We start from the raw sequence: 72,089 nt of genomic DNA, 5'->3' as shown, positions 1-72,089 counted from the left end.
ACAAGCCACGCCCCTCTACAGTTAGAATCACGCCCCTAGGGTCACATTTAACCCCTTGATCACCAGTACAGTTAACCCCTTCCCTGCCAGTGTCATTTTTACAGTAACAGTGCATATTTTTAGCACTGATTACTGTAGTAATGTCACTGGTACCCCCAAAAGTGTAAAAAATGTCAGTTAGGGTTCTGATGTGTCCACCGCAATGTTGCAGTCCCGCAAAAAATCGCAGATCGCCGCCATTACTAGTAAAAAAAAAAACAATAAAAATGACATAAATATTTCCCGTAGTTATTAAACGCAATAACTTTTGCGCAAACCAATCAAAATACACTTATTGCGATTTTTTTTTTTTTTACCAAAAATATGTAGCAGAAAACAAATTCGCCTAACATGTTAAAAAATGTTGATTTTTACTTTTTTTTTTTGAGAATTTCATATAAAAGAATGTGAAAAATATTGTTATTTTTTCAAAATTGTTGCTCTTTTTTTTGTTTATAGAGCAAAAAATAAAATTTGCAACGTGATCTAATACCACCAAAAGAAAGCTCTATTTGTGGAAAAAAAGGACGTCAATTTTGTACAGCGTCGCACGACTGCGCAATTGTCTGTTAAAGTAACACAGTGCTGAATCGCAAATTAGGGCCTGGTCATTGAGCAGCCAAATCCTCCGGTCTGAAAGTGGTTAAAGCAATTTACTGAGCTGGACAGAACCAGCTCTTGAGTGAGTCTTTTCCACATTTTCACAGCTCTTACTGTGAAGAAACCTTTCCGTATTTGGAGATTAAATCTCTTTTGCTCTAGACATAAAGAGTGCCCCCTTGTTTTCTGTGATGATGAAATAAATAATAAAATTAAACAGATTAGATGACTCAAACTAATTGACTCAAAAACAAGTTAATCTCCAAGTGAGCTAAACATTTTCTCTGTAGCTGGGCCAAAAAAACATAACCAGTTATACTTGCACTTACCTATATTTGAGCTAAGGCCCCATTCACATCTGGATGTAGAAGAAACACAGGCAGAAACAAGCGCTTCTGCCCGCATTTACATAGTTAGTCAGGTTGAAAAAAGACAAAAAGTCCTCTTTCTTGGATCGGGAGGATCCATGCAGTCAAAATGACAATTCTACCAAAGATTCTCTACTATTTTCACAAACTACCAATACAAGCCCCCTCCTTTTTCCTCCGACTGCTCCAAAATCGAATATTACGATTCATCTGGGCCAAAAAACATCCTAGGGTCCCTAGGGCAACCCTTTTTGCTCATAGACTATAGGGGGGCTTGGGGGTTTCAAATATTCCTAAGTATTAAGCCGCGGCACAGATTTCCCAGCTGACCATGCTTCACGCGGTGTCGGATGTTCCTCTTTGGGTGTTGCTTGAGCTCCCCAATTGTGACCCAACCTCAATACAATCCCTGCTCTGGCTACCACATAAGATGCGCCCCACTTCTCTGAGACCCCTGGTGCTTCACAACTTACGGATTTTGGAGTCAGGCAACTTGATGTCTACCTTCTTACCACTGTTGCCTATCACAAACAATCCTTACTTCCCTCCCAGCTTATTGGAACCCAAAGCATTCTCATGGTGGACATTCAAGGGCTTAACTCGGGTTTGGGACTTCCTCTCCTTTCGCTCCTTCCCTTCCTGGAGGGACATTCAGGAATCACATGAGGCCCCAGGTGGGGAACATTTCCGATATCTCCAATTGAAACACTAGATCACAGCTTTATGCTGTACCTCCACGTATCCCTACCAAAAGACCTTCTTTGAACATACATACCAACATGCCCCAGGAGCCCCGGGTCTCATCTTATCTTATCTTGTCTTATCTTACACTTCCCTAAACGGACGCGCGTCATCAGCACCCTTCTCCTATATGTTACAATGGGAGCGGGACCTCCAGTCTCCAATAGACAGGGAAGATTGGGGGAAGGTATGGAAGATAGTAGCAAAATGCTCATTCAATACAAATACACTGGAGGCCGCTTACAAGGTATTGTTTAGGTGGTACTGAACCCCCTCACGCATATCCCATGCTTATCTAGGGAGTGATGATAGGTGCTTTCACAGATGCGAGCAAAGGGGGGACGTTCTGCATACCCGAGGTCCTGTCCGAGACTGGTGGGGTTTTGGTCCAGGATTTTTGGCCTGATCCAATCCCTTTTTCATATCACGATTCGTCGAGATGCAAAATTAGCCCTCCTACACTGTCCGATCCCTGGGTTGTTGCGTCCCAACAAAAGTTGGCCACCTACCTATTTATCTCAGCCAAGCGGACCATTGCCCAAGCTTGGAAGACCCCGAGCGTTGCCTTCCAAGGAGTTAAGTCTCACATGTCCACACTGATGGTTCAGGAACAAATGTCCAGCTTCGTGAATGATTCACACTCCAAATTCCTAAAAATTTGGGGACCATGGATTTCCTATGAGTTCCCCTCACTCCTGATGGCTTGTGCGGGCCTCCTGTGACTGTTCCCAGTGGCGTCCTTGAGTCTGAACACACCCCTTCTCTCCTTTCTCTCCCTTTTCTGGAACCATAACCTCTTCCAGCTCCTCCCTGCTGGCTCCCTAGATCCCTTCTCCATCTCCCCTTCTTTATATTTTCTGGTACCTTACGGGGATGGTTCCAGAGTCAACCATCCCGGAGTGGCTCGGGTTTTAGGCAGTGATGTGTGATTTACAGCTTTACCTGGCCCTCAGGGGAATTCTCTCCCTATCCTGTTCTTTGCCCCATTACATTACGCATTTACTGTTATTATCTCTACGATACAAAGGTTTACATCGTTGTATAAATTTCGATCTATGTCACAATTTTTTTCTTCCTGTATTACCTGAACGTTGATAACCCCTACGTGGGCGATATTTGTATTGTATTGAATTCTATATTCGCCTCCAAAAACCAATAAACATATTGAAACAGAAAAAAGACACAAGTCCATCTAGCTCAACCAATAAAAATTATTTATAATATATTATGCACACCTAGGAAAGAATCCAATCCTTTTTTAAAGCAATCTACGGAGCTGGCCAGAACCACCTCTGGAGGGAGTCTATCCCCAATGTTCACAGCTCTTACTGTAAAGAAACCTTTTCGTATTTGGAGATGAAATCTCTTTTCCTTTAGACGTAAAGAGTGATCCCTTGTCTTCTGTGATGACCTTAAAGTGAATAACTCAACACCAAGTTCACCATTTGGACCCCTTATGTATTTGTACATGTTGATCATATCCCCACTTAATCTCCTCTTCTCAAGAGAGACTATTATCAATTCATCTAATCTTTCCTCACAGCTGAGCTCCTCCATGCCATCAGTTTGGTTGCCCTTCTCTGCACTTTCTCCAGTTACCTGATATACTTTTTGAGAACTGGTGCCCAAAACTGAACTGCATATTCCAGATGAAGTCTTACTAATGATTTGTACAGGAGTAAAATTATCTCTCTCTCTCTGCATTTCTAGGAACACGCGATGCACTTGCAGTGCCATTATTTTTTTATGACACCTCAAATGCGGGTAGCAGTCGTGTGCAAAAAACATGTAAAAACTCACAACACAAAGCGTGCTTGGCTCAGTCCCAAAATGTGGTACATGAGCTCATTTAGAAAATTTTTGGAGCAGAGAGAAGCCTATTCAAATGGGCGGTAGCGTCGCTCAAGTGGGAAATAAGCCTAAAGAGACATCAGTTTTTTGGCAGCATATGGAAGATAGCTCTGCTCACAAGCCTCCTGCATCCCCTTTTGTTGTCTCTCTCTCTCTTTCTCCCAGGCCTGGTGTCAGCCCTTCCAGGAGAACAATCTCGCTACACTCATCCACCATGAAAATAAGCCCAAGATTGCACTTCACATAGAACACTTCCCTTGGTAAACATGCAGGCTTCAGCTACAGTCCCTGCATCCTCGACACATCCTTCTGATGGTTTTCCCCTGGATTGGGCTTAGTCATTATCTTAATAGAAGGGATAGAAATGTAAGGAAGAACGAAGTGTCAAGATGGAGACTGTTTATTATATTTAAACAAATTATTGGCAAATTTATACATATGAAATACTATATTAGCATCAAATGATTTAATCTTCCATTTTTTTAATTTCTAGTTTTGAATTACTTTTGTAGTTGTTACTTGGCATTGGGATTAAAAACAGGTTTGAAGGGCTGCCACAAGAGGTGTGCAATGCTAAATCTAGTTCCTCAGGCTCAACTGTGCTTTTTTTTTTAGATCTTATCTAACGACACCTATAGGCATGAGATGATCTTGGCTGGGTCTGGCTATTTAAGCTGCAATAATCTTCAGTAGACAGGGCCATAGCTTGGGATATCATTCTTAGGAAACATGCAATTAGGCAGGCTGAATTGTTTCCCTTGGGATTAAGTAGGCATTGAGGATGTCTACCTGTTTTCTATTCTTTTATCCTTCATAGACTGATGTACCTGCAAGTCCAGCCATCCACATCTGCTTAGCTCCAAAACAGACTGCCAGAGTATTTTTTTTTAGTAATAAAAGCAACTCAATGCCTAATGTGCTGGAAAACTCAACTGATGGAAGCGCCTTGAGCTCATAGGCTTGAATGAAGCATTGACCAATAGTGTTTTTTTTACCTAGTGACGCAGTTAGGTTTTAAGTGGCTCACTTGTAATTGACTACTAGTGACATGAGGTGATGGGGTGTGGCCGGAACTCCAGTCAAAGTTACACTGAGGTGAAGGTCCCTGACCTAAAGACCTACAGCTGTACAAAGAGTTGCTCATTCTCCTGCCCAATTTTCAAAGCATGGTAGTCACAGCTTTATTGATGGTTTTTCCATGCCAGTGCCTACATTTTTTTCAATGAGCTTTTAAAAAATATAAAAATGAAGGAACACTATCATTGTTTAATTGTTACAAAGAATATAACAGAATATGTAAAAAGGAAATCAAGGATGCAAAAGTTCAAAATGAACGACAGATTGCAAAAGATAGTAGGACAAACCACACATTTTTTTTACAAATATATTAATAGTAAAAAGGTTAAGTCTGAGCATGTAGGCCCTTTACAAAATAATCAGGAGTGGGTGACTGGGGACAAAGAGAAGGCACATTTATTAAATACTTTCTTCAGCTCTGTATATATAAAGTAGCATGGGGGAGCTCATGACCATAATGAGGATGGTATTGACACAGCCCCAAATGATCCACAATGGCTCAAAAGTGATATGGTTCAGAAATATTTAGACATAATAAGGGTGGATAAAGCACCTGGACCATCCAGCCACACATCCTAAAAGAATTGAGCGCTGTAATTTCAAAGCCTTTGTTTTTAATTTTTAGGGACTCGTTAAGGACTGGAATAGCACCACTGGATTGGCGTAGGGCCAATGTGGTGCCTATATTTAAAAAGGCATCAAAGTCTTTGTCAAGTAACTATAGACCTGTTAGTTTACCTTCTATAGTCAGGAAGATACTGGAGAGTTTAATAAAAGACCACATAGATGAGTTCTTGCTGGAAAAAAATATTTTAAGCAACAGACAGCATGGATTCATGAAAGACAGAAGTTGTCAAACAAACCTGATTTCTTTTTATGAGGAGGTAAGTAAAACCTTGGACAGAGGGGTGGCTGTGGACGTAGTATACTTGGATTTTTCAAAAGCGTTTGACACAGCTCCCCACACACGGCTAATGTGTAATGTAAAGTCTACAGGCTTGGAAAGATCAGTTTGTAAATGGATAGAAAATTGGCTAAAAGATAGAATTCAGAGAGTAGTGGTTAATGATTCTTACTCTAAATGGTCTAAGATTATCAGTGGTGTACCCAAAGGTTCAGTGTTGGGACCCTTACTTTTTAATATCTTTATGTAATAGCATTTATGTAATATCTTTATGTAAATAGCAATATTATATAGCAAAGTATAGCAAAGTCCTTATATTAACAGAGGCATGGACTTCAGAGAGAGAAAGAGATATTATTTTGCTCCTGTACAAAAGGGTAACCAAACTGATAAGAGGCATGTGAGCTATGAGAAAAGATTAGATGAACTGAATTTATTCTCTCTTGAAAAGAGGAGATTACGGGGGGATATGATCAACATGTATAAATACATAAGGGGTCCATATAGTGAACCTGGTGTTGAGTTGCTCACTTTAAGGTCAACACAGAGGACAAGGGGGCAATCTTTACGTCTAGAGGAAAACAGATTTCGTCTCCAAATACGGAAAGGTTTCTTCACCGTAAGAGCTGAAAAATGTGGAATAGACTCCCTCCAGAGGTAGTTCTGGCTAGCTCACTAGATTGCTTTAAAAAGGCCTAAAGTTGATCCAGGGAATTGCCTCTCGGGGGATGAGGAAGGAATTTATTTCCCCTGCTGAAGCAAATTGGATCATGCTTTGCTGGGGTTTTTTCGCCCTCGTCTGGATCAACTGCGGGTTGTGTATATGGGATTGTATTGTTGGGTTTCATTATTGTTTTTTTTTTTTTTATTGGTTTAGCCAGATGGACTTGTGTCTTTTTTTCAACCTGACTAACTATGTAACTATGATCTATGCCCTCAAGAGGGTTTCTTGAGTTAGTCTAGCTCTTGTAAGGGCATGCTTTGTAGACAATGTACAGGTGTGCTCAGAGTATAACTGTGACTGGTTACAATTAAGTTTATTACATTGGAAAATTAAGTAAAGTTCTTTTGTTGGGAATTCAATTAAGCTGTGTCCTTGTCCCTTTTCCAACTTAATCTGTCTCCGTGTCATCTTTGGGGAGCAAGGTTTTCAAAGTTTGTATGGTTATGGCTTTAGGCCTATGCTTCTTATTCGCCGTGTTTACACAACTTTTTTATTTTCCTGTAGTCTACTTGACCTATTTCCTTCTCTTATGCTAAACTAAATTGCATTGGGATGAATCACTACAGATGTTCACTAGCAGTAACTCTCTGACCAGTCTGATTTGTTTTTTTTTTTTGTTTTTTTTTTTTTTAATGCTGAACCCTGATTTGATCATTTTAGCTGCAGTTTGTAGTTTCCTTACTAGATAACCTTTGCAGAATTCTGTCAAATAGGTCATGTAGCACATTCTTTATGAAAGCCTGTTTGTGAACATTTTTAACTTTAATTACAATACATTATGTATCTCCCCTTCAAACCATCCTACTGCATACATTTGTTCATCCACTGCCTTCTTTGGATGCTCATCAATCAATGTTCTTCCATGAATCAATATAACCACATGTTTAATTATGCAAATCCAGTCTACTGCTGACATCTGCCAGCTCTCATGCCTACCAGCAAAGAAGTAATGACACCCATTTCATTTCCTTTAACAAAAACAACCTGAAAAACGCTTGTGAACTCAGACACCCATGTTTCACAATGACATTACATGTAAACACTACTAAAGGCAGCAAGACAAATAAACTGTGTGCAAATGCTATGAAGTTATCCATAGATGGGCAGATCTCTCATGAAGAATGACAGCAGATCTGTTGTTTCAGGAATTTTCACAAATATTTTACTAGGCTTAGGTGACATTGAGCTCAAACACCCACAAACGGAGTATAGGTCACAGATCCTAGTCATCAAGTATAAACACTAGTCTGAAGAACAATGTACACTGTATGCATTTAGAACTCATTCACAAAGCACCTGAAAAGATCTAAGCAGCTCTAAAAAGTCTTGAAATAAAGACAACACTTGTAAAAAATCTGTAGATTCCCCCATCCATGTTAAAGCGATAATAAAGAAAAAAAAAATTTCCCCTTGAAAATAATACCGTATACTAGCACATTATGAAATACTTATTCTAAATTGAAGCCCTCCAGCGGCGCACTGTCACCGGTAAGAGGGCTTCCATCTTTCCTTGGTCTTCCTTCAAGGTTCGCAGACTCCAGCTGTGTGAGTGGCAGGAGCCACGATGACGTCACTCCTACGTATGCATGCGGGAGCCTTCGGTTACAGTACGGTTACGGCACGGTATGCCAGACCTTCAGAGAGCATGCGTCGGTTACATCACTGGTTGCATCCAGCATGAATATCTCCTAAGCGGGGCCCGTTTAGGAGATATTAATTTTACCTACAGATAGGCCTTATTATAGGCTTACCTGTAGGTAAAAATTAAAAAGCAGACTTTACTACCGCTTTAAATAGTGTGGAAGTATGAATCTTCTTTCCAGCTATTTTATGGTGACAGCCTGCACCTATGGCTGTTAGAACACCTAAACAGTGACTGAAGCTGATTAGCCAACTTTTTCTGTTTGCCATCTGCAGCAGGTGCCAATAGAAATTTAACAAAGCCCTAAATGTAGATCGCAAACGCAGTGCGTTTGCCCGCACAGAATCGAATCGTACAAAATTTACAGGTTACAGTGTGTTTTAAAAACTAGTGCATGCACTACTTTTGGTGCGATTCAGTGTGATTCTAGCCTATTCAAAATTAATAGGTGGAAATTGCACTGCACAGAACCACATGTGAATTTCACAGGTGCACATAGCACGTTTCATGTGCAAGCATGATGTGAACTGGCCCTGAGAGCTTAGGTATATAAAGGCTTCAGATTTCATAAGAAAAACATTTGCAAACAGTAGGCAGCACATTGGCTAAGTGGTTAGCACTTTCGCCTGGCAGCACTCAGGTCGTCGGTTTGAATCCCAACCATGGTACTACCTGCCTGGTTTTTGCATGTTCTCCCTGTGACTGCTTGGGTTTTCTCCAGATAGTCTGGCTTCCAACCAAAATCCAAAGACATGTCAGTAGGCTAACTGGCTCCTGTCTAAAATGGCCTTAGTATGTGTATGTATGAATGTGAGTTAGGTACCTTAGATTAAAAGCTCCTTGAGGGCAGGGACTAATGAGAGTGTACAATATATATGTAAAGTACTGTGCAAATTGACAGCGCTATAGAAGTACCTGTAATACATAAATACATTTTAGCGAGCTTCTAGTAGCTTTGTTTTTGCCCCATTTAGCTCCATTTTCAGACTGTTAACTCCTTTATGACAGTGTTACACATATACAGTATGTGGCAGCAGAGTAGGTGGTCCTTATTACCCTTAATGAGGAGTGCTCCATCGCCGCTCCCACAGCTGTGACTGAGCTTTCATGGTCAGCTCCTGACAACAGGGAGCCAGAAGGCATGGCACCTGATGACATCAGCACTGTACAGCCAACCACAATGTAGCAAGATTAAAAGCCCCCCCTACCGGTTCCAGGCATCTCAGGCTATTTAAAGCACTGGTGCTGGTTGGTGTAGAGGGTTTAAACATTCAAAAATGTTTTCACATAAGATTAAAGCGGAGTTCCGGGCACAAAATCGATGTTTTTTTTTTTGTGCCCGTCCGCTAGTTCTGGATAACCTGAAAAGGAATTGGATAGTTAGGTTTTTTTTTTTTTAAAACTCACCTTGTAATTGTAGATCGTAAATACTCACCTCAGGGTACTTCCTCCCTCGGAGCCGCGGCTCTCCCCGTCACTTCCTGCCTCGCGATGATTCCTGGGAGCTGAACGTCATAGCTCCCAGGAATCAATGCGACGGCACCGGCCCCGCACGTCATTTCCGGGCGACGCCGCATTCCCCTGCTAAACAGCTTCTGGGCATGCCCAGAAGCTGTTTAGGAATGCGGCGCCGCACCGGAAGTGACGAGAGGGGCCGGTGCGGCGCATTCTGGGAGAAGAAGACGCGGAAGAAGACGCAGAAGAGGACCGCGCCGGCTTCAGCTGCCCACAAGAGAGATGGAAACGCTGTGGAAGAAATTTTATAAGTAAGTATTTCTTCTAAAAGGTAAGTGCGAACCGGGACAGATCAGAGGCTAGCCATTGTGGAATGTGCTAGCCCTGACTTTCCCGGGGGTATGCTTATTGAAAAATCACATCTGTGCCCGGAACTCCGCTTTAACACATATTTTATCCAGGATGTACACATTTTTCAACTTAATCCAGTTAGTCAAATGTGTAAATAATAGGTTAAAAAAAAAAAAAAATCAAACATGAAAAACATCAAAAGATTTTGAACAAGCTTCAGTAGGCTTTCAGCATATTTTAGGTAGTGACAAAGCTTAAATTGGTTTTAAATCTTAGACATGAAACATGAACAAAGCATATCCCTCTATAGTGTGTACTTGTCTCTATTAAGAGCACTAAGTGCAATTTCTGTCCTCTGCTTCATTCCCCTGCTATCAGCATGAATCACTTCTGGCAAGTTTTCCTCACACCAAGAGAAAAATGATGACAAGGGAGGGACCTCCAGCTGATTGACAGCCTCAGCTCTGTTTCTGTGTGCTGTGTGGAGGGGGTTGTGTCCCTTTCCTCCAATCAGCTCTTAGAGCTCTCCTCACTGAGCTCTGAAGAATGTAATTTCAGCTCTCCTCCCCCTTTTTTTCCCGAACTCTCAGATGAACTTTAAAAATTCATCACTTCGAATAGATGTAGAGAAAAGAAGGCTGCAGATAAACAGGTGTAACTTATATAGGAGGATATGTTTCATCACTGTGTATTACCTAAGGCTAGTCACTTCACTGGGCATATGTAAGAAATTAACAACCACTTTAATGTAAGCCTGCTGAAGCCTACTAGCAATTTGTTTAAAGCCAAACCCTGCCTACATTAAAACTAACCAAATTTCCCCCTTCCCCAATTTTCTTCCAAATTAAAAATCTATTGCTCATTTTACCAAGTGAACGAGCTAGCACACAGAAATACTAACAATAATCCACAGTGCTATGATCCTGGTCCCACATGGGACTGGTACTGGTTGTGATGACCAGTCCACTGAAGCTGCTCCTAATGCCAATCTCCAACTGTCTTTGCTGTTGTTGATGTCATTGCAGGTTCACTGTAACCAGTACAGGATCAGCAGGATGGGAATTTGCCACTGGTAGGAAATACCACCTCATTCCAGTAATGGAAAATGGAAAATCAGACCACTGGTTGTTACAAGAACATAAAAAAAAAAAAACAACTTATAACAAGCTTCCTAAAAGCCCAGCAAAACCTGCTGAACGCACTGCTGTCATATAAGAGAAAGCTATGCAAAATTCTATTGTTTTCCCCAAAATAATCCATACCTAGCTTTTACAATAAGGTACACATGGAAGAGGCTTAGCACATAACAAACCATAACAAATTGCCAAGCACATTTACCAGCTAGCCTGCAAGAAAAACAAATTGACCCTCAATAACAGTTTATGTCAAAGACAGAGGATTTAGTTGCACGCATTTGCAAATATATGTGAAAGCCATATACCTGCAAATGTGTGCAACTAAACCCTCTGTCTTTGACATGTACCGTTAAGCTGGCTACACATTATGCTATTATCTTGTAATTTTCCTTATAAAATGAGGTCAAACCTAAAGCATATCAAATTGTATGCAATCGGGCAGGTCCTTGCACTACATAATTGAAGGTAAATCTAAAGAAAATTGGACAAAAAAAATTGTATAATGTGTAGCTAGGGTAAATTTTTTATTTTTTTTGCAGGCTGTGTCTTGGGAAATGGTTTGTTGTTTGTTATGTGATAAGCCCCTTCCATGTGCACCTTTCTGTAAATCTAGTTATAGATCGGGGTGGTTGCCACTTATCTGTTGGATGCTTTCAGTTGCCATTGTGCTCTTGCTGGGCATCCAATGTGTCCCTGCACCTTTAGGGAGTAGCGGACTCCCTCCAGACAGACCTATCCTTAATTTATTCAGTGCTATATGTGCTTTAACTATATAGTTGGGACCACAGTATACAGAGAAGCATTTAAAAATTCAACAGAGCAACCTCATCTGTAAGGCTAGGTTCGCACTCTTGCGAGTTTGCGGCCTGCGTTTGCATGGGCATAGAAGCCCATTTATTTGAAGAAGGTTCCTGCAGCATTTTAAAATTGCAGCGGCCAAGGAAATCGCATGGTGCTTTTGCACCATGCTATTTCCCTGTGGTTCCCACACCCGCAAACACGCTGTATTTTTAGATGTGCGGAAATGTCATTAAGAGCAGCACATTATAGTCGGTTCTGTTCTCCCTTGCATTGGGTTGATTCCCCCTTAACCCTAGTTACACTGTTATGCTGGGTTGCCTAATTAAAATACCTGGGTTTAGTAGTCAGAGACAACTTGTCTGCTTTCCTGACAGATTTTTATCCAGTTCTTTCAAAACTGTCACTCCTCCTGATCCCAGTGGGTAAGATTAACCTGCTTAAAATGTCTTTTCCTACCTAAATTAAATATGTATTCAGGCAGACCCCGACTTCCATTCCAAAAACATTTTTTTGTGAAATTGGACCAACTTATTATGTCCTTTACCTGGGTGGGTGCTGTACCCCGTATTGCAAAATCTACCCTTCAGCTGTCTTCTTCACTTGGAGGCCCAGCCCTCCCATGCTTCCAGACATATTACTGGGCTGCAGTACTGATGACAGGGCACTTGTTGCTCTCATTGATGGCAAATAATCCAGTGGTAGATCTGGAGGTGGCATTGCTTGGCCCCTACTTTGAGTTGAGTAACCTAATTTTCAGAGTGCTCTGCTTCAACCCCAATATTACTGTACCTATGAGGACCACTTTAAACGTATGGAAACAGCTGGAGGTCTCAATGGGGGCTACAGATACCTGGTCTCCTCATACTCCCCTTTGGGGTAACCCCACACTTTCAATCTGTACTAGATCCTGTTGTGTGGGTGCAGTAAACACTCTACAAAATATTATTTAAGGTTTACTATCCTTCAACGACCCTAAAAATGTCTATTGATTACCTAATAAATTATTCTTTAGGTATCTCTAACTTATGCATGCTGCCCAGTCCCAATTTGAATTTCCCCTGATATGGTCCTTCCACCCAGTGGAATCACTCCTACTCACATAACAGCTAGACAAACCACTGTTGCCCCTGTATCAGTGTATTATTCACCTGGATACTTCCAAAGTTTCCTGTTTATAAAAAACCTGGCATGGGGATATACCTGCCTTGACTGATGGGAACTGGGGCGAGGGTATTCAGCAATATCTCCTCCTTATGATATAGGCTAGGGTTAAATGGATCCAACTGAAATTCCTCCATAGGGCCTACTACTCTCCCCCAAAAGATTGTAATCCATATATGCCACTGCTGATCTTGCCTATCCCAAGTGCAGGGCCTCAGTGGGTACATTCATTCACATGGTTTGGTCCTGCCCTCGTATGCAGGATTTTTGGAAAGGGGTAGCCTCTGAAGTGGAAAACGTAAGTGACCTATCAATACCTATAGATCCACTCATGGTTTTATTGGGCATTTGTGATTCCCTAAATGTTACACACCATGACCACACCAAACTAACCAAAATAAAAATATATTATAGCTGTATTGTAGCAGCTTGTTTTGACTTTGGGGGGTTGCGGGCACAGGAATTACTGCAATTCCTGCACCCACAAACACCCGCAATAGTGTGAACCTAGCCTTAGTGAATGGCCAACATTTTTAATAACATACAGGATATTCTGTAAATATAGTATCCATTATATATACAACTGCATTTCAAGTATTGCAGCTAAATCTGCTTCTCGATACCCCACGTGCTCTTGATTTATATTTTATTATCTGATGCAAAACAGCAAAGGAAAAAATACGTATGGGGTCATTTCATGGGTTATTGCATCTAGAACATACGTGTCTGGACTAGACAGGATAAACAGCTTGTCTGGACTAGTTACTGAATCCTCGTGAGTACAACTGTGACTAATAGCTGCTGTAAGGTGTAACCCTGACATTCCAGTTTAGCAGAGAGCTGAGAATTTTCAGCTGACAATTTTCTTATCCATAACAATCATTCTATACAAACATACCAATAAATAAGATTTTACTGCAGCCTGACATCACCCGACATTTATGATAAATGGTGAAAAAAAGCAGACCTTTCTCTATCAGTTTACAAATAGCAGGACTGGTGTAAAGGAATTTATCTAATATGACAGATCGCTAGCAGTGCTCTTTTCTCTGTTATCCTGAAAGCACTGTTTAGGTCTACCAATAGCTGTTGGTTACAACATTTTTTCTGAAGAGGCTTGCATTTGAAAGATGGACATAACTATACAATAAATGCAAACTCAACAGCTGCTTATGAATATGACTATGACCCAACAACAGTGGCTATGAGATCTTTTACCATGCTCTACTGTTAGCTGAAATGGCAATCACAGCACACAATCTGAATATTGCATCCTTTCACAGGCGTGGGCACAGGGTGTAAAACATGCCCCATTGTGGACCCATTGAGGTCTATATTTCTGGTAAGCAGGTTATCCTGTCTTGGTGGTGGACATTACAATTGGTGGTGGAAGATTTTTCACGGGGGGAAATCCATGTGTAAATTACATGGTTGGAGATATACGTGTTTACATTTTGTCGGACTTACACAGGTATACACATTAATCATGCTAATGTATTTTATGTTTTACAATGTCACTAATTATGTTTTCATGTCAAAAATATTTTTAACTTATAATTGTTTTATATTGTTTTTGGTGTATATCTTACTTTTGAGTTGCTGCTCTAAATTGTACACTATAGCGCAGTTTTCTTTTTTTCTGTATTACTTGGTGCATACAGGGTGTGCCAGGTGTGTGTGGGCACAACCTACTCACCCTGTGTGGTGCCGATTCCCCCTATTTAAACCCCTGATATTTACCCAAAGCCCTCTAACGAAGCTTCCAAAAAAATTGTAAGAAAAAAAAATAAGATTGCAAAAAAAATAATAAAATTATACAAATAAAATCTACTGACACTAGCCACTGCCCTGCTGACACCAATCTCTGCCCTACTGACACTGTTCACTGCTTTACTGACACCATCAGTGTATGTATATTAGGGATAGATCAATATGTTTTTTTCAGGGCCAATACCAATACTTTGTAATGCTTAATGGCTGGCTTGCTGTCACCCTGTGGTGGGTGGCTGGCTGGCACCCTGTGGTGGGTTGCTTGCTGGCACCCTGTGGTGGGTGGCTGGCTTGCTGGAGGGCACCCTGTTATGGGTGTCTGGCTGACACCCAGTGGTGGGTGGGTGGGTGGCTGGCTGGCACCCTGTGGTGGGTGGCTGGCTGGTACAGGGCCTGTGAGCGGCTGGCTGGTATAGTGCCTGTGGCTGGCTGGTACAGGGCCTGTGGCTGGCTGGCTGGCACCCTGTCTGTGGGTGGCTGGCTGTCTGGCACCCTGTGGTGGGTGGTTGGCTGTCTGACACCCTGTGGTGGGTGGGTGGCTGACTGGTACAGGGCCTGTGGCTGGCTGGCTGGTACAGGGCCTGTGGATGTTGGTGGCTGGCTGGCACCGGGCTGCTGTGGGTGGGTGTATGGCTGTGATACACTCCCTCAAGACTAGTCCTGACTCCAGACAAGGGTGTCCAAGGCGAGGGAGGCAGCCTAAGAAGACAGAATGACGTCAAAAAAATATTGGCAAAATCGGGCAGTTCCAGGGCCGATACCAATATATCGGGGGAAAGTGCATATCGGCCACCGATATATCGGCCTTGCCAATAATCGGTCTATCCCTAATATATATATATAGATATAGACATGCGCACACACACATATGTCTGAGCTTTGAGGTGCACACCCTAATGCAATAGGTTGTGCACACCTATGCATCCATTGTTTCAACAGTGCCAGTGTTTGGGAATTGTTGCTACATATCCCATACATAGCAATATTATAATAGTTAGGTAACAATTCTAGCAAAACTCAGTTCTTATAAAGCCATTTTAAGGACAGTTGTTGTGGGAGAAACATGGAGGTTACCACTGCTGATCTTCCCCTCTGCATTGCTAGTGTACTGGCTAGTTGACCTCTTGACAAACTTGCAAGCATTCACAAAGTTTTGACTTTCCTCTAATATATCTGCCCTTCAAACTTCTGGGTTGTGGCTTAGAAGGTACTATTATTATACAGGATTTATATAGCACCAACAGTTTGCACAGCGATTTACAACGTGAGGGCAGACTGTTAAAATACAGTTTAATACAGGAGGAAATTTAGAGGATCCTGCTCTTTAGAGTTCAGTGCTAAACACATTATACTGGTCTTCACTGAAAGTGTAGATCTAGAGTTCTGAAGTATGAGCCAATCTTTGCCTATTTCCCGGTAGTTTGCTAAGTGCTAGCAGGAAAAGAAAGAAAGAAACTACAGCCCAGATTTTCTTCTATTTGTAAATGGTTGCTGAAAATCTCTTCTCTGGTACAGTTTTTTTACTGTAATTCCATTCCACCACTAGGCCTTCTCAGTTTTTTGGGTTGAATGACAATGGGTGATATTCTGCCCAGAAGACTGAGGACATATTGTGAGTGAAGGGCATCATTACAGCACCCTGTTCCCACACCGAAATGATGCATAGAATACCACTGATGTCATCACATCAACTCTTCTTTCAGCATCTTTAGGGGTCCCCTAGCATCAGAGAGAAGGCAAAGAGAAAAGAAGGCCCTGTGCAATGTGTGACCAGCCTGAAAACATCTATAAAAGATTAGTATGCAAAGTAAAAGCGTAAAATACACATTGGGAGGGGGTGCCAAAGTTGGTAGGTACTTTCGGACATACAGTAAGAATGTATAGCGAATTTGAAGATATCTGATTGCACTTAACAGAGAGAGTTCAGTTTCACTTTAGGTCAACTTAAACATTACATTTATGTTTGCTAAATGACGACACTTGGGAGAATGCATGCTTTCTTGAACTTTGTTCCTTTGGCATATGATACAAATGGAATGACAAATATGCTTGTACTGTGGATAGAAATGTACAGAAGTACCTTGAAAAACCTGTTAGATGAATAGGTAGTGGGTCTATACTCAACTCACCTCCAAATTTCAGTATACACAAAACCATTTGTACAGCACAATAAAGCCTTCTTAAAACCAAAGGTATTTACATCTCATTCCATGACATTTCCCAAATATTAGTAGATTATTCCTAATTTCAGAACAGTGGGTGGAGCCAAGCAAATAATTGTTTTATTCCACATTAAGCAGACGCACATCCAGAACTACTGGTGTATAGTACAAATATAGCCTATTATTATAGAGCCATCTTGTTTGGAATAAATGACTCTATAATACAGTATTAGGCTATATTTGCACTATAAAAAGCAATGATTTGCATGGCTCTGCCCATTGTCATAAAATGAAATAATCCTTTTTTTTTTTTTTAGATATGTGAAGGGATGAAACTTCTGCTCTAAGAATGTTTTACCTGCCTAGAGTGGTGGCCAGGGAGTCCCAACCCACCCCTAGACTCCCACTCTCAATACAAAGAAAAATGGATTGCTGTCAAATGTCATCTACTTATGGGGCCTACAAAACTGGGGTGGTAAGTGGGGTCCCCCAAGGCTCAGTCCTGGGACCAATTTTGTTCAATTTATTCATAAATAGCATTGAGGATGGGATCATTAGCTCAATCTCAGTTTTTGCAGATGACACAAAATTAAGTAGGGCAATAACTTCACATCGTGAGGCAGACGTTTTACAGAATGACCTGAACAAAATATAACAGAGTGGGCAACTACATGGCAAATGAGGTTTAATGTAAAGAAGTGTAAGGTATTGCACTTGGGGACTAAAAAAATAAACACCCAATACACTTTGGGGGGGGGGGGACGACACCCTGGGGGGATCAAAAATGGAGAAAGATTTGGGAGTGTTAGTGGAAGATAGACTTGGCAATAGCATGCGATGTCAAGCTGCAGCTGCTGAAGCCGGCAGAATATTAGCATGCATAAGGAAGGGGATGTATTCCAGAGATAAAACTATAATCCTACCACTTTATAAATATCTGGTCCGACCAAATCTGGAGTATTCTGTTCAGTTCTGGTCGCCAATCCTCAGAAGGGATGCGAAGGAGCTGGAGAGAGTCCAGAGAAGAGCAACTAAACTGATTAGGGGATTGGAGAACCTTAATTATGAAGAGCGCTTACAAGCACTTGATTTATTCTCCCTTGAAAGGAGATGCCTGAGAGGGGACATGATAGCAATTTACAAGTACCTCAACGGTGATCTCAACATAGAAAAAAAACTGTTCAGTCCCAATGAATGCATGAGGAAACGAGGCTATACAATGCGATTGGAGGAGAAGAGATTTAACCTTAGGCTATGCAGGGTTTTTTTTTACAGTAAGGGCTACAAGATTGTGGAATTCTCTACCACAAGTAGTAGTAACTGCGGGGAGTATGGCTACTTTTAAAAGACTCTTGGACGTACATCTCAAGGATCAAAACATTCAGGGGTATGGGAAATAATTACATCCACACACACCTACACAGGTTGAACTGGATGGACTATTGTCTTTATTCAACCTCAACTACTATGTAACTATGTAAAACCCAGCACATCCTTGGGGGCAGATACAACCTTTTGCAGACTAACCTATGAGAAATACATGCACCCCAACAGAGTCTGTCCAGTCCAGCAGCAGGAGCAACAGCAGAAAAAGAGCAGTCTTAAATGCAAGATGTTTTCCAATGGCACCAATGTTAACCCCCACCTGAGCACTATTGTTCCTCCCCACCCCCCCTCTGAGCACTATTGCTTCTCCCCTTCCCTGCTTGGCACCATTATTCTCACTCTCCCCCCACTAGGCACTAATTTTCTCCCCCCTCCCCCCCACTGGACACCACTGTGTCTCCCCACTCTCTCAGAGGATGCTGTTCTCCCCCTTACCCCTTTCTGTGTACTATTGTTCCCCCCACTCTCTTCTGGGCACAATTGTACCTCCGTACCCCTGCTGGGTACTGTTGTTTTCCTCACATCTCACTTGGTGCTACTGTTCTCTCCCCATCCCCTGCTTAGCTTCACTGTCCCCCCCCCCCCCACACCTCTCTGAGTGCTAATGTTACCCCGCACCCCTGCTTAGCCCAATAATCCTCCTTACCCCCTGCTGAGCAACACTTTTTTCCCCTCACAAAGTCCTATTGTCTCCCCACCTGGGCATTAATGTTCCCCCACCCCACCTGTTGAGCACAATTCTTCTTTCCACACTCTGCTGAGCACCTATGCTTCCTCCCACTCACAGACATCTTGTTGCTCCGAAACCACCCCCCCTCCCCCCCAACCAAACAAATCACCAATTTCTCCCACCATGCCCTGCAGACACAAATGCATCTTTTTTCTTTTTTTGACCACCATTGCCAGTGCATTTGTTTCCTACGGCACTATCACCAGCCAATTGTTTTCTTTCCACTGACTACTGACTCCAGGTAGATTTTCCTTGCACTAGCTACCAGCTCTAGGCATATCTTTCTTTCCACTGACTACCAGTTCCAGGTATTCTTTCTTCTCACTGACCACCAACAGGTATTTTTACTCCCACTACATCAGGAATTTCCTTTTCCCCTCAACACCAATATTGGAAATTTGTTTTCCTTCCACTGATTCCTTTACATTGTCCTCTTCCCGAAGACCACTGGCTGCAGGATATCTCCCCTTTTCTGTTTACAGCACATCATGGGGAGTGCACTGCATATCTTTTACCTCCAGAGTTGTACCTCTTTCTCAAATTATAAAGTTGTCAGGTATGAGGTAATGGAGAATATTTTTGGTAAACACTATTTTGAAGTAAATATAATATAGTATAGAGTTATGAATGATGTCTCATCCATTGTGATGATACTAAAGCTGTGTACATACTATTCAAATCTTGTTATGTGGATGGCCCTGTCAGCCACCTTTGTCCAACATCTTTTGATTAAAAAACAAAAAAAACAAGGAATCAGACATAACATTTTGGGTAAAACACCAGATGCATCCAAACAAATGTAGCCATTGTTGCGGTATCTTGACAGACGCTCCATGTAGCTGTCAAAATAAAATAGCTGCAGCAGGAGATCCCTCCATCCTAGCTGTATTGTGTTTGATTATTTTTGTTCATCTTGTAGGTTGAATGAAAATTATCTTTGTGTATATACCCATCTTTTAGGCTAGCCAATCAACTGGGAATGGAGGGGGTCAGCCTGGGAGGGTAGGATGTATGAACTGGCTATATATATTGTGACAGGAAGTCAGGTAAATCTGGGAATGTAGTCACTGAGAGGAGACACATTCCCACCTGCTTTGAAAAGTTCACTAATTATTATAGGGTGTCGGCTGCCAAAGGCAGCAGGAAGGTGTAAGGAAGTTGAAAACCATTCAGCTGTTCAGAATGAGGAGATCAAGGCCTCTATAATTTGTCCAGAGAAAATCTATTGAGTGCTGCCTCCTGTCGCCGTGTGGGCTGGGAGAGGAAGGCAGACAAACTGCTGCCTCCTGTCGCCGTGTGGGCTGGGAGAGGAAGGCAGACAAACGGCTGCATCCTGACGCCATGTGGGTAGAGGACAGTCCTGTGTGCCCCCTGAAAGCTGAGTGAGCATGGGGAAGACCTCCTGAAGTGGTGTGCGCTCAGGAGGGTAAAAAAACGAGTGAAGACGTCTCAAAGGTGAGAAGACAAAGTGTTTCTGTGTGAAAGAAAACAAAGGGACATGTTCAATGGACAATGTTTGTGCTGTGTGAAAAGCAAACAAATGGACATTTGAGTGTCTGCTGTAGGATCAGCAGTGTCGGCCCAACAGTAGGTTGGGAAGACTTCTTAGGTAGGTTCCAGCGTGAGAAGGTAGCCGCCCACAGAGGCAAGGATTTATTTTGTCTTTTATTTTATTTTGGCTGTTTTGACGCTTGCAATTGTGTGAAGTAAATTGCATGAATAAATCAGTCTTGTTTTCAACCTCTAATCGGCTATCTCTCTGTGAAAACGCACCCCAAAAGGGGTCACCCATACGCCTACCAATGAGTAATCCCTCACATATGGTGGAGGATGCGGGCAGAAGCGAAGATCCCTGCAAGGAAGTGCAAATGTTTGATGAACTTTATCTGGTGCATGAGATTGCACAATCTATGTGTGCAGGAGAGAAGATCCTGACAGAAAAAAAAAAAAAAGTGTTTTAAAGAGACAGCGGTCTCAAAATTATTTGATGAACTTTGTTGTTTCTGGTGCAAGTGACTGCACAAACTGTGTGCGCAGGAAAAGAGATCTTGCAAGAGAGAGAACAACTACATGTGTTAAAGAGACAGTGGTCTGAAAATTTTTTTGCTGGACTGTGAAAAATTTGTTTGTGGAGTTATTGAAGATGGGGCGTTCAAAACGCCTGAAGAATGCAAAGATAGATGAAATGAGAGACCGGATTCTATGGATGGAGGGGATGTTACCGTCTGAACCAGCCCCATCCATGCCTAAAGAGAGTCTACTAAAGAGGAAGGTTGTTGTCCCTAGCAACACTGATGAAACTGCTATGGAGACGCAGTGTGCTCAGATGAAAAGTAAGCTCAAAATGGAGGAGATGTTGAAACAACTGATTATATCAAATACAGCTCAACAGCAGGCAAATGCAGCTCAACAGCAGGCAAATGCGGATTTTCAGCGGAGCTCAACAAAAGGCTCACCAAGAGAGCATGGCAGGCTGGAAACAGAGACGCCAGCAGCCAATGGAGGCCATCGGTATGGAGGAAACCGAGTATGTGTGCAGGGCTGAGTTGAATGCCTTGCAACGGAAAATGGAAGAAAAGGAACAAGCTTTGGAATTGCTTAAAATGGAGCATAGAAACTTGCAGGAAACGAATGAACTACTCAAGTCTCATGTGTCACAGTGGGAAGAATCCACTGCTCTTCTTTTGGTCGAGTTGCAAAAACGCAGAGAGACTATAATGGAGAAAGATACCATCCTCATGGAAAAGGAAAGTGAAATTCAGACTTTGCAGAAGCAAAGTATGGCTGATATGTTGGAGTTGCGTAATCAGCTGGAAAAAAGTCTTCAGTCTTTGGGAGCTACAAAAATAGACCTGCAGGAGTCGCAGGAACAGAATGTTGCTCTGAAAGCGACATTGTCTCTCAGCGACAAAGAGAAAAGTGAAAGAGAGGCTAAATTACTGAGTACGGTGTATGAGCTCACCACTTTGAGCAATGTGGTAGATGAATTACGTGCAGACTGTGAAAGTTGGAAAGGTGAAGCCCAACGTTTCCAGCAGCAGTTAAAGGAGAAAGAAGCCTGTGTGGCAGAATTACGGTCTCATTCCCAGAAGCTAGCCAATGAGGTGAAAGCTCTTATGCAGGTAAAAGGAGATTGTGAACATAAGAGGAAAAAGTAGAGGCACAGCTTCTGGAATCGCAAGTCAAGGTGTCAGAAGGTGACCGATTGTGTGCTAAGCTGTCAGAGAAGGCAAACCGACTGCAGGTTGAGTTGGACAATGTTACAAATCAGCTTTCTCAAGCAGACAGAAAATCTAGAGAAATTGCGGAAGATTTTTCTATCTTGGAATCGCAGCTGCAAGACACGCAGGAACTCTTACAGGAAGAGAGGTGTCAAAGGCTGAGTTTTAGCACAAAGCTCAAACAAATGGAAGATGAGAAAAATGGCTTCCTGGAACAATTAAAAGAGGAGGCGGAAGCAAAGAAAAACCTATCAGAGCAAGTCGCAACATTGCAAGCTCAGGTAGCGGATATGAAAAAACGCATGGAAGAAAGCGTTGGTTCATTACAGTGTGTTGAAGATGTGAAAAAGAAGTTTGATCAGATGCTTGGTGAAGAGAAGACTGTGTCTGCAAAATATGCAGAAGAACGCGCACGTGCAGAAACGGAGGTGCGTGATAACGAGAGCAAAGCCCTGTTCTTGGCTCGCTCTTTGGAGGAAGCTCTAGAGTGTAAGGCTGAACTAGAAAGTGTTAACAAACAGCTGCGTACAGAAATGGAAGAATTGGTCAGCTCCAAGGATGATGTTGTGAAAAGCGTTCAGGAGCTAGAAAAGTCTAAGCGAGCCTTAGAACAGCAAGTAGAAGAGATGAAGATTCCGTTGCAGGAACTGGAAGAGGAATTACAGGCAACAGAGGATCTGTCCCAAAGAGGGGATAGTGTGCCTGATGCAGTTTTTAAAAGGATCAGTGTTTTGGGGTCTGTCCTGAGTGAGCCTCAGAAATGTGATGACATGTGGCTTGAATCACCCCTTTGGAATAAACCGTTCCTTCAAAAACTTCAAGCATTGGAAAATGTATCATTAGAACTTCAGCAAACAAAGGAGCTGAGTAAGAAATGTGATGATTTCTCAGTTCAGGCTGAAAACCTAGTGGGGAAAACTAAGGCTGTTGGTGAAAACGTGAAGCAAATGAATAAGTGCCTTTCAGGGAGTGTTTCCAAAATGGAACTGGTGAAAGACGGGTGGCAGAAGTTTGATCGTGATCTTGAGATGCATTCCATGTGGAATTCAGATAGAGAAAAAGAACTAGGTGACCTTGAGCGGTCAAATAGTTCAGCAGAAAGTGCATTGAAGAAACCTGTAAAAGAATGTGTTGCAGTTCCATGCTTCTTCACTGATGCAGAGAGGAGGTCTATAATGGATACCACCCAGATCGCTGGGTTCAACTGTGTTGTTGCCTTTAACCCCTATGTTGGTGGAAGGAAAGTTGATGATGTTCTGGTTGGCTACTTCTGTGAAGAGTTTGGCAAGAAATATAAACTGAATATCAAATCAAATAGTAGGCCTTTACTGCGACTCGCTCAGGAGGGCGAAAAGTTTAAGAAGTTGATGAGTGCAAATGCTTCAGATCTGCCTATGAATATGAAATGTTTGAATGATATTGATATCTCTGGGAAAAGGAACAGGGGTCACTTTGAAGAAATGTGTGACAGCCTGTTGTCTCAATTGGAAAATCCTCTGCACAGCATCTTAGAGCAAGCAAAGCTCAAGAAGGAAGATCATTCCCTTTTACAACAAAAAGTCAATGATTGTGTACAGCTGTATGGAGAGGCAACTCAAGTCACAGAGGGATGTCAAGAGTCCCTACTTGGAACAAAGCTTAGTGAAGCAAAGGTTCTCAAAGTTTTGTGGAAAACATTTATGGATTGCAGAGAGAGGCGTCTTAAGAATGTTGAAGACATTAAGACTAGCCCAATTGAGTTGCCTATGGATCACGGTCCTCCATGGTGGATTGGACAGACGGTTATGAGGGACAAGCTGTCTGACATTTATGAGAAAGCTGTCAATGAAGATGACAGAAACGAGAAGGAGCAAAATGATGCCAAAAATGCAGTTGAAGAATGTGTATATGAGATGAGAGACAAACTGCGTGGCATTTATGAGAAATCTGTCAATGAAGATGACAAAACAGTTTCATCCGGAAGCTTGAGGATAATAGGAGGCTTATCAGTGAGTCAGCAGTGCCTGACACATGCGTGCCTGGAAATATGTGTCCCAACCCTAGGGTTGAAACAAGAGGGGGGGGTATGTGACAGGAAGTCAGGTAAATCTGGGAATGTAGTCACTGAGAGGAGACACATTCCCACCTGCTTTGAAAAGTTCACTAATTATTATAGGGTGTCGGCTGCCAAAGGCAGCAGAAAGGTGTAAGGAAGTTGAAAACCATTCAGCTGTTCAGAATGAGGAGATCAAGGCCTCTATAATTTGTCCAGAGAAAATCTATTGAGTGCTGCCTCCTGTCGCCGTGTGGGCTGGGAGAGGAAGGCAGACAAACTGCTGCCTCCTGTCGCCGTGTGGGCTGGGAGAGGAAGGCAGACAAACGGCTGCATCCTGACGCCATGTGGGTAGAGGACAGTCCTGTGTGCCCCCTGAAAGCTGAGTGAGCATGGGGAAGACCTCCTGAAGTGGTGTGCGCTCAGGAGGGTAAAAAAACGAGTGAAGACGTCTCAAAGGTGAGAAGACAAAGTGTTTCTGTGTGAAAGAAAACAAAGGGACATGTTCAATGGACAATGTTTGTGCTGTGTGAAAAGCAAACAAATGGACATTTGAGTGTCTGCTGTAGGATCAGCAGTGTCGGCCCAACAGTAGGTTGGGAAGACTTCTTAGGTAGGTTCCAGCGTGAGAAGGTAGCCGCCCACAGAGGCAAGGATTTATTTTGTCTTTTATTTTATTTTGGCTGTTTTGACGCTTGCAATTGTGTGAAGTAAATTGCATGAATAAATCAGTCTTGTTTTCAACCTCTAATCGGCTATCTCTCTGTGAAAACGCACCCCAAAAGGGGTCACCCATACGCCTACCAATGAGTAATCCCTCACAATATATATATATATATATATATATATATATATATATATATATATATAATGTTAAGCTTCTGACTTGATTAAAGGGGAACGCAATATACTATAGTCTTTTCCTAAAAATGAAATGAAGGCCAAGTACACATTTAAGCTGCCTATAATTGGAAGACAGATTACTATCAATTTTGCAGGTAATTGCACATTTTTAACTAACAGTTCCCATATAACTTGAGAAAAAACATTATCCATTGGGAAATAAAGCAAGAAAGTAATACTTTTAACTAAACCACAAAATGATCCATGTTTTATCTCCACACCTTAATGTGGTTCTAAAGCCATACGATTTTTACATTGATGCATTCTATGCATTAAGGTGGAAAACCATCTGTGCTGCAGCTTCTCCTCAGTGGGAGCCATTGGCCCCCACCAAGCTCTTAGGCTTGAAAATAAGCCCCTGTACTGCAGTTAGCTTAAAGCGGAGTTCCGGCCACATACACATTTTTTAACTAAAAATACCCCCCTAATCCTAAACTAACCCCAATTACACTAACACTAATCCCACATTACAGTAATGTACAGTAAATTAATATAGATAAAATCTTACCTTTAAAATTGATTGAAGAGCGCGGCCATCTCTGGTTTTGGCGTCTGAAGCCGCTGTGTCCCCCGCTGCATCCTTCTTCCTGGTTTCAGATACCCAGAATGCCGATCGCAATCTCACGCATGCGCTGTAGATTGCGATCGGCAATGAGAGTAGCTGCCGGCCATTCCCATTGCATCCTGGGATTGATGACGCTCATCTCCCAGGACGCAATGCAAAGGAGGAAGTGACGTCGGGGGCCATGCCCGCATAAGGAGGAAGAGGAAGGAAGGTAAGTTAATTTTCATTACAAACAAGGTAAGTGAAACAAAAAAAAAATATTAACTATCCAATTCTTTTTCAGGTTTTTTTACTCTACCTGATGCTGCAAAGTTTTTTCTTAGGGTGGAACTCCGCTTTAAGTAAAATTGTGTTGGATTCAACTTCTGTGTCTTATTGAAGAGTAAAGCTGTCTGTGGATGGTGCCAAGTCCACAGGTGGCCATACTGTCTACACCGACTGGGTCTATGAAGGTATGTCAATGCATAAAGCGGCATTTAAAACATAATAACCCATCTAGAGGTCATTATGCTATATTTCCCTGATTGAGATATTTCAGGAAAATACCACATTATGGCCACTAGACAGAGCCTACAGTCTTTGGAAATACTCATAATACACACATTATGGAGATTACTAGGGACAGCTGGCCAAATGCTAAGGGATCTGCTCAGAAATTAAAAAAAACAAAAAACTTTTTGTACAGTAAGTATACAAATAGTTTATTTAAAAACTTCTAAACAGATGCTCAGAATTATAGGTTATAAATAATTATAGAATTTATAGCAATTATAATTATAGAATTTAAAGTAATAAGATGTAAGAGAATTTGAAAGACAAAAAAGTACAGTATATAATGATCCAATAAACTGAAAGCATAGTGATCTGTAGCATAATAATTTAAACATGCCAGCATTGAAGTGACACTGGAAAGTATTTTAAGTTTGCATATATATTTTATATGCATAGCTTTTCATATGAAATAAAACTTCAGAATAAATCACACCTGAAATTGTTTTTTAGAAAATCGTACAGTACAGCCTTAGCGGCCATAAATTCTTTCATCCTTAGTGGCATCCCCGCAGTTGAGAATGAAAATGATAATCCCCAGCTTAAAACCAATACAGGACAAATGCTAAATATATCCATCATTAACTCTTTGTTTTTTATATGAAAAGATGAGAGCGTATTGTTGATATCAATTTAACTAATGAACAGAGGCAGTCCCCATTATCTATTCTCTCCACATCTGCAGTGTAGTGTACTGACTATCATTGACACAATCCAGGTAATTATGAAATGTGCATGTCATATTCACATTTAAAGTATACATTTTTTTTATTTTAGTTTTTGAAAGAGTGAAGAGAGATTAGAACACCTCTCTGTTTTTTTGCTGTCTGTCCCCCATTAAGAAGATCCACCCTCTCTATTTGTCCTGTTTACCATCATCATTGAAAGTAAAAGAAAATCCCAAATTTTGGGTTGTCCCCAGAAAAGTAATGGAAGGGAAATCTTCCAATGGGGACTCTAGTTCTGGTGACCTGGGGGACCCCAAGAGATTCCCTTCATTTTCAGGGATTTCCTTTCACTTCCTGTTTGGCTATGGGACAGGAAGTGAAGGCAATTCTCCCCAACAGGACACAGATGGTGAAAAAAAAAAAAATCGGATAGGGGTTATAACACTTTCTTGCTCTAACCAAAATGAAAAAAAAAAAAGGTTTCCTAGTTTTCCTATAGTTCTACTTTGTTGATTACTGACAATATTAAATAAACCTCCATTTTGGGTAATGTGTATGATTTACAGGAGGCAGTATTAGCATTTACTTGCTCCCTCAATGCTCCAATCCATTGCTAGTGGGCCTCAAAGCCCTGTGTAAGTTTCTGCTTACTGAAATCTTACATATACTACACCTGTGCCAGCACTCTGATCTGGAGACGGTCATAGCACCAGGGACTGGGGAGGCAAAGGAAATATTACATGTTCCTCCACTTTAGTATAACAAGTCTACGACAGGTGGGTGGATACAAGGTAAGGAGAAAATGCTCACAATGGCTTCTTAAAAGCAAACCCAGTATGGGTAAAGTACTGGTACCCTTTAACCACTTGCCGACCGCCTGCCGCAGTTTTACTGCGGTAGGCTGGGTCGGCTGCGCGAATCGACATAGGGGTACGTCGGTTCAAGGGAGTGGTGCTGGTGGGCAAGCACGTGTGCGCCGGCGGCGCGCTCCCACCCCCACTAGGCAGTGGGGATGCAGATCCACGGGACCGGTGGCCACGATTGCCGCCAGGCACCCGCGATCGCTCCCCACTGAGAGAGAATATTGGTCAGCTGTTCTAAAAACACAGCCGACTGTTCTTCTCTCTGAAATGATCACAGAGCGCCTGTGATCCTTCTATATAGGATCACAGGTCTCTTTATGAACATTTCACAAGCCCCTCCCCCCACAGTTAGAAAACACTCCTCTAGGCTCACAATTAAACCATTAATCACCCCTGGGTTAACCCTTTCCCTGCCAGTGTCATTATTACAGTAACAGTGCATATTTTTAGCACTGATTACTGTAGTAATGTCACTGGTCCCCCCAAAAGTGTCAAAAATGTCAGTTAGGGGTCTGATCTGTCTGCCGCAATGTCATAGTCCCGCTAAAAAATGCAGATTGCCACCATTACTAGTAAAAAATAAATAAAAATGACATCAATCTTTCCCCTAGTTTGTAGACGTGATAACTTGCGCAAACCAATCAAAATACACTTATTCCAATTTTTTTTTACCAAAAATATGTAGTAGAAAATAAATTGGCCTGAAAGGATGAAAAATTTTGATTTTTAATGTTTTTTGGGAATGTTATATAGAAGAAAGTGAAAAATATTGTTTTTTTTTTCAGTATTGATGCTCTTTTTTTTTGTTTATAGCGCAAAACATAAAAATGGCAGAGGTGATCAAATACCATCAAACGAAAGCTCTACTTGTGGGGAAGAAAGGACATCAATTTTATTTTGGTACAGTGTGGCATGACTGCGGGATTTTCCGTTAAAATAACGCAATGCCGAATCGCATAAAATGGCCTGGTAAGTGGGCAAATCCTTCCGGTCCAGAAGTGGTTAAGAGGCTACACTCACATGAAGGTTAATATAAAATAACAGATTCACTAGCAAATTGCTAACAAAGGCATACAATCCATCTTGGTCAATTCTTAATCCAGTCACTCTTCACTTTGTATTATAATAGGTGCTGGTTTGCAAATCCACTTTGAGTTTGACCGTCTTCTTACAAGACGGGGGGGTTGTGTTCAAAGTCAAATGTAAATCCATCCATTCTGATTTGCTCCAATCAATCCATTAGTATTGCACTACTATAGCATATGGGATTATGGTCATAGTGTGCCTTATTCTAATTGCTTTATATATAAATGTAGATGCATTATTTTAGCTTCAGTGGTTCAAAAAAGAAATATGCAATGGCAATATAGCTGTATTCATGCTGCACAGATTTTGTTTACTAAAAGCAGTGCCCCATGCAGACATTGAGATCTCTTCCCAATTTTACAATCATCTTCTTACTGACATTTCCAATCCTAAGAATATGGTTAGTGTGGAACAGAAAATGGTCTATCTAGGAAGGGTTAGAATTACTATTACTAATTTTTTTTTTTTTGCGGGACTGCGACATTGCAGCGGACAGATCGGACCCCTAACTGACATTTTTGACACTTTTGGGGGTACCAGTGACATTACTACAGTAATCAGTGCTATAAATATGCACTGTTACTGTAATAATGACACTGGCAGGGAAGGGGTTAACTTTACTGGTGATCAAGGGGTTAAGTGTTTCCCTAGGGGCGTGATTCTAACTGTCAGGGGGCGTGGCTTGTGAAGTAATCACAGAGACATGCGATCCTATACAGCAGGATCACATAGCCTCTGTCCTTACTTCAGTGAGAATGACAGACGGCTAGTGGCCAGCAGCCATCGGAGCTGCCGGTCACATGCGCTGGCTCCCCCGCTGACGAGCGGGGGCGCGAGTGCGCCTCCAGCGGCGCACGATCGCACCCTACCTCCTCCCAGGCGAGCGCCGTACATGTACGACGCTTTGCCTGGGAGTGCCAGACTGTCGCCGTACAACTGCGGCGGGCGGTCTGCAAGCAGTTAAAGTGGACTTTAACCACTTGCAAACCATATAACTTACATATATGGCAGCAAGGCGGCTCTGCTGCACAGGATCACATACCAAGTAAGCGATCCTGCACTTCTGGGTCTGGGGTGCCGCCGACCCGCTCCCGCTGTGATTATACACAGCGGGAGCTGATTTGCAGGTATTGCGGACCCGATTTCCGCTGGCACCCACCGATCATTAGGCAGAGAGCCAGAATGGCGAACTGCCTATGTATACAAGGCAGATCGCCGTTCTGTCAGTAGGGGAGGCATTGATCCTATATTCCTGCAAAGCAGGAACATGGATCAATGCCTTCCCCTAGTAAAAGCACCTCCTACACAGTACACAAGCACTGGTTAGGCACACAGTTAATATTTCGATTGCCCCTAATGTTAACCCCTTCCCAGCCAGTGTCATTAGTAGTGACAGCGCATATTTTTAGCACTGATTACTGTATTAGTGTCACTGGTTCTAAAAAAGTGTGAAAATTGTTAGTCGTGTCCAATTTTCCGCCGCAATATTGTAGTCCCGCTATAAGTCGCTGATCGCCGCCATTACTAGTAAAAAATAAATAAATAAATGAATTCCATAAATATATTCTAAAGTTTGTAGAAGCTATAACTTTTGCGCAAACCAATCAATGCATACGCTTATTGGGATTTTTTAAATCAAAAGTAGCAGATGACATATTGGCCTAAATTAATGAAGAAATTTGATTTTTTTTTTTAATTTTTATCGAATTTTTTTATAGCAGAAAGTAAAAAATGTTGTTTTGTTTTTTTAAATTGTTGGTCTTTTTTGTTTATAGCGCAAAAATAAAAAAACACAGACGTGAACAAATACCACCAAAAGAAGGGTCTGTTTGTGGGAAAAAAGGACATGAATTTTATTTGGTTACAGTGTCGCGTAACCACGCAATTATCAGTTAATGTAACGCAATACTGTATCGCAAAGGGGGGGGGGGGGGGTAAAAATCACACCTGCACCCCCACATTTAGCTTTTCTAAATGCAGTAGAGGCAATCTAGAAAGCAGGGTTGCCAACCTCCCGAAATTCATTTTACTGATATGACACAAAAGGTTTACTGACAGAGCAATTTTTTTTACTGGTGCAACACAAAAAAATTACTGACAGAGTCAAATTTTTACTGACAGTTCAAAATTAGTTAGTTAGACAAAATGACAGGTCTCAGTGCAAATATCAATATTTACCCACAAACGTGTAGCTAGTGCGGTCAGGTTATTATACCCAGCACAGAGTTCCCCCTTAGATTAGAGTCTTCAGGGTTCCCCATTACAGTGAAAGGGGAAACTCTGCAGACCCTAATGTAAAAGCAAACACTGTGGACTCTTATGTAAAGGAGAACTCTGATGTAAGGGGGTGGTCACCAGAGCCCTCTCCCCCTCTACACAAGAATCCACAGAGTTCCCCATACATCAGAGTCTGCAGGATTCCCCCTTACAGTGCAAGCGGGAACTCTGCAGACCCTGATCTAAACTCTGATGTAAAGGTGAATGCTGTGGAATCTAGTGTAAAGGGGAACTCTGATGTAAGATGGTCCCCGACCACCAGAGCCTCCCCCCTTACATCAGAGTCTGCAGCGTTGCTCTTTACATCAGAGTTCGCCTTTACATCAGGGTCCACAGAATTCCCCCTTGCACTGTGAGCATACTCAGTGGCATATCAATGGAAGATTATGTGCAGTGGTGCATGTTTATAAACAGGGGGCATGAACCAGGAAGAGACAGCCAGCTCCTGGTGACATCAGAAAGGAAGATGGCAGCTTAGGACCTGGTGTGCAGCATTAAAGTGGCAGATCACTACAGTACACGAGGGTATGTTTGTTATGCATAACACAGAAAAAAGGTAAGCAGGGATTTTAAAAAAAGTCATAGAGGGGTGGGGTGGTCTATGGTGTTACTCTGAAATGATTATGTGGTGTTGCAGGGGCAAGTGAAACATAAACATGGCTGAAAATAAAAATAATTTAGAAAACAATCACATATACTGTTAAAGTGTTACTAAACCCACAGAAACAAACAGTAAATGTGTGTATATGCACTGCAGTACAACATGCTTGCTATACTAACTGTGGAACTTAAGGGGTTAATCCTCTGCATTGTGTAAAAAAGTTGTTTGATCCTGTCTTCTCTGATCCTCCCCTTCTTCCACTGTCCCCAATCCACATGCTGATAAGACAGAGCCTTTAGAGTCATTCTGCACATGTTCTGTTTAGTGTGTATTGCAAGAGATTTTTTTTTTCCTGGGTATAGAGCATGAGATCGGCACAGGGCCAATTAGCACTCTTCAGACAGAGGGTCAGGGATCCCGCAGCCTCATAGGACAGCCAGAGTAGAATGAAAATTCCTTCTAAAACTTTTAACCAGAAACTGGAAAAAGTCACAAGACTACTATACTGCTTTGAAAAAGTATTCATACCCCTTGAAATTTTCCACATTTTGTCATGTTACAACCAAAAACATATTTTATTGGGATTTTCTGTGATAGACCAACACAAAGTGGCACATAATTGTGAAGTGGAAGGAAAATGATAAATGGTTTTCAAATTATTTTACAAATATCTGAAGAAGTGCGACATGCATTTGTATTTAGCCCCCTTTACTCTGATACCCCTAACTAAAATTTAGTGGAACCAATTGCCTTCAAGAGTCACCTAATTAGTAAATATGGTCCACCTGTGTGTAATTTAATCTCAGTATAAACACAGTTGTTCTGGGAAGCCCTTGGAGGTTTGTTAGAAAACTTTAGTGAATAAACAGCATCATGAACACACCGGACAGGTCAGGGATAAAGTTGTGGAGAAGTTTAAAGCAGGGTTAGGTTAGGTTAGGTAAATAATATCCAAAGCTTTGAATATCTCATGGAGCACTGTTGAATCCATCATCCGAAAATGGAAAGAGTATGGCAGAACTGCAGACCTACCAAGACATGGCTGTCCACCTAAACTGACAGGCTGGTCAAGGAGAGCATTAATCAGAGAAGCAGCCAAGAGGCCCATGGTAACTCTGGAGGAGCTGCAGAGATCCACAGCTCAGGTGGGAGAATCTGTCCACAGGACAACTATTAGTTGTGCAATCCACAAATCTGGTCTTTATGGAAGAGTGGCAAGAAGAAAGTCATTGTTGAAAGAAAGTCATAAGAAGCCCCGTTTGCAGCTTACGAGAAGCCATGTGAAGGACACAGCAAGCATGTGGAAGAAGAAGCTCTGGTCAGATGAGACCAAAATGTAACATTTGGCCTAAAAGCAAAACGCTATGTGTGGCTAAAAACTAACACTGCACATCACCCTGAACACACCATCCACACCATGAAACATGGTGTTGGCAGCGTCATGTTGTGGGGATGCTTTTCTTCAGCAGGGACAGGGAAGTTGTTCAGAGTTGATGGGAAGATGGAGGGAGCCAAATACAGTTTGGGGTGAAGGAACGTGACTGGCCTGTGCAGAGTCCTGACCTCAACCCGATGAACACCTTTGGGATAAATTAGAGTGGAGACTGCGAGTCAGGTCTTCTAGTACATCATCAGTGCCTGACCTCACAAATGAGCTTCTGGAAGAATGGTCAAGCATTCCCATAGACACTCTTAAACCTTGTGGACAGCCTTCCCAGAAGAGTTAAAGCTGTTATAGCTGCAAAGGGTGGGCCAACTCAATATTGAACCCTAGGGGCTATGACTGAGATGCCATTATACGGTTAAGTAATTAGGTAGGGGAGGACTCTGTAGTCAAAAATACCATGGCACTATCCCCATATAGATAAGTATATTAGAAAAAAAGGTGCCCACATCTCAAGATATGGAAGAGATAGTGGGAAAAAGGGGGTTTTTAAGTGCCAGAAGACAGAATACTACATGGATACCCAAAATTCTAAAAACATCATACAGTTTATAAAGACAAACATTTTTAAAAACATATATATCATCAAACCATATTGAGCAGTGTATCAGACATGTATCATGACCATCCCGGGGGAATAAATGCATAGATTAATACATATGGATATGGATCAACGCGTTTTGCCCGAATCAAGGGCTTCTTCAGGATCCACATTTCTAATTTTGATAGACTAGTGAACAACACAAAAAGTATACTTTTGTTAATATACAAAGATGTATAAAGCATACATTTATACAATATATATCATAAAATAACATATGACAAGACAAATTGTATTTGATCAATTATAATCATGCAATTGAGAAATCATGTCAAACATGAAATAGATGGAGAAAAAAAAAAGGAAAAAAGAAAGAAGAGGGGGAGAGGAAGAAGGAAGGGAAAGAGGGGGGGGAGGGGAGGGAAAGGGGGCCATATAGAGGACATTAAAGAGTCAACAAGTTGGAGAAAATGAAGGCAAAGAAAGAGGAAAGAGAAAAGAGAACTATTTTAAACAGATCGAAAAAGATTATTTAAAATACCTCGGATGTAGATCACTAAGAATGTGGCCTATTCACTGTGAATTTCAAAACCATGATCGAAACGCAAAGGTATGTATTCATAAACATGTGAGGGCTTCTTAAATCCAACCGAAAGTGAGTTAGTGGATAACCACCATCTAATAAAGAATATAGAATAACATAGTCAAAACTAATAAAAAAAAAGAACCGCCAGTTGTGCTACAATTGCAGAAATTGGTCCTCCCATTCGCTGGGGGCCCAAATGTTTATATAGAAAATAAATCATAAAGGATCATAACCCACTTATCAATCAGATATGCATTACAGTAAAGTTTAACCAAAGAACAGTGAAGTGAGAGAACAGTGAAGACTGACATCCAGGGGCAACTCAAAATATACAGCGTCAACACCAGAGATCCAAAATGCAAAAGTTGGACCATTAAAGTTCATGTGCATGTAAAGGAAGGTGTCCCAATACCTTTGACATTATAGTGTATGTGTGTACACTATGCCAATAATCTCCTCCCTGAATGAAGGCTTGGGGCATTTTTTTTTTTTTTAGTGTGACCAGATGTCCCCGGTTTCCGAGGACAGTCCAAGGACTGAGGACAATGTCCCCAGACCAAGTCTGTCCCTGGTTTTGTCCCCAGATTCAGGGCCAGATTAATGTAGACAGTGCATCCCATGCTGGCTGAGACACAGCCTTGTGGCTCAGATGCCGACGCCCCCTGCTGGACAATCTTAATGCGGCTCCTGCTGCTGTTCAGTGGAGGAGAGGCAGAGCCAAAAATTTACTGTGTGGAGGGCTGAGAGTGGGAGGTGAACAGATGGGGAGGGGGGTCTTTTTGTACACAGGGGAGGGCAGTGGGGGAGCAGGAGTCCGAGCTGATGCAGCTGCATGGAAAAATTGTGAGTTTAGCTGTTGTGGGGAAAGGGCAAAGAGGTGGTTGCAAAGATAATCTGCGAGAGAAGGGTTCAGAGGTGAGCTATGGATATGGGGGCAGAAGTGTTCTTTGTGGATAGCAAACCTCTGAACCCTGCACTCTATGCCTAACATCCTCCTGTATATTATGTAGTCCTGTGCCCAGCACTCTGTGTATTATGCAGTCCTGTGCCCAGCGCTCTGTGTATTATGCAGTCTTGTGCTCAGCTCTCTGTTTTATGCAATCCTGTGCCCAGTGCTCTGTATATTATGTAGTCTTGTGCCTGGCGTCTGTGTATTATGTAGTCCTGTTCCCAGTGCTCTGTGTATTATGCATTCCTGTACCCGGTGCTTGGTGTATTATGCAGCCCTGTGCCCAGCGCCCTGTGTATAATGTAGTCTTGTACCCAGTGCTCTGTGTATTATGTAGTCCTGTACTAAGCGCTCTGTGTATTATGCAGTCCTATGCCCAGCTCCCCGTTTTATGCAGTCCTGTGTATTATGTAGTCCTGTGTATTATGCATTCCTGTACCCAGCGCTCTGTGTATTATGCAGTCCCGTGCCCAGTGCCCTGTGTATTATGTAGTCCTGTGCCCAGCTTTCTGTGTATCATGTAGTCCTGTACCCAGTGCTCTGTGTATTATGTAGTCCTGTGTCCAGTGCCCTGTGTATTATGTAGTCGTGTACCCAGCGCTCTGTGTATTATGAAGTCCTGTGCCCAACGCTCTGTGTATTATGAAGTCCTGTAGCCAGCACCCTGTGTATTATGGAGTCCTGTACCCAGCGCTCTGTGTATTATGTAGTCCTGCACCCAGCACTCTGTGTATTATGCAGTCCTGTGCCCAGTGCTCCATGTATTATGTAGCCCTGTACCCAGTGCTCTATGCAGTCCTGTACCCAGTACTCTGTGTTTTATGTAGTCCCATACCCAGCGCTCTGTGTATTATGCAGTCCTGTGCCCAGTGCCCTGTGTATTATGTAGTCCTGTGCCCATCTTTCTGTGTATCATGTAGTCCTGTACCCAGTGCTCTGTGTATTATGTAGTCCTGTGTCCAGTGCCCTGTGTATTATGTAGTCCTGTACCCAGCGCTCTGTGTATCATGAAGTCCTGTGCCTAACGCTCTGTGTATTATGAAGTCCTGTAGCCAGCACCCTGTGTATTATGGAGTCCTGTACCCAGTGCTCTGTGTATTATGTAGTCCTGCACCCAGCACTCTGTGTATTATGCAGTCCTGTGCACAGTGCTCCGTGTATTATGTAGCCCTGTACCCAGTGCTCTATGCAGTCCTGTACCCAGTACTCTGTGTATTATGTAGTCCTGTACCAAGCGCTCTGTGTATTCTGCAGTCCTGTGCCCAGCACTCCGTGTATTATGCAGTCCTGTGCCCAGCGCTCTGTGTATTATGCAGTCCTATGCCATTTGCCAAAAAATAAAAAAATAAAAATGTCCCCAGATTTCATTTAAAAAATCTGGTCACCTTGCCCTGAATGCTGCTCTAAAATATGAATCTAAAACCCTCAATGAGCATGGACACTGTAACTGAACCTCGACCCACACTGTGCTTTAGGGCTTCCGTCAGTATATGGCTTCCTACAGTCTTGAACATATATACCAGATTTTCCCAGCCGCCCTACATACAAAGCTAGCCGACAACCTAGCTTGTACTGGAATCTCCTCCTTTATTGGACAGTCACACAAAATTTATATACAGCATGGACCTCCCCCTCCTGATCAGATTACCACACACGGGTCAGGGGTTGCCTGATTACATTATCATATGCAGATGAAATTGTATACAGAAATATAATTAACATATCTAAAGAACAACCAACACAAACAGTATACTATTTCCACTCAGCAACTAATAGATGTGAACAATACACATTATCTTAGGTGTAAACACTGAGAACCCACCGTAAACAATAGGTGAGCAAATCAACATAATTTACAATGCGTGGAAGGCAGGTGGTTGAGCTGATGATATTCGCATCTGCTAGGAGTCTGACTGCGTGAAGCCTTATTTGCAATAGGCAGCTAGGCCTAGAGTCCCAGAGTCTTCAAATATTCTTTGAGATATATTGTTGACAGATATTACTGTCCCATTTGAGTAATCCAAACCATATTCTGTGTTCATTAAGTATCTGTCTTTCAATCTCAGTGACGGTGAGTACCGTCACAGACACATTTGCTGAAAGAGAGCTACGTTCAGAGGCAAAAAAAGGAGGTTATAAAACTGGATTTTTTCTGCCCCTGTGCATGAGGCCTAAAATACAGTGAAAGCGCCAACACAAACTACATATGAGCACACTATATTATGTATAATACGGTTTGCTGCAGAGCCAGCTAAAACACCACTGTGCTTTGTGGACTTTAACCATTCTGTAAATAATCCTGTGGGAAGTATAACTCGTCCATTACTATCTATGCAGATCTTTATTGCATGCAACTGTAAGTCATTTTATTCCCATTGTTGCAGTTTCATGCTTATGAAAACCTGCACAAGGGAAAACCTTTGAAATATTTGTGTTTAAAGAGTGTACAAGTTCTGCAAATAGTAAGTATGTTTTTAGTGCTTGTTGGAAAGTATCAGGCCCAGTAATAAATATAGTGCTTTAACAGCCAGGACAAAAAAGCTATACAATGAGTGGGCAATCATTGCATAGATTTGTTGTGAGAAGAAGATAACTTTTGTCTTGGTTGCCATTCATTGCTAATATTGGGCATAGGTGTGCGCACAGGGTGTGCCAGGTGTGCCCAGGCACACCCTAATCACCCTGTGCAGCACAGATTCCCCATACTGCCCTGGCTTCCCTTACCCCCACAGTTCTTCCGGCTTCCCACCTCTCCTCTCCAGCCGGCTGTTGCTGTGGGGATGTTTTAGGATGAGTGTGGAAAGGGGCCAGTAAATATATAATTTGCCGGCTCCCTCCCTTTCTGAATGAACATCGTGAGTGATCGGTAGTGTGTGTTTGAGCTTTTGTGTGCACACCCTAATGCATTAGGCTGCACACACACCTATGATATTGGGGATGGCCTCTGTAAATGATGCCACGGTGTATATTACTAGAACCACTCCACCTGTAAAAATCCTCTCTGCGATGTCAATAAGCTAATGGATCCTGCATTCACATCTGGTGGGAATGTACTCAGACAAAAGCTCTCTTGGACAATAATATTACAACTAGAGTGAATAGGTAGAGGGAGACCCTGTATTGGAAAATACATTGTGGCACTATCCTCAAATAGAGCTGAGTTATAAAGGAGGCCCCCACCTCTCCTCCACTTGGAGGAGATGGCGGGAAAAAAAGGGGATTTTTAAGTGCCCAACAGGTTGTATAATAATTAATAATGATACAATAATCCACAAATGAATAAAAACATAGTCAATTTATTAATACATCAAATGTTAAAAGTCATCTAGATTAGTCAATAAAGAAATAGCATTCTCACAAACATATATAATCGACCTAAATTAAAAGGATAAGCAAAATCAAATACATGTGCAAAAGGATCTGGATCAACATGTTTCGCCCGATTTTGGGGCTTCTTCAGGATACACGTATTTGATGTTATATACACTAGAAAACAATAAATATATATATATATATATATATATATATAATTACAACCAGACATATGCATGACAAAAAAATTAGTTTAGTTTCATTTCGTTTTCTTAACCTCCCTGGCGGTATGATTCTTGTGGATTTTAGGTGCTGAACCATTATTTTGCATGTAATTCTTGTGAATGAGCAGCCCAAACCAACTGTATACATTTATTATATATATATATATATATATATATATATATATATGCATACAAATATTATGTATATATATATATATATATATATATATATATATATATATATATATAATGTATACAGTTGGTTTGGGCTGCTCATTCACAAGAATTACATATATATATACACATATATTTACATAAAAAGTACAGTAAAACTGCAGGAAAGGGCACTGGGGGGCAATGTAATGTGATTTTATTTTATTTTGAATGGTATCAGTGTGTTTGGTGTGTTTTACATTTGAATTTGCCGCCGGTTCCACCCCCCTGGTGGACGTCACGTCGCCGGAGATGGAAGCCGAGGCTCGCAGACGATCGGGAGGAAGCTCCGCCGCCGCATACCGCCGCATTCTTCGCTGGATCCCGGGGAAAAGGTAAGTAAAACCTCTTCCAGGATCCAGCGATCTTCCTAGCGCTACCCCGAGTGTGGCTCGGAGTTACCGCTTTTGGCTCTAAAATCTAACCCCGAGTCACACTCGGGAATACCGCTAGGAAGGTTAATCTAGGTATTGAATTTTGTTAAATTTGGCTAATTCGTTCAGTTCATATTCGGGATTCATATGCGGAATTCACATTCGGAATTTGTTTTATGTCTTTTTCAAATTTTTTTTGAATATGCCAATTTTTTCAGATTCAAAACGTTCAAATCGATAAATTTCGAATCAGTTGAAACGATAAATTTCGATTTTTTCCGATTTGAATGCGGGAAAGTGAACAAACAAAAAATCTTCAATAAATTACAATTACTCATTAACCACTTGCCGACCAGCCGCTGTAGATATACGGCAGCAGGTCAGTTCTGTTACGCAAAACGACGTACATGTACGTCGCTTCATGTAGCAGTTAGTGTGGGCGTGCGCATGCCTCCATTGGCTAGAGAGAGAGCCAATCACCGGGTCCGGCAGCTGAGATGTCCGCTGGGCACCTGCGATCGCTCCCCATGGAGACACAACAGCGGTCTGCCGATATTAGCACAGCAAACCGCTGTTCTGTCAGAGATGAACACAGGGGTCCCGAGTTCCTTCTATTTAGAAACACAGGTCTCTGTGGTTACCCAGTGAGCTCATCCCTCACACAGTTAGAAAGCACCCCCTAGGCATACATTTAACCCTTTGATCTCCTCTGGGTTAACCCCTTCCCTGCCAGTGTCATTATTACAGTAACAGTGCATATTTTTAATACTGATTACTGTAGTAATGTCACTGGTCCCCCCAAAAGTGTCAAAACTGTCAGGGGTCCCATCTGCCCGCCGCAATGTTGCAGTCCTGCTAAAAATCGCAGATCGCCGCCATTACTAGTAAAAAAAATAAATGAAGACATAAATCTTTCCCCTAGTTTGTAGATGCGATAACTTTTGCGTAAACCAATCAATATACACTTATTTGGATTTTTTTTAACCAAAGATATGTAGCAGAATACATATTGACCTAAAATGATGAAAAAATTAGATTTTTTTGTTGGGAATGTTTTATAGCAGAAAGTAAAAAATAATGTTTTTTTTTTTTTAGAATTGTCACTCTTTTTTTGTTTATAGCGCAAAAAAAAAAAAAAAAAAATCACAGAGGTGATCAAATACCGCCAAAAGAAAGTTCTATTTGTGGGAAAAAAATAGACATCAATTTTTTTTTTGGGTACAGCTTTGCACAACCGTGCAATTGTCAGTTGTTAAAGTAACGCAGTGCTGTATCGCAATTAATGGTCCTTAAACGGTTAAATCATCTTTGGCTTAACAAAAACAGCATTATTTCAAAATGGTACTCAAAAAAAAACCACACAGACTTTTATTTTAGAAATAGGTTTACAGTTCGAATTCGAATGGAATTCAATGTAAAATTCCATTTGATCTTCAATTCGAATTTCGGAAATTTGGACCAATTTTGTTTAGTTATTTGGAGCGTTTATACTGTAATTCGGAGATTTGGATGTATCTGGATCTCAGAATAACAAAAATGTGTCCAAATATTTTTTTTTGAGAAACGAACCACACATGTCTAATTTACAATGTAACACGGTATTAAACCCAGAAACAAACATTTATTATATTGCAGCTTAACATTTCTTAGATGTGATAAGACATGTGCGGTTCGTTTCGCTACAAAAAAAATGCAGCATGTTCTACTTTTTTTTTCTGAAACTGGAACGCACTGGAACTGACCGCACTGGTGTAAACTATGCCATTGAAAGCCATATAACCTATTATCTATACGTTTTTGATGCAGAAGAAAAATGCACTGGACTGCATGTGGTGTGAACTGGCCCTGACAATAAAGCCTGGAAGCAAATGGTTTCGTTGCAGAGCTGCACCAGATTTTTCTCTCTCCGTGTTAGTAAATAAACCCCACAGTGTTCATATCTAGTAAAACTGATGGGATACTGTATCTGCTCTGTACAGAACACACAGGGTTAAATATGGTAAACATAGCTTCCCAGCCCCCTCTTCTTTTCCAGAAGAGAACATCTAAAAATGGCAAGCTGCAGTTTTTTTATATGCTGTGTGAATGGAGACATGTGACAAATATAACGTAGGTGGTATCCCAAATTGGCTGTAAAAGTAGGGTGACCACATTTCCTAACTGCCATTCAGGGACACTTACTTTCCCAAGTGCATTTCGTCAAACTTATACGTGAGACTGGCAAAAACAAATCTGTCTGTGCATTTTTCAGGATTCCTGCACACTTTAACTGGCTACTTAGATATACCTGTGTCCCGCCATCCCGAACTTGTTCCCTGGTGTCCTGATTTTGGAACCAAGGAACTGTCCCCAAAAACTGTAGCCACACACACACACTACATCCATGTAACTCCAAGCAGAAGTTCTGGCGCTAATCCAAGATTGGAAAATCCTGAAATGTCCCTTCTCAGAGAATGCACAATAGCATATGAAGAAAATATCTGTAGCAACACTGTTCGCCCAATCCCAAACACAGGACAGCATGTAGGTAAATTTGAAAGAAAATGAGGGATGGCGCTCAGATATGCATAATGCTCATGCTGGTGAAATTCAACCCCAATGTGGACTTCAATAGACAGTCTCATAAAGATTTATTGAATAGATCCAATGGTTAAAACAATATAATAGATTAATAATGAACAGTCCTACCACTCCTTGAAGACTCTGTGCCTCCTCACTGATTGTTTGTAGAAATCCCTAGTATGTTCTTAGGGACCTGGTAATCGGTGTAAAGGGTTGTGGCTGGCAGATGGAAAAACGGATTGGGTCAGAAGTGGGGGGGCTAAAACGGTCTGGTGTGCGGCCGCCTTCCCAGACTGGAGCCTCTGCGTTGAGCTCCCTCGGTGCCTACCGTGTGAGCACCGGGAGGCGCACGCTGATCATGACGTCACCGTGCAGGACGGGACCGGAAGTCCGTAGATGGCCAGCCGGAGGAGTCATCCGGAAGCCGAGAAGAGCGGAGGACTGGATACGTTCGCTTCTGTGGAGCCTCCCGATTGCCATGCCACAACGACATGTTTTGCACGATTGTAGCTTTGTCAAGTTGTGGCTGAACTCTGAAGGCAATCAGAGGCTCTAAGAAGCCAAGTAATGGGCGGGGTTAGGCTCACTGGCCAATGGAAAAAACCCCAATAGGCTGAATCAAAGAAAAATACCCAAATGATGACACATGTTAAATCATAGAATTAAAAAATAGATAAATAAATAAAAAAATATATATAAAAAAAAATTTAAAAAAATCATTCCAGGACACTGCATTGTCCCGGAATGAGGGTGACCGGGACCCGGGACAGACTCTCCAAATGCGGGACTGTCCCGGGCGATCCGGGACACGTGGTCACCCTATGTAAAAGTGGCAATACCCTTTAACCCTTTTGCTGCCATGTATGTACATCGTACAGACCCAACAGCTGGGAGTTTTACACACAATCCTGGTGGCTGCAGCCACCGGGATTGTGTGTACATCTGACAATCAAAATGCCGCCTGTCAGATGAAAGCAGTCTGGTGCCTCCCGATTACTTGCACACCCCCCTTACAGCCCTGCCTCCACGCGCAAGCGCGCACCTGCTAGGTGCTCCTGGGTAGAGAGCTGAGTGAACACATGTCCGCTCTCCTTCCCTTGTTGTTGGTGACCCGTAAGAGACGTGTTTAATGTCACTTCCAGGTCTCCCTGTCAGTTTACCTGGCCATCATGGCCAGGAAAGAATGTAATGCAATGCGATCTGCATTGCATTACATTCAATGGAGCACAGGGGCGACATCCACAAAAATCCTTACATAGGGGACTTTTTGTCCCCTATGTGATGACCTTTTTTTTTTTTTTTTTTAAATTGTAAAAAATTTGTTACACTTAAGCACATAAAATTCCTCTCCAAAATTTTTTGAGAGCCCCCCCCCCCCCCCCCCACATATACGCACGTATGAATGTAAACACATACGTCGACGTTATACCTTAAATTTATGTCTTAACAGCGGTGCTCATTTTGTAAATTTTGTCTTTTATAAATATAATAGGCCAGAAATACTATCAAGATATTTTTATTTGGATTTATTTTTTAAATGGTAGGCTATGGAACACTCCAAAGACATGCTGGTAGGTTAATTGAATACTGTATAAAAAAAATAAAAAATTGGCCCTACTGTGTATGTATGTGAGTTAGGGACCTTAGATTGTAAGCTCCTTGAGGGCAGGGACTGATGTGAATGTGCAATGTATATGTAAAGCGCTGCGTAAATTGACAGCGCTATATAAGTACCTGAAATAATAATAATATGGAACAGTATTAACCCCTTCACACTGACGGAACGCAAATATGCAGCCTGAGTTCAGGGGGTTGTACCGGGGTGATGCCTGCAGCTAGAGGCATCGCCCCGGTACAGTTGTTTAGAGCTGACGGTCGGTTTTCTTGTAATAACAACTGATGAGGCTGAGCAGCAGCTCAGCTGTAATTACAAGGAGCGGGAGGGGACATCCCCCCCCCTCCCGCTGTCTTCTGCGGCTCGCCTGGGTCTCCTGTCCCACCTGGGGATCGGCGCGACCAGCCGGCACATCCGCCGGCTGGCCGAAGACCTGAACAAAGCTGGATTTGGCTTTGATCAGGTCTCCAATGTATAAACTCATGAAGCAATGTCATGACATCACTTCCAGGTACTGGAGCCTCAAAGGCGCCAGATTTAAAGAAAAATGACAGCATTCAAAACAGCCAAACTTGGATCTGTCACTGCCTATTACTGTCACAAGGGATGTTTACATTCCTTGTGACAGCAATAAAAGTGATCAAAAAGTTATTTTATAAATGAACAGTGTAAAAATAAAAAAATAAAATAACAAAGAAAAACAAAAATTGTAAGCACCCCGTCCCTCCATGCTAGCGCGCAGAAGTGAATGCATACGCAATTAACGCCCACATATGTAAACGGTGTTCTTTTTTTTAACTCTTTTTATTAATTTTATAACCAACAAACATACAAAAAAAGAAAAATAACGATCACATATCAAATCTATACTCTATAATAGAAAAGAAAGAAGAAAAAAAAAAGAGAAGGTGGGGGGGGGGGGGGTGTTCAAACCACACATGTGACATGTCACCGCAATTGTTAGAGTGAGAGTAATAATTCTAGGACAAGACCTACTCTGTAAATCTAAACTGGTAACTGTTAAAACATAGAGATTTTTAAATACTGCAGTTTGTCACCATTCCATGAGTGTGCACAATTTTAAAGCATGACATGTTAGGTATTTATTTACTCGGCGCAACATCATCTTTTACCTAATACAAAAAAATTGGGCTACCTTTCCTGTTTTTTTTTTTTTTTTCATGAAAGTGTAAATTGCATTTGAAAGGCCGCTGCGCAAATACCATGTGAGATAAAATATTGCAATGATCGCTATAAATACTGATTTTACCTTGTAAGCAACAAATGCCAGAAAAAGGTTTAGCCTCCAAGGGTTAATATGCAAATTCTGCTCTCTAGCCTATTACAAGTTTCAAACCTTTAATTTCTGAACAGTGAATCTAAAAACAGTGAAAACATTAGGTGAATTCTCGTTTTACTGCATAGTTATTAGTATTTATTAATGAATTTTCCTGTTCCGCTTAAATTCTACACCTCTTTGATGCAGTCTATCAAAGTTACTTTGGTTATGTAGATACTGAATAGTTTTTGAAGGAAACAATCTGCCATGTTTATGCTTAACATTTCACAAGTTATAAAGCACAAAAGCAGCCACAACTTTTTTTTTTTTCTTAATAAAGTAGGAAAGCTTAAAAGACACAGTACATAAACAACCATTGGCCTCTAACTACTGAAATAAGTAAATCTGGTTTCATAGACTTGATACAGTATAGTACATTTCACAGCTGTGTAATGTGCAGGTCTACCTGACCAAAATCTGATTTTGTATGACCAGATTATATTATACAGATCCTAATGGCTTTTTTTCAGGGGGGACGTGGGGGAATGCAGTTCCGTCACCTCCATCACTATGTATATAATGGCAAATTACCTAGCACCACAAAATGACACTTGGTCCTGTATTCTCTAAAAGAGCAGTAATGGGATTTTTTGGGTAGGGTGTGGAGCCATGTAATGGTTCTCGGAGGTGGGTAGGGGCAGAGAAAAGGGGTGACTTGGAGAGGAGGAGATCCTGCACCTATTCTTTGAGGAAAAAAAGCCCTGCAGATCCTTATATTCTTTCAGGGTGTTGCCTGGCTTTTAAGTTGAACCCAAGATATAACCTTTTCAGCTTTGCATAGAGTAGGGAAATGTTATAACCTTGGTCAGTTTTTTGTTTTAAACGTTGTTCATCATTGTAAATATATGAATATCTTACCCACCCATACTACCTCTCCCAGGGCCTATTGCCACCAGATCAGAAAGTGAGGGAAACTCCAAAGTAAGACAGGTGTCCCAGGAAAAGGAGAAAAGGGGAAAACTCGCCATGTCAATGAGACAATGATCCACAGGGGGTATTCTTTTCACCTTGGGGAGATGTTCTTTTAGTTTCTGTTGTGCCTCTGGAACAGCATATGAGGAGAAATGTTCCAAACAGGTACTCTTCTCTCACTCTTGCTCACTTTATCTGTCACAAAAATGTTTTGTCTAGAGTTTCACTTTAAAGGAGAGATGCAATTTTAATGAAATATGTAGCTTGCAATAAGCAGCTGATATTCTGTTGTCTATGTAAAAATATACTTGTTTTGAAGCAGAAATTCCTCCGGGAACTTTCCTTACTATATTGGGCTGTGCAATGTGTTCTTTAAAGCTTCAGCATAGTGCCATAGAGTACCTTCATCATGGAGGCATAAATTAGGGAGTTTTAAGAGGGGTTACTGATTAGAAGATGAAAACTGTGGCAACATACTAGAGTTAATTTTGGATTTCGGATTCTTTAATGCATTTATCCTGTATTCAGCCATTGAATTAGAGTAATGTATCTGTTAGTAATTAAAGAGATGAATGCTGGGCCAATAAAAGATAATGGAGAAATAAGGAACCCATGCATAAATCGTATGAGACCATTAAACATAATGTAGATTACTAATTTCTACGTCAGTTTAAAGAACAAGAAAATGTATGGACATTGTTTCATGGTAATTTAAATATTTAAATATCTTTTTTAGTTATGATGTATATCATAAGCCAGAAATATATGGACCTAACCTTTATGAAATTTGAGGAAGACCAATAAAAAAAAAAGAAAAATTACTGGAATGGTCAAAACTGGACAATTTCCAGTTAGGTTATTTTTCTGTCATTTTATAGAGCTGGTGGATTGTCTCTAACCATAGAAGTACATATCAGTTGCATCAACAATAGCAGAGAATATCAATTAGATTTTACTATATTGGGCTGTGTTATGTCTCCTTTAAAGCTTCAGCATAGTGCCATAGAGTACCTTCATCATGGAGGCATAAATTAGGGAGTTGTAAAAAGGAGTTTCTGCTTAGAAGGGGAAAACTGTGGCAACATATTAGAGTTAATTTTGGATTTGGGATTATAAAATGCATTTATCCTGTATTCAGTCATTAAATTAGAGTAATTTATCTGTTAGTAATTAAAGGGATGAATGCTGGGCCAATAAAAGATAATGGAGGAATAAGGAACCCATGCATAAATCGTATGAGACCATTAAACATCATGTAGATTACTAATTTCTACATCAGTTTAAAGAACAAGAAAACGTATGGACATTGTTTCATGGTTGGTCATTTAAATATTTCAGTGTCTTTTTTAGTTATGATGTATATCATAAGCCAGCTATATATGGACCTAACCTTTATAAAATTTGAGGAAGATCTATTAAAAAAAAAAAAATGACTGGAATGGTCAAAACTGGACAGTTTCCGGTTAGGTTATTTTTCAGTCATTTTATAGAGCTGGTGGATTGTCTCTAATCATAGCTGTACAATTGCATCAATGATAGCAGAGAATATAAATTAGATTGTAACAAGCCTTTAAGCTAAATGACCATTAATATTATTAACATTTTTAAAAAATGAACGCATGTAGAAAATTACTTTGACGGATTTCTTTCATTTCATTTTGTACCTAGATTGTCCAGGTGGCAAAGGCAATGTCTTTGTGTGACGAAATGTGTAGGGAGAATTGACACCAATGATTTAATGAACAGTTTGTTTTAAAATTGTTTTAAATAAAGGATTTTGCTCACGCTTACTACACCGAGGTCTGGTCTTTTTCCTTATTTCCCCACTTTATGAGCGGGCTCAGATAAGAGCTTGGAACAGCCTTCCCTTCTGGTGTATGGGAATAATTCCCACAAGCATTTATGGCTACCAGTTGAATAGAGGGCCATGTACCCTTGGTAAGCAGCATGTGTTTACTGATCTCTGTCCACACTGGATATATTTGCATGCCCCTGGAAGTGGAATGTTGAGTTCACAAGTGGTTAATATTACAAGTGAAGAACTATCATCAGCACACCATGTATTCCTCAAGAAGGGTCCAAAGCTTTATTATCATGGTCAGATGGTACACAGAAGGCAACATTTTGGAGCCATGCAGGGCCCCTTCATCAGGCAAGTGACCCTGACGAAGGGGCCCTACGTGGCCCCATAATGTTGCCTTCTGTGTACCATGTGACCACGATAATGAAGCTATGGACCCTTCTTGAGGAATCCTTGGCGTGCTGATGACAGATCTTCACTTGGATCATTTATGGTTCCCAGTCTGTGGTCATAGCAGCACCCATAATTAAAAAATAGCCATCTTCAGGAACGTGTGTGTGGGGAATATTTTGATTGCACGCGTGGTTAATGACACAATAGTGGATTGGCATAGAACACACAATTTAACTTTTTCCCACCTAACTTGGTCATGAACTGCATTGTGTATGGCATGGTTGGCTAAATATTGGTGCTTCACTATGACTATGAGTTCACAGTCACTGTAATCTATTATGTGAAACACCTTAGCACATAGTTTGTCACTATCGACACTTGTATTGCTATTATAAGCATATATTCATTTTTGTGTATTATTTATTTTATTGTTTTGGGATTTTTAAAATATTTTAGTGCTGCACCATTTGTTTTTTAAAAAAAAAAAGTGTGTGTGAGTTTTTGTATCAAAAACTTTGAGGTAGCTGCTTGATAATAGGGAATAAAATTTGAGCACAATTTTTTTTTGGTTTTACAGACAGCAATAAAACCTGACAAAGTTTATTGCTCTTATTCTATTCAAACATCCCTAGAAAAGATTTGGTTTACTTGGGTTTTGAATATGTACTGTATGTTGGTTCCTGCTAGCAAAAAAAACCCCACTCTTATCAACAAAGTTCAGGTTTATATTAGAATTTTTATTTTAAATGTATTTACAAAGACAGTATATATATATGCCAACCGCCCTAGTCAATTAGTACAAACCAAATACAGTGCTTAAATTAGTTGATGCTAATGAATCATACATTGATAAATGTTAATACTCAAATTATAAACATAAAAAAGTCCAAAAGTATTAAAAAATCTTGCTGTGCAGGTGTAAGTGCTCTCAATAAACAAGGTTAAGTGCTGGGTCCACTTTGTGCAAATGAAGGTGCCCCTCATGGAGTTGCACTCACCAGAATTTTTTCTTACCTTAAATTATGTGTACTTTAATCCTGGGTTAGTCCGGTGATAGGGATCCAGTAATACCACTCAGAAGAAAGTAGAGGGAAGCCCATAATGTAAAATCATTTTGGTACGTTTATTAAATATAAAAGGTAGGTAGTACACTCGCTTGTTTTGATACCCCTAAACCTGGCACCCGATGTCTACTGCATTAGCTTACTGACGGGGCCCGCCGTGTATGTTCCCGTGTATGTAAGGAACTGTTTTAGTCCCTATTCAAAGACAGCACCTGGAGAAAATTATATCACAATGACTCAGGCAAGCTCCCCCACGTTTCTACCCAATGGGTCATCTTCAGGAAGCTCTCATTTATTTGCACAAAGTGGACCGAGCAACTAACCTTCTTTATTGGGAGCTCTTACACTTGCACAGCAGGATTTTTTTTTTTTTTTTTATATTTGGACTGTTTTATGTTTATAACTTGAGTATTACAATTTATCAAAGTATAAGTGATTAGCATCAACTATTGTATTTGGATTGTACTAATTGGCTAGCGCTGTTGACTATTATATACCATTTTGAGTTGTATTACTGATACACTTCACAACTGCAGCAGTCAGTAGATGTTAGTTAAGCTGGATACACACTATACAACATTTGTTGGTAGATTTCCTTTAGATTTACCTTCAATTGTGTAGTGCAAGGGCTGCCTGATTGCATACAAATTGAAAGTGTTTAGGTCTGACCTCATATTATCTGGTTTTGGTAAATCTAAAGGAAAAAATCTAAAGACAACTGTATAGTGTGTATCCAGCTTTAATATTTAGCATCTATTAGAATACACACCATTGACACTGAACCACTGTCACAATTTTATATTTACAAAGATATTTCTAGTGAAAAAACTGTTCAGGACAAAGCAAAAACATTATGTAGAGTATGGGTGTCCAACCTTTTGGCTTCTCTGGGCCACATTGAGTGCAGAGAAATTTTCTCGGGCCGCATATAGAATATATACTATTAGTTAAGGTATATAAGTAATAAAATGCCCCCCCCCCAGCACTAATTTAACACAACTAGTGGATGATCCCCTCTGAGGCTGCCTCTGTGGCTGTGCCCCCGACTCAACTTCCTTCCCCCACATCAAAAAAAAAAAAAATTGTCAGGGAGCAATGGGCCGCATTGCCTACGGTTCCAGGCCGCATGCGGCCCCTGGGCCGCAGGTTGGACATGCCTGATGTAGAGCAATGTCTAATTTACCTTACTATATACAGCATAACTAAGTGGTGGACCACAGTTTGGACCTAGATCGAGTGACAGTTCTATCTGTTCTGGCAGCCAGCCAGACAGTCCCCAACATGGGTTCCCCTCTCCTCTGAAATAATTGATTGGTAGGACCTCATCCCTGCCCTCTGCCCACCTGAAACTTAAGGTACTGGGGCACTTTGAGGGGAAGCCTGATGTATGGGGGGGGGCACTCTGATGGGGATACCTCATATAAGAAGGTACTCTAATAGGGACACCTGTTGTAAGGTGGCACTCTGATAGGGACACTGAAAACTGATAATGAAATGATAAACAGTACATTGCTTATTTTTGATAGACATATAATGACAACATACTGTATATACTAGGATCTGTGTCATAGCACAAACATGGGATTCAGACCTTTACTGGAAAAAAGTAACCAGCATTTTTCTCTATTCATCAATACTACATACACCAGGAAAAATAATGCATTATTTTTGAGTGGAGACACATGACTGTCCAGGCAACAAGCACAGGATCCTTTTAGCAATTACTATTGTTAACAGAGATAATGTCCGGTTAGGTACAAAGAGTGTTTCAACAGAAATGATAGTTCTTACACAATAATACAGCTTGTAACCAATTATTAGTCCTATCATACTGGTGCCATTTATCCTTGAGAGATTAGCAAGGCATTGTCCTTTTCACAAAACTCAAAGGGAACGTTTATAAAAATAAAAGGTTATACAAGGGGACAGCGTTGGTATTGTTGCACGAATAATATACTATTGTAGCATTGCAATACTCATAAACATAAGACTGAAAACTCTTTGGAAGATCAAAACAGTTGGGTACTGTCCGTGAAACCCTTTTTTTTTTTTTTTTGCACTAACAGTTACATTTTCAGGACAAGCCTATGGGCTATACTCATTTCTTTTAAGGTCCAAGTAGTACTGATAGAAGAAAGGGGTATACCCCAAAAGTTTGCCCTAGAAATTAAACTAAAATGTGAAAGTGGTTGCTATAGTAACACCTTCAAACACATGCCCAGCGCTCAGGACAATGATGCTTCTAAAAGTGTTATGACACACTCTTATTAAAATGAAAAAATAATAATAAATTAAATATATACTTATATTCAGCAGCTGCTGTAATAATTCAAAATTGTAACAAAGTGTTATCAACACCCCAGTACACATCAGTATCAATGACACTCAGCAACGCTAATACATCACTAAATGCATTACACTCATTCCCCAATTAAATCCATCAGAATAAAGACCACCAAGTCCTTCTCACTGCGTCTGCTATGCTCCACGCAGGCTGTCAGCGGCGAGTTCCGGAAGTTCGGGCTTAGCATCTGTGTATCTAAGGAGACCGCCTGCTCATGTGCTGACGCGTTTCGTCATCACGACTTCTACTGAGGGCCCTCGGTAGAAGTCGTGATGGATTTAATCATGGCGTTATGATATACTTTCTGATGTAATACTGTAGGTGGAACGGGTGTGCAGTGGATGTGGTTTTATCAATAAACTTTTAAACAATATCACACTATCCATCCCCTTATTTCTCTCTTCCCTCAAATCATATTGGGATATGTCTGTGTGGTACTATTAACCCATTGGAGAGATATCTTGTCCGTGGGGCCCCAGACGCTGATTGGTGTAGAGGAGAAGTCATTGGAGAGAAGAGGAGACAAGGCTGATATAGACAAGGTGCTGTTTCTCGGTAATATCCGGCGTGTGTCCATTACCTACGGGGAGAGCACAAGCGGTGTTTTGGAGGAAGCTTAGATTCATCTGAGCAGGGATTTAAGCACCTGGAGATCACCATGTTTTTGAGAAGCTGCTTTGTATGCTGAGACCTATCCCTATAGGACTTATCGAGAAACTTTATATATAGGTCATTGCACCGTTAGAGGGACATATATTATTAACCACTTTACCACCGGAGGATTTTCCTGCTAAAAGACCAGGGGTTATTTTGCGATTTTTTACTGCGTGACTTTAACGGACAATCGCGCGGTCGTGCGACGCTGTACCTAAACGAATTTCACGTCCTTTTTTCCCCACAAACAGAGCTTTCTTTTGGTGGTATTTGATCACCTGTGCGATTTTTTGATCACGCGCTATAAACAAAAAAAGAGCGTAATTTTTGCAAAAACAACAATATTTTTCACTTTTTTTTATATGAAATTCCCCCAAAAAAAAATGTAAAAATCAAAATTTTTTAAAATTTTCGGCCAATTTGTTTTACGCTACCTATGTTTGGTAAAAAAAAATCGCAAAAAGCGTATTTTGATTGGTTTGCGCAAAAGTTATCGCGTTTACTAACAAAGGGAAAGATTTTTGTCATTTTTGGTGTTTTTTTTTTTAACGAGTAATGGCGGCGATCTGCGATTTTTTTTGCGGTACTGCGACATTGCGGCGGACAGATCGGACCCTTGACTGACATTTTTGACACTTTTGGGGGTACCAGTGACATTACTGCAGTAATCAGTGCTATATATATGCACTGTTACTGCAAAAATGACACTGGCAGGGAAGGGGTTAACAGTATTGGACAGGGAGGGGTTAAGTGTGTCCTAGGGGCGTGATTCTAACTGTGCAGGGACAGGTCTTCTAGTGTAAAAACAAAGATCAACAGTTCTACATAGTAGAACTGTTTGATCTTCACTTTTACACAGGGAGAACTGACAGGTGGCTTGTTTACACAAGCCGCTCTGTCTTTCTCCCGCTGTACCGGCGATCGTAGTGTGACCGGCGGACATCGGGTCCGCCAGTCACACTCCCGCACTCCTCCGTGAACGAGCCGAGGCGGGCGCGCGCCCGCCCGCTATTGGCTCTGGAAGGAGTGACAGGCGAGCGACGTAGACCTACGTCACTCTGCCTGGCCGGGGCCGACTGCCGCAGTAAATATACTGTGCGCAGTCGGCAAGCGGTTAAGATATATTATATATGCAGTGTACATATCTTCTTCTTAGACCCCATTGGGGAATGAGTGTAATGCATAAAGTGATGTATTAGCGCTGCTGAGTGTCATTGATACTGATGTGTACTGGAAATTAAACTGTCAGTGCAAATAAAAAAGGATCACAGACAGTACTTAGTTGTGTTATAGCAAGTGATACAGCTACAGTGGGTATAGAAAAGAATCACACTCCCTTTAAAATAATCACATTTCAATGCTTTGCAGCCTGAAATGAAGACAGACACATTTTTGTTTTATCCAGCTTTATTTACTCAGCACAACTTATAACATCCAAGTCAAAGATATAACACCAACATGTCAGAAAAAAACAAAAACAGAATCGCTAACTTGAAAAAAGGATCACCCCCCCTCATTATGACAGTATTTTGATGAACCACCTCTTGCTTAATTACATATCTGGACTGACTTTGCAGTATTTGCCCGCACTTCTTTGAAGAACTACTCAAGTTCAGTTAAATTTGATGGTGACTGTTTGCGGACTGCAGTATTCAAGTCATTTCCATACACCAATGCAAGCCACATTTGCGGAGAATTTGTGAAATTGTCTAACGCACACAATGACCACTCTTTGTCATAAATTCCTGCAACTGCTTCAGAGTTGCTGTAGGCCTCTTGGTAGCCTCTCTGACCAGTTTCCTTTTGGCTCTTTCATCCAGTTTGAAGCCACGTCCTGATCCATGGAGGGACTGTGTTGTACCAAATACCTTCCACTTCTTAATAATAGACTTCACTGTGCTTCTAAAGGCCCGTACACACAATATGAAAATCGGAAGTAAAATTTCGTCCGACGAACGATCTGCCGATTTTCGGATTGTTAGTATGGTGCTTTCGACAGCCGATTACGAATTTTCAGATGACAAAATATGGATGTGCAGGCTATAAAATTTTTATCGTATGTCAACACAACGTCCGTTTTTCATTTAATTAATACAGTTTTCATCCGAAAAAAATTGCTTTTAGTATAAAATAGTAAGAGCAAGACTAGGCATGGTCAGAAACAAAAGAACACATACAAAACAATTCAACACATGACATCACTTCTGAAGTTGAATTCTTTCGTACAAGAATTTTCGTATGAAAGTAACCTCTTCACTTTCGATATGAGACTAGCATGCAACAAAAATCGAACGCAAGATCGTTCGATAATCTGATCGTGTGAACGAGGCTTTAGGCATTGATAAAGCCTTCGACATTTTTTTGTATCCATCTCCTGACTTGTGCCTGTCCACAACTATATCTCTGAAAACATTTGAGACCTATAGTTGATTGTTTGCTTCGGTTGCACTACCAGGGACTAAAATGCTCCAGGAAAGCTCTTTTCATGCTGAATCAACCAAAATGACCACAGCTGATCATAGTTGAAAGTTATATGGCTTTGTGTGCCATTGAGAAGGTGATGAGCTACACCTGATTGGGTTTACAAGTCATTTTTAGGAGGGGGATGATCCTTTTTTCCATTTCAGTCATTTTGTTATTGAATCTTGTTGTATTTTTTTCTGGCATGTTGGTGTTATATCTTTCACTTTGATGTTATAAGTTAAATACAGCTAGATAAAACAAAAACTGTGCCTATCTTCTTATCTGGCTGCCAAGCAACAAAATGTGATTATTTAAAAAAAAGGGGGGGTGATCCTTTTCTATACCCACTGTATAATCACCAAATGATCAAACCATAAAAATATAGCTTTCTCTGCAGAAACAAAATATGTTTTTTTTTTGTTTTTTTTTTAAATATGGTACCAGAAACTCCTAATTCCAGTTTCAGAAAATGTTGGTGCATGCTATGTAGACATAGACATGAACTTTTGACATGAACGTCTTGCCAAACATTCAACTTGAAATATCACATTTCTTCTTCTTTCTTCACTATCTTATGTTTATAATTAGCTATTGGTTCCATACACGAGTGATAAAAAAGGTCCCAACCAAACACCTAAAGCCACAGAGCACACCCCTGACACCAAGGCTGATGGTGTATATTAGGCTTAATGATTCAATAAACATGGGCCTTAAGTAAAGAATTTCCCCTTTTGAAGTCACATTTGGGAAACCCCATGTTTGTTCTGTCTAACCATTCCCCAAAAAAATAAAATAAAAATATTTCTTACCTTTTAAATATTTCTTAATAGAAGGTGTCATGGCTGATTCTAAGAATTTCTGGACAGTCTCAAAGTGGCTCTATTCCCATAAAAACCAAAGCTGGCCATAGATGGTTTGAAATTCAGCAGGGATCAGCAGAGATTCAAACCATCTACGGGCAGGCTGATTGTACCCAAGTCGATCCATTGACTTGGGTACAACCAGCATGTCAGATTTCTAGCATGTGATTATTGCAATAATCATTATGTTCTCCGGACAGGGACAGCTCCTCGCAACCCCTAGCGCAAATTCCCCCCCCCCCATCCCCCCATCAGCAGATTACAATAGCTCTGCAGGAGGGATTCCCCATCAAGCATAACTGTGTTGATGGGGAAATTTAGCATTTATTTTTCCTGGTTAAAAATTACATAATCTATAGCCTGCTTTTACCACCTCCTTCCCAAGCCTATTCTGACACTTCGCTCTTACGTGTAAAAAAACCTGCTTTAGTTTGCTAGAAAATTACTAGAACCCCCAAACATTATTTTTTTAGCAGAGACCCTGTAGAATAAAATGGTGTGTTTTGCTATTTTTTATGTCACACGGTATTTGCACAACGGTTTTTCAAATGCAATTGTTTTGGAAAAATAACATATTCATGAATAAAAAAAAAAAAGTCCAGTAAAGTTAACCCAATTTTTTTGTATAATGTGAAAGATGGTGTTACGTTGAGTAAATAGATATCTAACATGTCACGCTTTAAAATTGCGCATAAGCACGATGGGATGGGGGTGCTTTAAATTTTTTTTAAATTTTATTTATTTAATACAAAAAATGATTATTTTTTTTGTACAAACTTTATTGCTATCACAAGGGATGAACAACATCCTCTTTATGGAGATATTTGGGGGTCTATTAGACCCACAAATCTCTTCTCTGGCCCCCATGCAGCTGATCAGACCAAGATTGGCTGCTTCTCTGGCCGCTGGTGGCCAGGTAAACAAAGAAGCGGAGGCGGAAGTGACGAATACTCATTGCCCCCGGTTTCAAGGGTTACAGAGAGAGGGGAATGATGTAAGTTCCTCTCTTTCTGTTCTAGGCAGCCATCGCTGCCAGCCGCACCGCTCCCGGTCTCCGTAATTGGACCAGAGAGCCCGAGAGAGGTGGCGACGGGAGGGAGGTGGGACCCCCTTCCACCACCTGCAGAAGTGATTGAGTGGCTAGTTAGCCACTCAGATCCCTTTTGCCTTCTACAGAATCATCGGCTGAAAATAATGGTACCGAAATGATGCCTGTAGGTGCAGGCAGCATCCTGATATAACTACTGAAACCCAAGGACATATGGGTACGTCCTTGAGTGGAAAGTGGTTAAGCCCAGTACACACTAGCAGTTTTTTTCGTTCAACCCAGCAGGGCTGAAGGAAAAAACCTGACAGCTTAGGACGATCGGCTGTAATAACTATCCGATGTTAGTACAACGATCTCCCCTGCTGTGCCATTGTCTTCTGACAGGGGGTCGGCCCCCCCACCAGAACATTCCAGTCAGGTCAGATCAGATTGATCAGGAGCCAATCGGCAAACCTTTTCCAGTCATGCCCCATCGACAGAAGCCACCTGCAGTACACACGGGCCAAACGTTGGCCTGTTTCTATTGAACTGGCCGATGCCGCCCCACATTCGGGCCGTGTGAACCAGGCTGCAAACACAGAGCAGGCAGGATTAATTATGGTAAACATTAGTACCAGTGTTTGGTCCTAAATTAAATGATTTGTAAGTACCACATCCCAATTTTTTTTTTTTTGCACAAAGAGAGAGATACTATGGACTTTAAAGGTGCAATTCAACACAAAATTAATAAAATGTAATTATTTATTTTTTATCGTTTAAAAATATTTTTTGGGATAAAAATCAAGATCATAGATCATAGACAAATTTGTTTGTTCAACAGACATACAGACAGATTTACCATGTTAAAGTGGATGCATCAATCTCAAAAGTTTCCCCAAATAACTTTCAGCTATTGAACTGTTTGACATTCGGTTCAGATTGATGCGTAGACTTCTGAGGAAGCCGAAAGTTATTTGGCGAAACATGTCGAGATTGATGCATCCACTGTAACATAGGAAATGTAAACTGTCTGTTGAACAAACAAATTTATTGATCTATGATCTTGATTTTTATACAAAAAATTTTTTTAAATGATACAAAATAAATAATGATTACATTTTATGAATTTTGTGTTGAATTGCACCTTTAACCAGTTCTGGACTGGAAGGATTTGCCCCCTTAATGACCAGGCCATTTTTGCGACTCGACACTCCATTATTTTAATGGAAAACTGCACAGTCGTGCAACACTGTACCAAAATAAAATTGATGTCCTTTTTCCCCACAAACAGAGCTTTCTTTTGGTGGTATTTGATCACCTCTGCGATTTTTATCAAAAATCAAACTTTTTCATCCTTTTAGGCCAATTTGTTTTCTGCTACATATTTTTGATAAAAAAAAAAAAAATTGCAATAAGCGTATTTTGATTGACATGCGCCAAAGTTATTGTGTCTACAAACTAGGGATTTATATAATTTTTGTTTATTTTTACTAGTAATGGTGGCGATCTGCGATTTTTAGCGGGACTGCGACATTGCGGCCGACAGATCAGCCCCCCTAACTGAAATTTTTGACACTTTTGGGGGTACCAGTGACATTACTACAGTAATCAGTGCTAAAAAATATGCACTGTTACTGTATTAATGACACTGGCAGTGAAGGGGTTAACACAGTGGGTGATCAAAGGGTTAAGTGTGAGCCTAGGGGAGTGTTTTCTAACTGTATGGTGGATGGGCTTTTGAAATGACTGCAGAGACCTGTGATCCTATATAGAAGGATCACAGGGGCTCTGTGATCATTTCAGAGAGAAGAACGGTCAGCTGTGTTTACAACAGCTGACCGTTCTCTCTCAGCGGGGAACGACCACGGGTGCCCGGCGGCAATCGCTACTGCCAGTCCCGTGGATCAGCATCCCCGCTGCCTAGTGGGGGCAGAAGTGCCGACAGCGGCGTGCGCCTGCCCCCCAGCACCACGCGCGCAAACCGACCTAGGACTACGTCATTTCTCACAGCTGAGCCAGCCTGCCGCAGTAAAACTGCGGCGGGCGGTTGGCAAGTGGTTAAAGTCCCCGGTCTCTCTCTCTTTGTGTATGGTAAACATAACTCCACAGCCCCCTCCTAAACATCACAAAGCAGAGAGAGCATGTAAAGCTTTGTACACACTAGTAGTTTATTTTTTGGGTTGAACGAAAAAGAAACTGACAGCTCAGGAGGAGCCACTGTACTAATGATCTGACATTAGTACAGCAAAATCCCCTACTGCTCTCTTGTTTCCTGAAAAAGGGACGGCCTTCCCTGCCAGAACACTCCAGTCAGCACTCTCAGCCATTGGCTAATCCATTGGCTGATTGGCAGGCCTTTTCTGGTCATGCCTTATCGACAGAGGTCGGCCAAACGGCTGGCTTCCGTCCGACTGGCTGCAGTACCCCCGGGGCGAATGTCAGACATTTTTTATTGAACCAGCTGAAGCCGCCAAAAGCACTAACCAGCAAGGTGAATGGGAACAAGGTTTGCTAAGGTGAATGGGAACATGTAACAAATTTAAAGTAGGTGTTATCCCAAACAGGCTTCAAAAGTGGAAATGATACTATATATAGGTTTATACAATGTATTATGTTTATCTGAACAGTGCCGGAAACATCATGCAGATGTCAGTGTTGTGGCTATGAATGGCTCCTGCATGAGAACACAGTGCTTGGAAAAACACCAAATCAGAAGCCAGATCAGGAACTTTGAACAGTCCTTGGGTGCACTGTCTGTGCTTGATTGTGAATGTGATGAGCACATATTTTCCGTTTTCATTGCAGCTCACATAAAATGTGTGTTTGCTGAATAGCAAATATGTGCCTGCTGTGTTTTTTTTTTCTATTCACCATGCCAAAATCCCTGGAAATGTCCATGAACCCCTGACAATGTGGGCTATGTGGGACTTTAGATGAGACACCAGCAGGTATGCCCAGTGTCTCCATCCCTGTATCGGAAAAAACAAATTGAAAAGGATTAAAAGAGGTGCATGGAAGCCAGCCAGCCCCCAGTCTGATGTACTCACCCTCCAGTCTGCCACCAACCAAGTAGACCTTTCTCAATATACATAAAGAACAGGGGTTTAGTTGACACGCATTTGCAAACGCATGTGTAAGCTGCAGAGCCACGACAAGGCACCCTGTTTTATCTGCAGTCCCTAACACTTTTAAATGTAAGTGTCTCCACTCTGGGAGCACATGGATGCTAATGGGTGGATAGGAAGCAGGTGGGAGGGAGCAGCCCAAACTTCCCCCACCCCACTTCCATCCACGACTATGGTATGGTATTTCAATGCTCTAATAGCAATGTTCTTAAGATGGTACAAACTGAAAACGACCAGCTGAAAAGCATACACCTCCAATCCCTTGGCGGATGCAGTGTAAAACACAGATTGGGACTTTATATGAGGCAATTTGCCTGTAAAGCTCAGTGCCTCCATCCTTAATTTCATTTCGTGGCTCTGCAGCTTACATATGCGTTTGCAAATGCGTGTCAACTAAACCCCTGTTCTTTATGTATATTGAGACAGGTCTACTTGGTTGGTGGCAGACTGGAGGGTGAGTACATCAGACTGGGGGCTGGCTGGCTTCCATGCACCTCTTTTAATCCTTTTCAATTTGGTTTGTCCATGAACCCCTAACCCAGTAATGGCGGACATTGGCACCCCAGATGTTTTGGAACTATATCTCCCATGATGCTCAACTACACTGCAGAGTGCATGGGCATCATGGGAAATACAGTACTTCGTTGTGTTATAGCAAGTGATACAGTGGGTATAAAAAAGAATCACACTCCCTTTAAAATAATCACATTTCGGTGCTTAGCAGCCTGAAATGAAGACAGAAACAGTTTTCTTTTGTCCTGTAATAGCACAATAAAGTTTAAACATGTATTGCAGTACTGCATTAGCATAAGTATGGGGCATCTACTAAACTGCTGAAAGAGAAAAAAAAAAAAAAATTAAGAAAAAAGCTTAATATTTAATGTTGGTAATTACAGTGCCTTGCGAAAGTATTCGGCCCCCTTGAACTTTGCGACCTTTTGCCACATTTCAGGCTTCAAAACATAAAGATATAAAACTGTAATTTTTTGTGAAGAGTCAACAACAAGTGGGACACAATCATGAAGTGGAACGAAATTTATTGGATATTTCAAATAAAAAACTGAAAAATTGGGCGTGCAAAATTATTCAGCCCCCTTAAGTTAATACTTTGTAGTGCCACCTTTTGCTGCGATTACAGCTGCAAGTCGCTTGGGGTATGTCTCTATCAGTTTTGCACATCGAGAGACTAAAATTTTTGCCCATTCCTCCTTGCAAAGCAGCTCAAGCTCAGTGAGCAGTGGCGGTTCTACATTAAATTGCTCCCCGGGCAAGACTCCCTCCCGGCCCCCCCCCCCCCCAAAAAAAAAAATAACATGACAACATAACAATAAATGCAGAGTGCCACAGCATTGTTGCCCCAAATAAATGTAGAGTGCCACAGCAATGCCCCCAATAAATGCAGAGTGCCACAGCAATGCCCCCAATAAATGCAGAGTGCCACAGCATTGTTGCCCCAAATAAATGCAGAGTGCCACAGCATTGTTGCCCCAAATAAATGCAGAGTGCCACAGCATTGTTGCCCCCAATAAATGCAGAGTGCCACAGCATTGTTGCCCCCAATAAATGCAGAGTGCCACAGCATTGTTGCCCCCAATAAATGCAGAGTGCCACAGCATTGTTGCCCCCAATAAATGCAGAGCGCCACAGCAATGCCCCCTTTAATGCAGAGCGCCACAGCAATGCCCCCTTTCAATGCAGAGCGCCACAGCAATGCCCCCTTTCAATGCAGAGCGCCACAGCATTGCCCCCTTTAATGCAGAGCGCCACAGCAATGCCCCCTTTCAATGTAGAGATGCCACAGCAATGCCCCCTTTCAATGTAGAGATGCCACAGCAATGCCCCCTTTCAATGTAGAGATGCCACAGCATTGCCCCCTTTAATGCAGAGCGCTACAGCATTGCCCCCTTTCAATGTAGAGATGCCATGTCAGAGTGCCACTTTTCAATGCAGAGCGCCAGCGCCCCCCCCCCCCCCCGAGACCCGTCCGTGCACTTACCTCACTTCTCTTCACGTCTCCTCGGCCAATGGCGTGGGGTTTGCCTTTCGGCCAATCAGGAAGCGGGAGGACCCGCTCCCTGATTGGCCAGGAGGAGGATCAGTGTGACAATAGCGAATTTTAATTCGCTATTGTCATACAATGGGCGGGCTCGGGGGGAGCAATGCTCTGCTCCTCGGCTCGACTCGGCTGTGGCGGTTTTAGGCATGGGCGAACGGGGCTCGGGCGGTCCGGTACCATTTGATCCACGGATCGGTACCGGTCCGCGGCCCGGGCATGCCGCCCCCCAAGTGTTATGAAAAAATGCCGCCCCGGGCGGCTTCCCCGTTCGCCCGTGCCTAAAACCGCCACTGTCAGTGAGGTTGGATGGAGAGCGTTTGTGAACAGCAGTTTTCAGTTCTTTCCACAGATTCTCGATTGGATTCAGGTCTGGACTTTGACTTGGCCATTCTAACACCTGGATATGTTTATTTGTGAACCATTCCATTGTAGATTTTGCTTTATGTTTTGGATCATTGTCTTGTTGGAAGACAAATCTCCGTCCCAGTCTCAGGTCTTTTGCAGACTCCATCAGGTTTTCTTCCAGAATGGTCCTGTATTTGGCTCCATCCATCTTCCCATCAATTTTAACCATCTTCCCTATCCCTGCTGAAGAAAAGCAGGCCCAAACCATGATGCTGCCACAACCATGTTTGACAGTGGGAATGGTGTGTTCAGGGTGATGAGCTGTATTGCTTTTACGCCAAACATAACGTTTTGCATTGTTGCCAAAAAGTTTGATTTTGGTTTCATCTGACCAGAGCACCTTCTTCCACATGTTTGGTGTGTCTCCCAGGTGGCTTGTAGCAAACTTTAAATGACACTTTTTATGGATATCTTTAAGAAATGGCTTTCTTCTTGCCACTCTTCCATAAAGGCCAGATTTGTGCAGTATACGAGTAATTGTTGTCCTATGGACAGAGTCTCCCACCTCAGCTGTAGATCTCTGCAGTTCATCCAGAGTGATCATGGGCCTCTTGGCTGCATCTCTGATCAGTCTTCTCCTTGTATGAGCTGAAAGTTTAGAGGGACGGCCAGGTCTTCGTAGATTTGCAGTGGTCTGATACTCCTTCCATTTCAATATTATCGCTTGCACAGTGCTCCTTGGGATGTTTAAAGCTTGGGAAATCTTTTTGTATCCAAATCCAGCTTTAAACTTCTCCACAACAGTATCTCGGACCTGCCTGGTGTGTTCCTTGTTCTTCATGATGCTCTCTGCGCTTTAAACGGACCTCTGAGACTATCACAGTGCAGGTGCATTTATACAGAGACTTGATTACACACAGGTGGATTCTATTTATCATCATTAGTCATTTAGGTCAACATTGGATCATTCAGAGATCCTCACTGAACTTCTGGAGAGAGTTTGCTGCACTGAAAGTAAAGGGGCTGAATAATTTTGCACGCCCAATTTTTCAGTTTTTTATTTGTTAACAAAGTTAGAAACATCCAATAAATTTCGTTCCACTTCATGATTGTGTCCCACTTGTTTTGATTCTTCACAAAAAAATTACAGTTTTATATCTATGTTTGAAGCCTGAAATGTGGCAAAAGGTCGCAATGTTCAAGGGGCCGAATACTTTCGCAAGGCACTGTATATTCAGGTAATACGTGCAATGACATTACAGCCAAGAGAGTTTACAGATTTTTTTTTTTTTTTTGTATTTTAAAGTTGCATGTCTGTTTGTCAAAAAGCAATATTTTTGCTTGTTTATGAAACTTGGTTTTATTTATAAAGACGTTATATATCACAATGGCTAAGGCCCCTTTCACAGGAATGATCCGATCAGGTCCGCCTGTCAGTTTTTTAGGCGGACCTGATCGGATCCTCCATGCATCCCTATGGGGCAGCGGGTGTCAGCGGAGACATCTTCACTGACACCCACTGCTATCTGATCCGATCCTGTCCGTGAAATCTGGACGGATGGAAACCCTATTTTCCATCCGTCCAGCGGATCGGAGCGAATGAGAACGGACAGGCGGAGACGGAGCTGCCATCTGCCTGCTCAGAATGGAGTCCGCCGGCAGATGCGGACAGTGTGAAAGGACCCTAAATCTGTGCCTGTAGTGCATGTTTAAACCTTAATACCAGAAATAATAACATATTAGATTTTTACTCCAGGAGTATATAATTAGTTTGGAAATTCTAGAGAAATGTTTAAATAATGCATTACAATTTACCTAAACCTATTCCATTTGTAGTTGTATGAGATTTTAGTCGACCTAAATGTACTGGAGATTGTAGTCGACTAAAATATGACTAAAACAATTCAGATGACTAAAATACAACTAAAACTAAAAAAGCATTTTAGTCAAAAGACTATAATTAATACTAAATTGAAATTTGCTGCCAAAATAGCACTGGCTGCCAGTGTCCTAGCAACCAGGACGCAGGGCTGAAAATACTTTAAGGGTCTGCCTCCCTTCATTCACAAAAACCTTTCAACCTTTTCAATGCCTTGTTTTAGAATAGTTTGGCTGCTGCTGAACCAAAGCAAGTCATAAAGCTTTTCATGGGAAAATCAGCAACCAGTGTTGCCAACCTAGCAGATTGAAATTTACGGACACAACACCCAAATTTTACTGGCACAGCCAAGTTTTTACTGGCATTTACAAAAGTTACACAATGACAGTTTTAAGTTTAAATCTCTCCAGAAGCCAGATCATGTGGTGCAACGTATCTAGGGGAGGAGTCGAGCGAGTGACGTCACTCCGTGATAGGGGGTGAGCCAGACGATATTGTTTTGAAAAGCCATTGTTTTTTTATTCTCTTGTACAGTAAGTGTAATTTTTGGAGGGTTTTAATAAATTGTCAATACGGAATACGCTAGGTTTGTCCTTTGCTTTGCTAAACATATGAGTGGAGTCTCTGAGTCGGGAGGACGGAAGCTATTTATCTGCTGAGGAGGAGTGCGGATTCCTGGGGTATAAAGAGAGGAGCGCTTGTTGATTTGTATTGAGGTGGGCAGGCCCTTCACCTGGTGATGGGTTGTCACTATGCATGAGAAGAGCAGGCACGGGGAGCTTTTATACACAGGAATTGTTATACATATTCACTGATGACTGCATTTTTTTATATTTTATGTTTATTTTTGATACATCACAATATTTTCACTCATTTTGGATGGACTTTCTGGACTGTTGATTTGTTTTTTGCTGCGCTACACTGATTTACGTTATTTAGTTAATCACTTTCACCATTTTTGGCTGTTGCAGCATATACATTAATTAGTATTTTAATTTTAATTTTATTTTATTTCTATTATTTGTGCTGACTGTCATCACTATATTGACTATATACTTGCAGGAAAAAAGTGCCAGTATTTACTGGCTGCCAGCACTGTAACTAACACAGAACGTTATTTGTTGCTTGTTCAAAGTTCTTTTCTCCTCATTCAATGTTACTAATCAGTTAGGCTCCGTTCACACTTGTGCGATTTGTCGTGCGACTTTTGACATCAAAGTTGCATTGACAAGTCGCAGCCCATTCTGTTCGATTGCAATTACAGTTTGTAATACCACATTGCTACATTTTTACATACGTGGGTAAATACCCTGATGATGCAATAATCTTTTGATCAAGGTTACCCATGCTTCTGATAACATTTTATGATCCGGATTTCATTCTTTTGATCTAAATCAGGTAACTGACTAGTAAGCAATGGTTAATACTACATTTTTGTATATACCATATATACTTGAGTATAAGCCAACTTTTTCAGCACATTTTTTTATGCTGAAAAAGCCCCTCTCGGCTTATACTCGAGTCACTTGCCTGTTCTCCCTGGGGCCGACTGAACGTGAGTGGCGGCCGGCCGGCATGCACACTGCACATGCGCTGTCGCCGCTTGGGAAAGCCCGTACGCACTCGGCCATTCTTGGGCAGACGGCGCATGCGCAATGACGTATAGCGCCGGGGGCGCCATTTTTAAATGTAAGGCACCTCGGGGATGGGTAAGCAAGACCCCCTCTGCATATCCTGCACTATGCCCCCAGCCCTGCATCATGCCCTCAGCCCTGCATCTCCTGCTCCATGCCCGCAGCCCTACATCTTCTGCACCATGCCCGCAGCCCCTGCATCTTCTGCATCATGCCCTCAGCCCCTGCATCTTCTGCACCATGCCCTCAGCCGTGCATCTCCTGCTCCATGCCCGCAGTCTCTGCATCTTCTGCACCATTCCCTCAGCATCTTCTGCACCATGCCCGCAGTCTCTGCATTTTCTGCACCATGCCCTCAGCCCCTGCATCTTCTGCACCATGCCCTCAGCCCCTGCATCTTCTGCACTATGCCCTCAGCCCCTACATCTCCTGCACCATGCCCTCAGCCTCTGCACCATGCCCTCAGCCTCTGCACCATGCCCTCAGCCTCTGCACCATGCCCTCAGCCTCTGCATCTCCTGCACCATGCCTGCAGCCTCTGCATCTCCTGCACCATGCCCACAGCCCCTGCATCTCCTGCACCATGTCTGCAGCCTCTGCATGTCTTGCATCATACCCGCAGCTTCTTCCTCTCCTGCGCGCAGTAGCTGCTGCATTTCCCACCCTAGGCTTATACTCAAGTCAATACATTTTCCCAGTTTTTTGTGGTAAAATTAGGTGCCTCGGCTTACGTATATTAGGGTCGGCTTATTCTAGAGTATATACTTTTATGTCTGTTAGCTGTATGTGATTAGAGTGCATCAACTAGTTTTAATCTGTGGAACTTGAAGTTAACCACGCGTGACTTGACATACTGTGATTTAAGGGATTTGCATAAATCAAACACCATTAATTGATTATGATGTTTGAATATATAGAGCCTAAGTACCACTAGTAATAGTGACTAGTGATATATTATAGATGATATTAAATAAAAATTTGAATAGATCATATAGATTTTCTATCATTTGTAGTTTGAATTCTGACATTTTTTTTTTCTCCCTTCCCGTCCTCTGTATGTTTTCAATCTAGCATTTTATAACATTTACTGTACATACTGCATATGTGGATACAAATACACTCACGCAAAAACAATTTAAAAAAAATAAAATAAAATAAAACAAATAATAAATAAATAAATAAATACATTTAGAACTGCTGTTGTTTCAGTCCCGCTTCACATTTGTGCGATGTGGGAACGCTGCAAATATACAGCGTGTTCCTGCATCGCATCAGCACCCCTGGCAGTTTCAGCACACAGTGTATCGTATATGGCAGTTCACACTGCCATATACGATACACTGGGGGGTGTCAATTAATAGTTAACGGCACCCCCAGATCAGATCGCATATCGCAGTGCGATCTGTAAGTTTTCACAGAATCGGATCGCACTAGTGTGAACCACCATGCGATCCGATTCTGCTGCGGACCAAGAAAGGGTCCTGTGCGTGTTAGGTGCGATTGTGGTGCGAATTCAGCCATACAAACTGTATGGCTGAATTTGCATCCTCACAGAGATTGCATGTAATTTTAGGAGCAGTGCGCTCCGAATTACATGCGATATCTGTGATCGTACAAATGTGAAGCGGCACTTAAACCACCATGGGTCGTGCAATATGTGAAAAAAATAACCGCAAAGATGTGCGATCAGCAGCACATGTTCAAAACATAAATACTCTACCAATCATAATGTGAATATGAACAAGCACAATCTATTAGTACAAATAGTAATTTAAAACGCTCTGTGCAATTAAATACATAAAAAAAAAAAATGATATGGTATGTAGCAAAGTTTCCAGGCCTGTGGCCTGATGTGGGTCTGCCATTAGTACCGGAATCCTCTCCGGCCCATGTGAGCTGTGACCCTTGGTGTGACAACTGAAGCAGCGACAACTCCAGCATCTTTGGTTGGCGGTTTTCATTATAAGTTAAGGGGATGGGAGAAGGGAATGAGTGGGATACTCCTTTAGGCTTGAACTAATTACAATTGTGGCTTTGATCCTGAAAATGCTCGTTGGCGCTTCCTTGACGCCAGCCAACGCTCACTAACACTGAGTACACACTGCAACTTGATAGTGGTGCTGAATCCTCGACTGAAAGTCCAGAAGATCCAGGACTGAGAAACTGTAGAACTTCGGACACTGTTAGGCTGTACAATTCACTGAATACTGCCCCCCGCTTAGACCAGCTTGAGGTAGTATGAAGTAGAACTCTGCAAATCTGTACTTGCAACTGACATACTCTGTACAATTCAGGGCCCAGATGCAGGTGCCCCCTTGACTGTAACTCTTCAGGGTCCACTGACTATGTACCCTCTTGGTAACTTCAGGGTCCTCAACCTAGGTACCCCCTTTGCAGCTGGCTGACACTGGATCCTAGTACCTCTTCTGGAGTGGTCCCCTCTGACTCTAGGCAGACCCCCAGGGGCAATCCTCAGTACTCACGACCTGTGTAGGCTTTCCTGGGACTGGACCCCTCTCTCGCTCTCCGCAGGCTCTCAGCTCAACTCAGCACTCTCTGGATACTTAGGCGACATCCCGAGATATCCTCTTCCTCAGACAGGAGGAGAGACAGCCGTACTCTCCCTCCATGGACTCTGCTCTTACCAAAGACACCGTGCCACGCACTTCCCCCCCCCCCCAAACATATACCCACTCCCAGAATCCTTTGCAGCTTAATCTGCCTTCTCACAGGAGCCAGTGGGGATACTTCTCCCTTCAGCAGGCACACCTGGAAGCCCTGACACCCTAACCAAATAAATCACAGCCCTGCTGTTAGGCAGACAAAGCCCAGTATGCATTTACCTAGCACCTACCTGTAGGGTGCTAAAGATATAAAGTATAAACACTAAAAATGTCCAATAGCAGTCCCCAAAAACAGTCCAACATTAGCAATGTGTAGATTTCTTTAAATAGTCCACCAGGTGAACACACTCCTTCAAAAATACAAAATACAATGTTTTCTGAATAGCAATGATGTTGACACCCTCCATGCTGGGTAAATGGCAGATTATGATTGTTGGGAATTTATGTTTTGAACGTGCGCTGCTGATCGCATATCTTTGCGGTCATTTTTTTCACATACTGTATATAGTTATCCTTACCTGTGAATATTTTTATAATAGTCTGTTGGTTATATCTAAATTGTAGGTTTTTTTTTTTGCTTTTAGCCCTCACGAAGTGTCTGCAGTACATAACACACAAAGTGCAGGGGTCTGCAGTAGTGATCGACCGATATCGGTTTTCGTTTGCCAATACCGATATATTGCCGATCGCACATCGGTATAGGTCAATATTGGCCAATATTTTTGCACATTTAAAATTTTGCAAAATAAACACTAATTTTGACACAAATCTGTTACTGAACATGTAAAACTTTATTTATTAACATTTTTAACATTAAGGGCTTGTTCTGTTGACACCTTAAGTGCATAAACTGATAGGAAAACTTAAATTGCAGGGACATTTGATTACATTTCACATCATCTGATTGTGCATTAAGGCATAATAAAGTGCTGCAGTAGTGGACGCACTCACTGCAATAAATTCACTACTGCAGTGTAGTCAGTGCAAACTGCTAGAAAAAACCAAGGCAACAGCTACACAGTGGATTGGACTGGAGTCAGTGGACTGCCTCTGCAGTATGGCACTCACTGCAACTACTGCATTCAGTGCAAAACTGCTAGAAAAAAAAGCTAGGCAACAACAGCTACATATACACAGTGGATTGGACTGGAGTCAGTGAAGGACTACCTCTCTGCAGTATGGCACTCACTGCAACTACAGCAGTCAGTGCAAAACTGCTAGAAAAAAAAGCTAGGCAACAATAGCTACACATAGTCACAGTGGATTGGACTGGAGTCAGTGGAGGACTACCTCTGCAGTATGGCACTCACTGCAACTACTGCAGTCAGTGCAAAACTGCTAGGAAAAAGCTAGCTAGGCAACAGCTAGCTAGTGCTACACAGTGGATTTGGACTGGAGTCAGTGGACTACCGCTGCAGTAGGGCATTCACTGCAACTACTGCAGTCAGTGCAAAACTGCTAGAAAAAAAGCTAGGCAACAACAGCTACACAGTCGTAGTGGATTGGACTGGAGTGAGTGGAGGACTACCTCTGCAGTATGGCACTCACTGCAACTACTGCAGTCAGTGCAAAATTGCTAGAAAAAAAAGCTAGGCAACAACAGCTACACATACACAGTGGATTGGACTGGAGTCAGTGGAGGACTACCTCTGTAGTATGTCACTCACTGCAACTACTAAAGCAGTCAGTGCAAAACTGCTTGAAAAAAAGCTAAGCAACAGCTACACATACACAGTGGATTGGACTGGAGTCAGTGGAGGACTACCTCTGCAGTATGGCACTCACTGCAACTAGTGCAGTGACAGTCAGTGCAAAACTGCTAGAAAAAAAGCTAGGCAACAGCTATACATACACAGTGGATTGGACTGGAGTCAGTGAAGGACTACCTCTGCAGTATGGCACTCACTGCAACTACTGCAGTCAGTACAAATCTGCTAGAAAAAAAAGCTAGGCAACAGCTAGCTAGTTCTACACAGTGGATATGGACTGGAGTCAGTGGACTACCGCTGCAGTAGAGCACTCACTCACTGCAATAATTTTAAATCACTACTGAAGTAGTGATTTAAAATTATTGCAGCAGTGAGTGGGGCACTACTGCAGCAGCAGTAGTCCACTGACTCCAATCCGCTGTCTAGCTTTTTTTCTAGCAGTTTTGCACTGACTGCAGTGCAGTGCAGTCAGTGCAAAACTGCTAGACAAATATAGCTAGACAAAAGCTAGACAATGGATTCATTGGAGTGGACTCAGTGGACTGGTGGACAGACACTACTAATACACTTGCAAATCAATACTCCCAGTTAAGTAGAACAATATTATAGTGCAGAAAGCATAACATTTCAGTATGTTCACCAGTTATACGGCTTCTTTTCTTTTCATAGATTGCTGCAACCTCACTAAAAACACGCTCACTTGGTACCGAGGAAGGAGGAGCAGAAAGGTATCTTCTAGCATGAGAAGCAAGTCTTTTGTAGGGTGCCTCATTTTCTTTCCACCACTGAAGAGGATCACTTCTTCTGTCAATGACTGGTTCCTTCAAATAGAGATGAAGTTCATCATCCAGGCTCATTATTGCAGATTCTCATGAATCCTCCGCATGAGGCCCCAATAAATCACTGAACATTGCATCTATTTGACCACAATGAATTTTCTCTTCTGTCCGTTGTCTTTTCTCCTGCATCCTGCTCTTCCACATCAGAAATCTTACCTCCTGCACCTTCTGTTGAATATCTTCTGTCAGCCATTGTTTTGCCTTAGCCAATACATCATCAGAAGAGAAAGGATGGTTCTTGTATCGAGGATCCAAAAGACATGCAAGCACAACATTTTTCTTCTCCTCCTGCTTCTCAAACCGTTTGGCAAGGCTGTCCCTCATGGCCTGCCTACATGCTTTAATGCCATGTGCGTTGGGTCCTTCATTCTGTTGGAGAAGCATCTTCAGGACTCTCACACATGGGATCACAGATGAAACAGATGAGTCGTAATGACTCACCTCCAGTGTTACTTCCTCAATGGGTACGAGCGTCTCAATAATGTTGGCTACTATGTCCCACTCATCTGCAGTAGGAAAAGAATGTCCTCTAAGTCCCTATTCACCAAAATATATACTGAGAGCTTGCTTCTGCTCCAGCATGCTTTGTAACATGTGTAGCGTTGAGTTCCATCGTGTTGGAACAGCCTGTATCAAGTTGTTTTTGGGTAGGCCAAGGTCTTCTTGATTGCACCTCAGTCAAGAACAGAATGGTGGAAATGGCCTGCCGACTTCTTCAGCATGGTAATATTGTCCAATAAAGCTTTCTGGTTTGACAGACCATCATTTACCACCAGTTGGTGGGTGTGTGCCATGAAACTGAGGTCTGACACTTCAGCAAGTCTCATACCTTTAACCATGTTCGCTCCACTGTCTCGCAGCACAAGCATCACTCGGTCTTTGGTGATTCCCCATTCTTCTAGCATGCCTAGAAACATTTCTCTAATGTACTCCCCAGTTTGGGATCCTTGCATCACTTTTGTATTCAACACCAAATGCCCTCTTGTCCATCCGCTGTCAATGAAGTGGCATGTAAGACTCATTAGTGATTCTGTTTGTCCTGACCAGCAATCAGTCGTGAATGAGAGTGAGTTGCCAGCATTCTCTGGTTGCAACATAGTCTTTACTTTGTCAACGACCTTTTGGTGAATCTTTTGAAGCATTTCAGTTCGATAAAATTTGTCACTCTTCAGTATGTACCTTGGCTTAACTATGGACACCAACCGCTTAAATCTAGAGTCAGACACTATTGTAACTGGCTGGTTATCAGTGACCATCATCTCTGTGATTACTTTGTCCAGCAGTTGGGATCTTCCATGAGGTTTTAGCCACCTGTTTTTTTTTTCTGAAACATATCTGTTATTGTTGCCTGGGATAGGGATGGTTCACCTTGTGATTCATTTAGGTTTTTCTATCCTGCATTATACAATTCAACATGATGAACCCTTAGATGGGCCCAAAGATTAGACGTATTTTTTTTTTGCAGTTATTGATCCCATGCTTACATTGTTTTTGCAAGTGTTGCACAGTGCTGCTGATTTTTCTGCAGATGGAGAAGA

The sequence above is a fragment of the Pelophylax lessonae genome (assembly GCF_965119305.1).
Source record: "Pelophylax lessonae genome assembly, chromosome: 1".
In the NCBI taxonomy this organism is placed as follows: Eukaryota; Metazoa; Chordata; class Amphibia; order Anura; family Ranidae; genus Pelophylax; species Pelophylax lessonae.
Note: the sequence above shows the minus strand (reverse complement) of the source record.